The following is a 72089-nucleotide window of genomic DNA, read 5'->3' as shown; positions in this document are numbered from 1 at the left end:
TATATTTTGTATTCAGTATTTTTGTTTTTTTTATATTACACGTTTACTTTCGTATCCCTTTAGCTTCATTCTCCTGAATTTATTCTCCTAAAGAATAAAAATATTTAAAATAATCTAACCTGTCCCTATTACTCCAGGAGTGAAATAATTCTGCTAACTGACTATTCTGGAAATGTTCCCTCTTAATTCTCATAATATGACGTTTTTCTCATAACATTACCACTTTTATGTGTTTTTTTTTTACTTTATTGTCCTAGCACTTTTTTTTCTCATATTATTAATTTTACCTCTTTAATACTCTCCCAAAAAGCCTGTTCCTAAAGGTTCATGTTACAGTTACACGGTTTTATGAAATAATTAAGACCACAATGTTTAGATTTAACAAATTGAACCTTATATTCATAACACACACACACAATCACTGTAAGAAAAATACTGTAGAATTTACAGTAAATTGCTGGCAACTGGGTTGACAGCCGTTTACTGTAAAATTACAGTCAGGTTATTGTAATTTTATTTACAGTTTTACTGTAATTCTATCACAGTTTTACTGTAATTTTGTGATAATTTACTGTAAATTTATTACAGTTTTACTGTAATTTTATGATGACTTTACTGTAATTGTATTACAGTTTTACTGTAATTTTATCAGTTTTACTGTAATTTTTTGACAATTTTACTGTAATTCTATTACAGTTTTACTGTGATTTTATCAGTTTTACTGTAATTTTATGATACATTTACTTTAATTCTATTACTTCTACTGTATTTTTTACAGTTAAACTCTGTTTTCTTTTCATTAAAGGTGCTATAAGTAAGACATTCACTGTAAAAATCAGTGCTATGAATGAAAGTAGCGATGGCCAAAGATTTTCTTTGGATTTATGTGAACCAGCAGGTCAGAAAGTTCAGTGAATAGAACAGCTGACAACAACTTCCCTCGGTAAGCATGTCTGTTGCTGCTCCTGCAGCTAATTAATGAATTATTTCCACCTGTGGCCATGTCGCCTGTCAGCGTTTATTCACTGGGTTCCAGCAATTTAGCTGATAAACGCTGTGACCAACCAGGGACCTCCTCATGATTCACTGTTATGTTTTATTTAAAACTGAAAGAGTAACGCTTTAGCTAAGCTAAATTAGCATGACCCGCTTTTCTGTAACAGGCAGAGCTGCAGTCAGAGCGGCTGTCAGGCTGGACTCATTTTACTCCAACCCAAAACACCTTCCAGACAGACAAGCTAAACCAGCCAAGATTACTTTAAACAATATTTAACTTAGCAGAAGTTTAATAACATTTTAATGGTCTTTAAAAGCAAGTTACGTTTTTTTCTTTTAAACTTTAAGCAATTTTATTAATCTTTTTAAAAGTACAGGTGTTACGTCATCACAAGGTGGTGGAGGAGCTGGTGACCATCTCCAGCAGTCAATGAGAGGGAGGTGGGGACACAGAGTCCATCCTGGACATGTCACTGGGCTAAAATATAACTGTTTTTGTAAACTTAAAAAAAAGTTAATGCCTTTTTATAAACTCATGAGTTGTGATAATTAATTGGTGAGCAAAGCAGAGACTGATTATTGTAATGTGCGATCTGTGTCAAGTTAAAATGTATGATCTCACGATAGTGTTGGTTATGTGTCCCTCTTTGTCCATGGCTGTGGTTGGCCTTGTATGATCATAGGATTGATTTATACTGAATGTGACAGTGGAGTTAATGTACAGGTGTGAAGAAGATGATGTAATGATGCAAGATACTGTCTTTTGAATTAGCTGCAGTTTATGGAGGGTTTTGAAATTGTAAGTGGAAAGGTGAGTGGACTGTGGACCAGTTTGGCAAAAGTGCAAAGGAAGAACTTGCTTGATGCTGCAAATATGAAAGTTAACCAGGTGATGTTATGGATGTGGAAAGTGAAGAAGATTATGGAGAGGGCTGTCCAGGATGGCGCCAAGGCTCTGAAGCTGGGAGAGATACAGGAATGGTCAATGGAACTACCAGATTTGTTTAAAGAGGACTTTGCACAATAAGCAAATGAGGTTATTAAGGTGGCATGACGTCCACGGCCCAGGAATATATGGGCTGACTAGAAAAAATTTCAGTCAAATTGATTATTTTTGCTTTAACCCATGAATATTATGGATTTATATTAATACATGTCTTGTGTCCTTCACATTTGTAAATACATTTTTTTGTTTGTTTTTAAAGAGTATTATTACATTTTCTGCTCAAAGCGGTTAAAGTAAACTAATACCCATTCCCGAGTCCCGACAGTAGATGGCGCAAGTTTAAAAACAATAGTCTAACCTACTAGATCTAGCTAGCTACCTGAAAGAGCACCTGCTAGCTAACTTTTAAAATGATCCCCCCCTCTGTTTTTTTTTTTGCAAATCGCACACTGTATATATGTATATATATGTATACACATATGTAAATATGTTTTTTGTATATTGTTATTTATATATTTATAACTGTTAAACATATATATTTAACTGAATAAAACGAAAATGACTTTCTCAGTACTTGATATTTTTAGAACATAACATAAAACTATATGGCATTTGGCATTTTAAAAGTCTTAAGCCCCCCCTGAACATGAGAAAATCCTCGTTATTCGATGCTGTAGCGCACATATTCCCTAGTTACTGGGGGGAAATAGGGAGTACCAATATGGCGGCTGGTGGCTTCAAAGCGACTCGTTCAAACAGACGGCGATTAGCACTCCAGTGTATTATATAGCTCAGTGGTCGTGTCTGGGCGTCATGCCAGGTTCTGTTGGAAGCAAAGGCCCAATAGGAAAGCATGTGAAATCCAAAATGGGTCAGAAAAGTGACACATGGCTGACAGTCACTTGAAAATTTTAAAATGTCAAGAGGAAGTGACTGTGCGAATTTCAGATTCCTACATTAATCACAGCAACTGCAGTGGATGTTGAAAGTTGCCATTCTATCTCAATGGAACCTCTCCCTCTGGCCCTCAGAGTTCCGTCGTCATGGAAACTCACTGACACACCTGCAGCGTGCCAGTCTACAGAAGTGCAGACACTTTCCGTCAGTCTGCCTATTGGGTTATAATAGAGAACTTTGCCTCGAACAACGCTCCATATCTCCTGATCCGTCAATGGTAGAGACGTAATGTTTTCTGCGTTTATTTCGTAACGGATAGGGGAAGAAGACAAGCTATCGTTTTTGCTGGAAAAAGTTTAATAAAGGCGTAAAAAATTATGATATAAAGGGGATTTTTAGCGAATTTTAGAAATCCTCTAAAAAGGTTCTCGAACAAATCGCTCTAGCTGAAAAAGTATAAGAGATATCAAAATAATTCTTTCACTGTGAGTATCAGCAGGCTTTTGATGACTATGGAGCTCATTTTTATGTTTGTACAAAAATCGGTGTAGGCACAGCAACAATGTAAAAAAGTGGATGATGTGGGAAAATGCAGCTCAAAAGCATTTTCAGGATTTTTCACATTCGCTACCCCCGAACAAATTGTTCCTGCGGCAAAACCGTAACAGCTATCGACAAAATTCTTTTTTTGTGAGTGCCAGAAGGGTCGGGACATTCATGTGTGAAAGTCTCATGCCTGTACATAAAACGGTTTAGGAGTAGCGACGCTGTGAAAACATGTGTCGCTTGGGAATGTCAGGTGTGATTTTTCACCACATCTCCATAGAAAATCAATGGAGAGCTTTTAGGTTTCGTGGTGCTCTGGGGTGATTTGCGAAAAATCTATAAATCCCACACCAATTTTGGTTACATTCCCACAATCCAAACAATAATTCCTACGTTTTGATGTATAATTTATGTGAATAGAGTGAAAATTGAGCGAGTGAGAAGAAGTTGTTCAGAGAAGGAAAATCTATAGAATTGTTAGAGTGGCCACTCTAAATGAACTCCCTAGCAACCATAGCAACGCATTAATTTTTCTGAATTTCACGAAAATGCAAAATTATTTTAAGGATATACTATATGAAAATGGTGAAAGATATGAAAAAGCTGAAGTAGCTGAAGATAGCTGAAGGTTATTTGAACATTTTAAAAGTTGAATGGCGTTTCTAGCTGAAAGTAGGCTGAAGCAGTAAGTTGTCAAAAAGCTGAAATAATGAATAATTTGAAGGATTCTCCATTCATTTTCAATGAGAGCAAAAAACTCACAAAAAGTTGAATATTTTAAATATTATAAAAGTTATAATTACCAAAAGACATAGCAGTAATGTTGTGAATGAGCTGAACGTTTTGATACGAAAATTGTTTAAATCGGTTGAAGTATGCAGGAGTAGTTAGATGCCGAAAAACGTACGGAATAATAATCAAGACCTGAAGGAACTTAATAAGTGAGAATGCTGTTGATAAGATCGGGTTTTACCGGCTTGCTGTTACATGTCTATTAAAAACCCATCTTTCCCAGTTCCGGATTTGGCTATAAATGAGGAAGCATTGATCAGAGGTAGAACAGTTTAATGCATATTTAATTCATAGAAATTAAATATGGAGACAGAGTATACATTTCCCATTACAAGATGTTTTCCGCGCGGTGGATAGGTCTGTCTGATCTTAAAAAAGTCTGAACACATCTTTTTAAGGGTGAGACCATCCCATGTTTTTTAGGAGGAGGGGAAAACCTGTTTTGAACAAAGGAACTCTCTTTCTGACCAACCCCCTCAGCAATAAAACTCCATGTTTATCTTACGGTGGAGCAGGGAGGGACAGACCCCACTCTGCTTTCCTCAGTAACCCCAACTAAGAAATATTTTTTAATTCTCAACAACCCCTCTGTTTTGATCTCTCATAGATCAAACCAATAACTAGTCTAAACTAAGTCTATGTCTTGAAACCTTTAAACAAAGTAATATTAAGATGTAATATTGTAACCCCTGGTCCTCTCTGTTGGCGACTTGTGAAATCAATGACGTTCAAATGTTCCCCTTAAATGTAAAATACCCAAGTATAAGCTAAAAGCTACTAAACCTATCCTGAATCTCTAACCTACTAGAATTAAGAAAAGTAAGCACCTTTATCCGAGAGGTGCAAGGCTGAGATAAATGTGGCAACTACCAGAAACTATTATATGATCTAAATATGACTTTAAGAGTCCTACCTAGATTAACAAAATGTCTTCTTAGAAATAAGATAACCCATGAAAGCACTACACTCAGATCAAACCACAGAATAAAAGATTATCATGCAATGCAGAACCAAGAGTCTAACAATACTAATATTGACACCTTATGAATATGGAACTTATAAGACATATGCATTGGTTACAAAACTCTCCTTTTCTTTTTTCGTTTTTACACATGCATTCAATCGTTGTCATGATGTCTTGCATCTCGGAGATGTCTTCTCGCCTTTAAAGAAGATGGTTTAAAGAGTCAGTGTTCCAACGGCGGTCTCCACAGAACTGTAATTAAACTTATTACAAATAAAAAACAAAAACAAAATAAAATTCCAGCTGCGTCATCCGCGAGTGGTGAATCTTTCCTTGAACCCTCTGTTGGCTGGTACACATGGCTCTGGACTCAGATGGGCCCCTGACCTCTGGCCTACCACATCTGTCTGTTGATGACCTTAGCGCGCATCCTTCGAGGTTGGGGGTTGGTGGACTCCCTTCACATTTCTCCTCATTTATGTGTAAGTAAGAGATCTGTCATTACTGGGACTATTTTACATATATAGCACTGTATGGCACTTAAAAGGTATTTCTGCACTGTATTAACAAACACTTTATTTAGCATTTGCACTTTAAGCAGAGATTTGCACAGCAATAAGTTTGCACACAAGAAGTTTTAATTATATTTATTGAGCATTTTGGCGATTGGTATGTGGCCTTTGTTTTGGGCTCTGCACAGTCTGCTCCTCATTGATGAGTGAGGTTGGTTGCTGGTGCCTGTGGAGGAGCATAATGATTACCACAGAGCAATGAGCTAATGGTGAGGAAAAACTAAGCAAATGTGTGCATACTCTGTTGAGTGTGGAGTGCTGTGGTAAGTGACTCACCTGTCTTTTCTGTGTCCTCTCCAGGGTGTTTGGACAAATTCTACCCCGGGGGTCCAGACGCCATATATAGCTTGGGAGAGGCCATTGAGGAGACTGGGGGGGGGGGATTGTTGGGGGTTTTTTGTGGTGTTTATTTAAGGTGTAATGATAAAATGGAAAAATATTTATAAAAAGTAAATAGAAGTATTGTATTTAATAAAATGTATTTTATGTAAATAGGTGGAGATTGTTAAGAGATTCCCCTGTGAATTTAATATGGTTTGGTCCGTCACAGCTGGGACTATTTAAGACTGCAGTGTCAGCTGTGAAAGACAGTGTTGTGTGGATGCTGAGTGGAAAATAAACTGCTGCTGTTCTCCACCTGACTGGTTCAAGACTCTGTCTCACTGAACAAAAACCCAACCGCTAAAGGTCGTCCATGTGACATTATGTCTCCTGAAACTTACACGACAACCGTTTAGATATCAATGTTGTGTGCTACCTGTAATTCCGGAGGTTGACTTCGGTCCCGAAAAGCTCCTTTCAGTCATATGGAAACATATCCTGTAATGAAATTAACTGAACACTCCCACAAGAAACACACTTCACAGCTTTTCACCCCATTTTCAATTTAGTCGGTGCACAGAATTTTAGCCAATTGTGTTTAGAATTCTCCCCATTAATTCCTACCACCTTCCAGTGTTCCATCTCCATCCTATGAAAAACCTATTTTAAAAATGTAATAGTTAATGAGACACTTTATCGCAATTCCTCTTTCCTGACGCTGGGCCTCTGATTGTCCTGCAAAAGAATACCTGCACAAAAACTTTATACCTCCGGTGGGAATCGCCATGTCTGTGGAATCTAAAATTAGTTAATTTAGTTTGAAATCAAAGTACATTTTCCTGTAAGAATGTCAGAATGCTCTCTGGATTAAAGATTAAAGATTACCATTCATCACACCACTCCACACAAAACCTTTCAGCACGTCACCACACTTCACTTCTGTACCCTTTACTCCATACTCAGATGTCTATGCTGCGAAAAAGTTCCTATTTTAATCTGAGAGGAAAAGCAAACCCCCATTTTGTTCACCTATCGTTTTATCCAGTTGTTACAAATCCTAATCCGGTTTACTACAACATATATATGTGGCTTTAAAACCTTAACTAACCTACCTGACACACCAATGATTTAAACTAAACTAAATATGCATTAAGTTACCCTCTGTTTATCTCTGTTTTATCCAGTTTTTTGTAGTTTATATAGTTTTTCTGTTTAATTTAACATTCACTTTATTGTCCTGCTTAAACTGTTTAAGCCATTTTCCAAGAACCCCCCTCATAGAATCTGTCTCTAGCATCTTCCTCCAGGAGAGCAGCAGGCTTTTCCGACACCTTAAATCTAATTTACGGTCCTAGGCTGTTTTGGGGAGTCACTTAAACCAACATTCCAGAGAGCCATGGGTAAGGTCTTTTGTGGGGGTTTTCTTTTTGTTTAAACAACCGTTATCTGATTTACAACGCAGTTACATACCTCCGTGGGGTCATGCACAAGAACCCTTCATCCAAATTACTTGTGCCAAGGGTGATATAAAGTTTAAGGTCTATATAACTTTAAGATACAGTGTTATCATATCAATGTTTATGTCATATCCCTCTGCTTGGAACAAAATTAATTTTGTTACAAAACATTAACAAAAAATAGTATTAGTCATCACAGGGAATCAATTAACTGCAAATAATTATCTGAATTGAAGTATGAAAAACACTGCCCTATATCCTGGATTCAGATCAAAACTTAATGCAATTTCATAATCCCACAGATCTCCAAGAAGTCCTTCAAAAATTGTGTAAGATCAGTGTACCCATTGAAATGATGACTGTAAACTAATATGCTCACAGCAAGTTGATGGTATGAGAATGCTGAATGTTCCAAGGTACTTACATACTGATAAAATATTGGGCTTTACCTGAATAAAACATCTGGTAACGGCAAAGTCTGGTGAAAATCTGATATGTTTTAGCAGGCAACAGTTATATTGTACAATAGAAAAATCTCAATACTTGCGAGCTAATAAGAAATAACCTAACTAATGTGTGTAACCTAAAAAGTGTGTCTCTGCAATGAATAGTAAACAAGACGTCTCACCCAGATCACCGCTGTGCCTGGTAGCTAGAGGCCTCCCCGTGTCATAAAAGCTGATAAGAACTCCCAGTCTGTAAATGTATGGCATGCAGCTGTGAGCATGCAGCATCACAGAACCCTAAATGTGAAAAATATCCCCACCCCAGTGGATTTTCTGCTAATAATTGTGATGGTAAAATACACCTTCTGCTGTCAATTATGAGCAATACGGTCCTGGACATAATATAATTAAAACTCATGTTTAAAAGGAACATATCAGTTACATAGTAAAAGAGATTGGAGTTTAGACGTCGCACTCACATCTTCCATGTGTGGAACTCCACATTTCGTCCCCCACGTGTTGCAGTGATTCGCTGTCGACGCACCTCAGTGACAAAGTTCTGGTCCGCGACTCAGAAACTGGATGAGGCATGCAACTCCAGTGTATGCCGACAGTCATTTTCCCTTGACAGCTTAGGATCTGTGCTGTTCATAGGCGTTGGCCATTGTTCCAGGGTGAGGAAACATTGTTCATGGGAGCGTTATCCCTTAGATGAGGCACTGACCTTCTGGAGGTGAGGTGGTATTGTGACTTCATGCCAGGAATTAGTGATGTGAAACAGTCCCTAGCCCAGTGTCCAGCGTAAGCAACTGTCCCAGATGTGATGGGTGCCCCACGACACACATATCGGCTGTAAATGCTCAGTTTTATTCTTCCAACCCCAAATCGGCACCGATCTGCGACTCATGTCATCCGTGTCCATACTCCAGAACAAACAGACCTGTAACAAAATTAAGATAGAAAAAGAAAAACAGGGGGAAGGGAACTCCCCCACCTTAAATTAAAATAGAGATAGTTCTCGATGGAATCAGCTGCTTACTCTCACTCCTTCCTATGTTGTTTTCCAATAACTGTAATTTTACCAACTTTTAGTAATTAAACAAACTCAAGCGTTGTGTATCACCCTTCCTTTGAGTCACAGGCAAATGGTGTATCAAATATTGTCTGAGCGAGCGTATCAAGATTGAAATTCATCGGCTGAGATATTGAAGAGGACACGTTTTTTTTAACACTATTACTCTAAATAATTCCCCTAAATTGAACTGATTTATTTAGGATCCACACCTGTGTGTATGATCCATCCTACCGATTATGTTTAGATTCTGTAAATCCCGGTCGAACTTAGGAAGCTCAGCTGAAGTAGATAAAAGAAAGTGCTGTGTAACTGCATGCGGAGGTTAAACAGTGTTCTTTCAAGGAAGAAATTAGAAAAAACACTAACGTTACATTTTAAAATGGCTCCAAAACCAGTATTGTGCCTTTGTGTAGAATATTTTAAATGCTGCCAGCTACGATGTTGAAAGGTTCATTCATCAGAAAAGAGCACATTACCAAATTAACAAATATAAAAGATTCCTTGGCCTCTAAATTACTGTGTGACAAGGGCATCTGCATTTCGTGGGACTATGAAAATGTGATTACATACAATGAATACTGTGGGATCGTCCTACGATGATCCCGTAATATTTTCTGTATCTACTAGTTTCTGCCGTTCTGCAATATCAGTATCTATAATAAAACAAGGCAAACCATTAACATGAGTCTTAAATTCCTTAATTTTAGCTGCTTCTTTTGAGGATAACTTCAAAACTGACTCATAACTAAATGCAGGGTTAACAAAATCGGTCAAATCAACCGCAATATCAGTTTGCACACACTATTAAGGTACAGTTTAACCCAACTTTTAACTCTGTTTAGTTCTGCTTACTGTGGTTTTCCCAGGCCTGCAAATGAGCAAAAGCTGATAGGATTTACTCCTCTCTATTAAACAGCTAGATTGAAGTCTGACGGATTATATTTATTTATTTATCTATTATAACTAGGGCTGTCAAACAATGAAAACCTTTTAATCACTATCCATCCATCCATTTTCCAAACCGCTTTTTCCCTCATGGGGTCGCGGGGGGTGCTGGTGCCTATCTCCAGCGTTCACTGGGCGAGAGGCGGGTACACCCTGGACAGGTCGCCAGTCTGTCGCAGGACAACACAGAGACAAACAGGACAAACAACCATTCACACACACACACTCACACCTAAGGACAATTTAGAGAAGCCAATTAACCTAACAGTCATGTTTTTGGACTGTGGGAGGAAGCCGGAGTACCCGGAGAGAACCCACACATGCACAGGGAGAACATGCAAACTCCATGCAGAAAGACCCAGGGGTGTACTCGAACCCAGGACCTTCTTGCTGCAAGGCAACAGCGCTACCCACTGCGCCACTGTGCAGCCTTTTAATCACTATTTAATCACAAATTATTAGGCAAATGGCGTATTTTTTAACACTATTACTCTAAATAATTCCCCTAAATTGGACTGATCATGGAACAGTTTAATCACTATTTAATCACAAATTATATTTCATGTCTGAAAGTATATACATTCATTAGGCATTTTAAAATGCTATTTTGCAATAGATAATGCTAGTTAAAATTACACTCTAACAGAAGGCATTTTTCCCTTTTTTGTGTTTTCCCAATTTAAAATGCCTCAAACAGATGTTTAATGTTCTGCCAAATTTTCAACAACTTTCCCAAACTTCTAACCACTTACTAACTTTTAGGCTACAGTTTAAAATAAAAAATTTTCTCCAAAACTCACCAAGACGCAGCTGTTCATGCTCTCCAATGCAACTCACCCATACAGCTTGCAGCCAATACCTCAAATTGCTTGTCTGCATTGAAACTTGTCCTGCACTTCAACAAACATCATTAATGCATCAACCTTTTTTCCAATGATTTCCAAATTCCCCTTTAGTTTTTATTTTCACCCATATTTTAACTTATCACTGCTCTTATCTTTAGGCCCACGCACGTGGAGAAATTCACACCCTCATGAAGACACACACAAACATATGCAGAGCCACAGGGCCCAACCAATCTCTCCTTCTCTCAAACCATGGATCCAATATTACCGAGACAAAATTGTTAGACAAGACGTAACAAACATAACATTTTAAGACAGACAGCCTGGCGCGTCACAGAGAGACCCTCATCCCTTCCGTAGTCGACGAAACGTAACCTTATTTTAAAATCTCCTCGTCTGATCGTCGTGTATCAGAACCTTGTTCTGATACTAGAAAACAATTTAATTGTTCTCCTGGGGCCCCTTTCAATCTCTTTTCTTTCTTTCTCTATAACAGCTCACTCGTAAGGTCTTGCTGCTCTTAGCCTCAACTTAAAGATGTTACGTATTCTTGGCCGTCCTATCCCCTGCTACTTTTTGAGTGTCCCTAATTCTCAAGAGGAAGCGCACACCTCAGCCCTGATATCACCAGTTTGTCAGTCTGGTGTCCGTTTGGCCAATCCCCGGACATATTTTTTGTCTTTGCTTTTATTATTTTTTTTTATTACAGTCTCACCATCTAAGGATTCTCGACTGCCATTTCTATTTTCCTACAGTCTCAACATCTAAGGATTCTCGACTGTTATTTCTATACATAAAGTCCATTCATTCAGTTGCTCTGTTCAACCTCAGATATATTGAGAAGAGAGAAACTTAAACCACAGCACCACAGAAATTTGGCCTAAACCGCTAACATTCTGCCAATGGAGAAAAATCTCCTTACATTTTTCCGGTCGACCGGTGATGCTGCAGAATTAGTCCTCTTTTCGTGTCCAATTTTCAAACAGACCCTCACTCACAGCCAAAATCCGAGGGTTTCGGCACATGTGACACGGTTTTATGAAATAATGAAGACCACAATGTTTAGATTTAACAAATTGATCCTTATATTCATAACACATACACATATACACACACACAAATATGTATATATATATATATATATATATATATATATATATATATATATATATATATATATATATATATATATATATATAATCCAACAGCTATTTATTTGGCTTATTTATAATACTTGAAAGTCTTTACATGCAAATCTATGTCTAAATACAATAGTCTGTACTGTATGCAAGCTAAAAACCCTGAAAAATAATGGTCTTGTACAGCTTCTTCCTAGTGTTGCCACTCAGCAGCTTTAGTGTGTCCAGTTTTGCAACATGGTGCAGCCTTAGTTTATAGAAGGCAGATACAGGTAGTGAAATCAGCCAGAATAAATTTCCATGCAGCACAGGAATGAGGCATCTTCTTTGATTCACGTTCACTACAATGGAACTTGACTTTTTTCTGCCACATACAATATGGCGGTGACGTTGACATGTGAATCTGCGCCCAACGACGCGTCTACGTATATGATGTCTATGTGATATGTTACCTTCGAAGGACACAGCCCACGTAGAATGTTTGTTGTTTTTAGGTGTACGGCTTGATGAAAAATTACCCTGGAATGTGCATATAAAAAAGGTTATTGATAAATGTAAAAAAAATACTTAATATAATGAGATGTTTAGTTGGGTATGAATGGGGAGCAGATAGACAAGCTATACAATTAATTTACATAAATCACATTAGGTCTACAATTGATCATGGCGATATAGTGTATGCATCAGCATCTGAGACAGGACTCAAAAAAACTGGATACAATCCAATACCAAGCTTTGATCACATTACAGGAGCAATTACAACAACTTGAATGTCAGCTTTACGGGTGGAGGTGCAGGTGAAATTCCATTAGCGTTGAGAAGGATTCAGTTGTTTTTAAATTACTTGGTTAATTTGCAAGGACACAACCAAAGTCATCCTACACAGGTAACTACATGGTTTTACAGAATACAAAGGAATGTTGATGTTTCCCAATTAACTGTAATGTTGAATTAAGTCCTGTATGTTCCTGCCGTAGTCTAGTTATTATCCTTTCCTGTATTCTATTCCTTCCAATTTGTTAACCACTAGTTTTTTCTCCAGATTTTAGCTAGCTGTTGCTGATGCACTACATTATCAGACAGGGAGGCACACTTTTTCAAAAAACATTTTATATGCTTGAGGCTGAACAGTGACTCTGTAACCACTCCTACAGTGCTGAGAAAGAAATGATCAATAACATCCCAAAATCTAAAAACAACAACAAGCAATAGTGCAGTCAGTGCTGCCAAATTGGGCAGGTTTCCACCCAATTAGGCTTAATTTGAACACATTGAGCTAGAACAAAAATAGCTTATAGGCTGGTTGTAAAAATTTGGAAAGCTTTTCACAACATTTGTTGGGCAATATATCAAAATAGTTGTCAATATCTAGCAGAAAACTAAAAACATTTTGATAAAATGCAATCTCCTCGAACTCATTTTACTGGTCAATTTATTTTTGAAATGAGTCGAATCTGTCAAATCTGACATCGTCAATGAATAATAGTTATAATGAATAATATTGAATAATAGTTATAGAGAAATCTTTGGTTGAGCTATATTCAGTAAGAGAAATTAAGTTTTTATTAAGGTAGATTTACAACTCATGTTGGGAAGCTATTGATAAAAGTTTATTTCCGGTTGATATATCATGATTGTTAAAGTGATCTTGTGTGTTATTTGGTTGTCTGATTGTATATTTTGTACAGAGCCCGTATGTACAGAGCTTTTTTATTTGCTTCAGCGCAGTTGTGTGCTCACAGCATGTTCTTATGTGTTTAATAGTTCTATGCTTTTAACATGAGAGAGTTTAAGATTTGGGCTTGTGTTATTCTTTTAAATACGGTAGGTTTTATGCTGGGTTTGGGCTCGAAACTAACAGTGAGATACGGCAACCTGTAGCGCTGCGTCTGGACTCAAAGGTCAAGCATAATCATACATGCTGATAGGCCTGAGCGCAGGTGTCAGCCTGAACACTGACTGAAGTAAAAATTCATGCTAGAAGAGGTTCTGTAATTACAGCAGCTAGGGAGCACATGGATCAGAACAAAGCAGAGATCCCTTCTGCCTGCAAGTAACCCAAGTTTCTTCAATTTGGCAGAGTTTTACTCCTTGGTTCTGCTCCTTGTGCTCCTAGCTTTCCTGATTAACCCTCCTAGCGTGAATGTTTACTCCAATGTTCAATTCAATGCTGATGTTTCAACAGAAATTAATAGCGCCGCTTTCAGCTCGCTCTCGCTTGCTTCGTTGTCACTTCTTGTAATTGTTTGGTAATAAGATCGGATATCCATCCCGCACAGGGATGGGCAGTATTTCTAATACAAGTATTTGAAATACGTATTTCAAATACAAAATCCTATTTTGTAATTTGTTTTTTATTGAGATGATGAAAATGCCTTTGTATTTTGTATCAAAATACTTCAGTGTTGTGTATTTTTGTATTTTCAAAATACTGTAAAATACTTTCTGTGAGACAGTCTGTGATGACATCTAACTATATATAAAGCATGAAATAGTGTCTGTGGCACCTTCGCAGTCAAGTCCCTGTGATACCACTCTCGGCCACTAGGGAATTTTGGCACTGTTTCACACTTGCTATGGCCACATTGCTCAATCAACGCAAAACGCATGGTGCTGCATATTAGATTGAGTCAGGTATCTTCTACTTGGTGCTTTGTCAGGACCAGTCAAGGAAGTTGTTTCAAAGCAAGGTGAGCAACCAAATTTACCTAGTTTATTTCAGTAACTCATTTATTCTCAACCATGAATCACTCTTTTTATCAAATGTTCCTGTTCAGTGTAACTTCAGTGTTCTGAAGGCTAGGCTATTTAACTTTTTAATGTTAGCTGCTAACTAACTCTCTGTGTTAGTTTCCCTGTTGTTGATTTCACCTGTGAACATTCAAAGAATCACGTCTTCAATCAAGTTATTGTTATGTTACACGGTTTACTTTTGTTTTGTGTAATTAGCCTATAGCCTACATAGGACTTTTGTATCTCATTGTCAATATGTGTGCTGCTGCAGCACCACAGGTGACCTTCTCCGCCACTTGTAGTAGGCTAGTTTTGGCTCATGCTAGTGTTGGCCTTTTAATTTGCTTTTTCTTAAAAATGTATCTAAATAATGTTCTACTGTTGACTGTAGGTAGCCTACATAATATCAGTGTTGGGAGTAATGCAGTAAAAAAGTAATTTAATTAGGCTACAGTAATGTATTGCATTTTGCAGTAATGCAGTAATGTAAGGCATTACCAATACAATTTCAGTAATATTTTACTTGGTACAATTCTCAGTAACTGAAGTTACTTTGCTTTTTAATCCAAAATTGACAAATGCTTAATTGGCACCAGAGAAGATTTTCCAAGAATAAAAAAAGTAATCTATGCTGGTCCTGGAATTTGATTTCCCTGTTTAGATGACTGTAGAAAGGGAATTTGAGTTATCTCTGCCACTCATGCAACAGATCTAACATGCTTAGGCTATACTTCTCATTTACAGCAGTGAGAATAACTAAAATGTTGCTTTTACAGACAAAGATCTTAGCCATTATTCTCAAAGTATTTGCATTAAGTCTACACAACTGTAAGTGGAAGAAAAGGCAACCAGTAATGATGAGAACCATTTAAAGTCAACATACAATTTCACTATGGCTATATTTTACTAGATTAAGTTGTGAGTGACCTTTGGCCTTTGTGGCCTACATTGTCCCATGAGCCATAACTGCAACCATTATATTGTTTTTTGTTAGCCTTAAGCCTAGCCCAGTCATTATGCCATACCACATCACCTCCCACTGTGAGCTGCATTGAACACATGAAGAAATCCATATTTCCTGTTATTTTGGTGAAAGTAATGTAAACGTGGTGTAATGTCTTACAATCCAAAGACAGTAATATAGGCAGCCACAGGACCACCCCACAAGTATTTACCTTTGGGAACATGCGGTTGTTCCCATTCTCGTTGTGCAAAAACTCACTTGTTGGAGAGGTGGTGAAGCCCAGCGGTTGGATGGTCTCCATGCCTGAAGCAAAGGTTAATATTTGCCCCAGTGTCACTGGCCTTGTTCCCTCTGGAAGGCATTTGAGAGAAAACTACAAATAAAAGTTGTAAAATGAATAATCCAAATACTTTTTTTTTTTTTTTTGGGATGGGCAAAGATTCATGTGTTGAATTTATTGTAATTTATATACAATAAGATCAAATCCATTTGAACTTTGTCACGACAATACAATTGTTAGATCTTTGTTAATTTAGCAATAAAACTGCAAACAATGCAGTGCAGTAATAGTGAGTGAAAATGTAGTTAGAACAAAACTGCTAAAACACAACCTGATTGATGGCCAAGGGCCCAAAGACAGTGCTGTGCAAAAATTAAAAGGAGCTATAAGTAAGATACTTAGAATAAAAATCAGCCTAAATCATTGTCATTTGTCACCCAGGATGGAAGTAACATTCCCAATAAACAAATCTAGAGGTAGGTTACGGAACTACTTTGGTTCAGCGTGTAGTCCATGTTTACTGCCTGGTTCCTGAGCCAATCATATCTGAGTTCCCAAAACAGAGTGCATCATTTGTAATTTTTTTTTGGCAAAAGAGCAGCAGCATGCAAACATATTAGCCAGTAAGAGAAGCAGACCAGAAGTAGAACAGAATACGACATCATATACCTACTGTATATTATTGAAGTAAAAATTCAGTGATTTTACAGCAGCAATGAAGTGTTGAGTCAGTGGCTAGTCTCCATGAAAGGCATTGTGTATATGTTGTTCGGATTTGAATCGCCAAGTTACTTAAAGCTCATTTAAGTCCTTTGAATGTATCATACAGTAGTTATGACATACCATCCACCTCTAACAGCCAATCATTCCAGAAGATGGTCGTCTGGTTCTCCAACCTCCAACCTCTTGTTACGCCCTGGCAGAGAGAGTTGCATGCAGAAGAGTTTTTGAAAGTCCTGGAGGCTTACCATTTTAGGTCCTCCAACAAAAATTGTTTTTATTGCCTCATGGTGATTCTCAATGACATTGGCAACTCCCAATGTTTGCAATCCATCAATAAATCTGTACAGAGACACAAGTTTTATTTAGAAACAAATCAACTTAAATCAGATAAATGTTAGACTGGTGGCAGTCCTACATTACCTACAGTGCACATAATGTTATTGTACATTTAAAAATGTATTTTTAGGTTTGCCCCTACATTCCTGACAAATATTGGAACCAATTTAAAACAAGGCTCCCTTTATAGATAGCTAATACATTGTTTGTAGATATGTCATTAATTGCTCTATAACACACTGTACATCATTCAGCTTTATCATGCATTATGTGTTTTTTGGAACTCAGTAGGGCTGGTTATCGATTCAAATTTTATATTTGATTCCAATTTTCAGAATAGATTATTTTCAACTCGATCAGAACTAAAATTGCTGGTATTAAAAATATTTTTTAGCTGTTAACTGAATTTCATGACTAGTTATGGAACATACTATTATCATGTTAACATTTAACTGCAAATGAATAAAGTAGTAGGAGTAAATGACGACTTTAAGGACCAAACCCACTCCCTGAATGTTGTGAAGACTGTTTTCACAAAGATGCTGTGCGGCACAAAAGCCAAACAGATCCAGAGAAGAAAAAAGAACACCAGAGATACATACAGCTGTAATTTCTATTCAGTTCAAAGATACTTTTTTAAACCTAAAATGAAAAATTTGGACCCTAAACTGGTGCATTATTACAAATATGACATTAAAAATTCACCTCCTGGACTGGAGTAACAAGGCTCCTGTGTTGTGTCCTGTGTTGCGAATGTTGCGTCCAAACTTCGGACCACTAGATAGAGCTTGCCGCAGTTTTTTGTTCCTGCTGATGTCTCAGAGCAAGAGAGCTAATAAACTAACATGGTTGTTAAGCTAAAGTTGGCTCTCGGTGTGCTTTACTGATACAACACTACAGCTCCCACATACTTGACCATGCTGTGTGCAGACTGAACCGTATTGACTAGCCGAGGACCTTTGACCCTTACAGTCAAGCGTACCTGTTGTTTACATTTCTTGTGACAAATTGCTATAACGGCCACACTTTTTGCCAGCAGGACGAATCGGGGAAGGGATGCCAAAATGTTTAATCAGCCTAACTAGTTGAGCATGCAGAGCCGTTTCTTTTCCAGCAGGCACCACCACACATCTGTCAGTGCACACAAAGAGAGGGACTGTGATGCCGCGTGTCCTTGCCACCGCCAGCGAATGACTTGAGGAAGCTGTCTTACTTCTTGCCTCTGAGCAATTTAAAGTGTGACACCGCGTACACGTATTTGGTCAGCGTAAAAAATTCAGCTGTGTGCATACCTGTCAGCGTGTAGTCTGCACAGTCATGTCCATGCAAGTAATGCCAGCTCATGAAGTGGATTTAATTTTTTTCAAATAATTCTTTGGTTATATTTAATAAATCTTTTGGTATTAATGTAAGGATCGATTCATAATTGGAAAAATTGATTTTGTTAACAGAGCCCTAGAAGTCAGTGTGTGCAATTAGGATCAAAGGTGCATCTACTAAATACCTGCTTGAAGGTGATTCATTATGCACTTTGATATATTGTCATCTAACCATTATTTTTAATAAATATCTGCTTTAATTTAGACATTAAAGCGGTTTGTCATCTTTTTCAAATTAAAAACATCCAATGGAGGTAATGTTTTTTTAAAGGCTCAGCAATAACCTAGCTCTGTATGGGTATGTATGCTTCGGCATGGTGCCTGTTCTGTTCAGCTAAAGGACAGCAACACTGCAACAATTAATACCTGCCAACGTAGGGGCAAGCTTCAAATTTACTTCACTTTCAGAGAAATCAGCAGATCAAATAAATACAGTACAATTGTTGGTTAAGATGTGCAAGTAAGTGGTAAACAAATATAAAAGCTTCTACAAATATGGTTATTTGTAATAAATAAATAAATAATAAATAAAAACACAAAAATATCCAAACTATTCTAACTGTTCCTTGGCAACTTTGTTCCGCCCCTCAACATAGGCCCTTGCAACATCCTCAGTGATGAGCCTTTTCTGGTCCAGATTCTGGATAAAGCATGAGCACCCAAGCAAGCTCAAAGCCCCAGAGGCTTCCATGACTGCATGCTGGGTCTCTGGCAAAGTTTCTGCATCCAAGGTCTAGGTATCAAAGATAAAACAATGATAAAAACAAAATGTATCCTGAAGAAAAGTGCTTTAGGAATGACATAGACCTTTTTTTTAAAAAAAAAAACAGCTTTTGTTATCTTCTTCAGAAACAAACTTCTGTAAAACAGGTGTGTTTTGACTGCAAGAACTAAGGACTTTTAGCAGCCTTTTTCACCCCTCCTCAATATTGGATTAAATTCCAGGCTGTGTTATCAATAGTGTAATAACATTGATATATTTTACAAAGATAATATTCATCTTCTGCAGCTTCTCCTTCAGGTCATAATCCACCTCGTCCAGGTTGACAGGGGGTGTTGGGCGACAACCTAGTGCGGTGTACAAGCGGCTTGAGAAGAAGCGTGGTCTTATGCTTCCATGGACAAGTGCCACGCTGACCATTTTGCCAAGCAGCTTGTAGTCACCATTTTCTACTCCTGTAAACAAAATTCTCTAATGACACATTAAGCATTTAAGTGATCTATGCTTTTTAAACAGATGGTCGCCGTCATTAACTTTAACGGGGTCCACCATACAGTTCATATAACGATCTTATTACTTACCCTGTGACACTAAAGACAGGTTTTTTGAGTCTTCTGGGCCACTGAAATATTGACTATCTCTGATAGCAACAACAAACAGATGAAGAAACTCTCTGGTGGGCCCACCATCATCAACAGCCCCCTCCCCTGTCCCATCACAGTCAACAAATGTGACGTCTAGGCGGTGAGTGGGTGAAGATCTTTGCCTCTGGCTAGGACCGCGGAACCGGTAGGGCCGGTAGGGCCGCGGCCCTACCTACTTTTGATGATCAAACATGTAAAATATTATATATAAATAAAATTAAATTATTCAATAGCTATTTTTTCAAATGCACAATAGTCTATGGCAGCAGCATCATTCTCCAATGAGAAAGCGATAAATCATCCCATCTAAAAATGTATAGGGTAGTTCACTGCTATTGTTTTCATCCGGGTTTTTCGCGCATGCGCGACTGGTAGGCAAAAGGCGAACACAATGGCGGACGCAAACAGAGAAACTGCTCCAGACAGCCGCAGAAGCGGCTGCTGCTGCTGTAGCAGCCGCTTCTGCGGCCCGTGTAGCAATCGCCACCTCCCCTCCGCCGCTATTTAAGTAGAACAATGACTAGAGCAGAATTAAGTTGTATTTACCGGAGATGAAGTGTAGACTGCAAATTCTGTCGTACTATGATGGCTCCCCCAGTCCATTGGGAGTGTCTGCCTGCGCTCTTTTCATTGAAAATATCCATTTCTTCTTCGTCCTTCCTCCTTCGGTAAACGACAGAAACGTACATCCAACGATTTGGAATGCCTCTGTGTGCAACCGGGAGCACAACAAATCGTAGGCATTGCTTAGATTCCTAAAATAAACTAACTAAAAGTATGCTTTAAATCACCCGTTTTGTCATGTAGGAGACGAGAACAGTACTGTTTGTGCCTACACGCCGGTGTTGTAGCTGTGTGAAGCTGACACCCCACCCACGTCAAAAAATTCAGCAAATAGTCTGAATGGTTAGTGCTCCGTTTGTGCAGGTTTGTGCCGTTGAAATTTTCGTTTGTGCAACTTTCGTTTTTGAGAAATTAAAAGTTATAATTTTGGCCGATGACGTCACCATCCCCCCATATCGCTCCAAAACAAACCAAAGTGGGCTAGTTCGTTAGTGCTCCGTTTGTGCAGGTTTGTGCCGTTGAAATTTTCGTTTGTGCAACTTTCGTTTTTGAGAAATTAAAAGTTATAATTTTGGCCGATGACGTCAACATCCCCCCATATCGCTCCAAAACAAACCAAAGTGGGCTAGTTCGTTAGTGCTCCGTTTGTGCAGGTTTGTGCCGTTGAAATTTTCGTTTGTGCAGTTTTGGTTTCTGAGATATTAAAAATTATTTTTTAGGCCATCTAGAGTTCACCATCCCCCCATATCGCTCCAAAACAAACCAAAGTGGGCTAGTTCGTTAGTGCTCCGTTTGTGCAGGTTTGTGCCGTTGAAATTTTCGTTTGTGCAGTTTTGGTTTCTGAGATATTAAAAATTATTTTTTAGGCCATCTAGAGTTCACCATCCCCCCATATCGCTCCAAAACAAACCAAAGTGGGCTAGTTCGTTAGTGCTCCGTTTGTGCAGGTTTGTGCCGTTGAAATTTTCGTTTGTGCAACTTTCGTTTTCGAGAAATTAAAAGTTATAATTTTGGCCGATGACGTCATCCGCCCCCATTTTGCTCCAAACAAGAAATTTTTTGCTTTACCGCTATTATGTCGCCACCACCAACTGGTATGTAAAATGGACCACAGTGTCACCCAAGGATTATATTATACAAATGACTAGATTTGATTTTACTTTATTTGGCGCTTTCAGAGTTTAAGATTCAGCTGAATGTGACTGGGTATAATTATCCCCTAATTATACCCAATTAGGGGTCAATTAATTTCACCTGCTGTAGGCTGTACTTTCTGTTTTAGTTCTTCGTCTTCCAGCACATTCCTGTCATGTAAGTCTTGTTTTCTGTCGTTTTTATGCAATTGATGTTGCTATGTTTTGGTAGAAAAGGTATTATAAATCGTGTATACAGTTAGAGTAAGACAATATTTCTGGTAATTGTCTTTTTGTTTTTTTATGAAGTTGCATGTGCCTCTTGGTTTGCTATTGACACACCCAAATATCTGTAGTGTGAGGCAAAGGGTTTCTATCCTAATTGAGAAGTAATGAACCATGAAAGTAACTGTTTTGAAAATGCAATTTAATTATACAGTCAAATAAGAAACTGTGTTGATTTGAACAATGAACTTTAACAATTTAAACAACAACAAACAGTGCCTTCATAATCTGAAATTTCTCCTGTCTTGAGTAGAAAACTTCTTTCATTTGAGATTTAGGCAGAGCTCAAAACTGTTGAAAGTCAAAATATGGAACATTTGTCATAATATGGAAGCCCATTTCCACCATTAAAGAAAAAATAAGACCAACATGAAGTCATAATTTCAACTTTTAAAGTCAAAGTTATGACTGTCAAAATCATGAAATTCAAAGTCATAATTTCTACTGTGAAAGTCATGATTTCGAATCTCATAATTATGACATTTAAAGTCAAAATTATGACTTCCTGTTGGTCTTTTATTTTTTCCTTCATGGTGGAAATGGGCTTCCATAATAACTTGCAAAAAGGAAAAAAATAAATTCTGGTCAGGAGTATGTAAACATGGCATGAAACTTTTTGCCTTTGGTCTGGTCTTCAAACTTTCTCGCCCTTTTTTTCCCCCTCACAGATCTGCTGTGTATAACACTGCATGTGGCAGTATTTTCTTCTTTTCAGACACCGTCTTCACAACATTTGCCAGGTCATCAAAAAGCTCCCACACAAATGGAGCTCTCCGGCAGTATGCAGTGTAATGTCCCAGTCCATCTTTGGTCAAGCTTCCCCTGAAAGCGACGACTGCTCTCAAAGTACATTTTTTTCCTTGCAGAACCATAGTGGAGGGAAATTCACTCAAAGCAAAATCATTTGAATTTGGAAGGTCTGTGTCAATCCATGCTATTTCTCCGATACTGTAGTTGTGAGTAACGGTTCCTGCACAGAGAGCATTTCCTGAAGTGCTGGCTCCTGTTTTTAATTCTGCTGGACATTCTGATTCATTCTGCAGTGGTCTGAGGCAGGGAGACTGTGGAAGGAAGAGTCCTTTTTCTATGGAAGTGTGAAGCTGTGCCATACCAGAATTCTTCAGGACAGAAATGTCTGGTGAAACAAATGGTACTTCCCTGGTCATTCCTTTGTTTAGGTGGCAGTATTGTGAAGAGCAGTGTTTTGAGAGGTAAACACTTGACACATTTCTCATTGTCTTCCCAATAACAGTGGCAATATTGCACTGTGCATCGATTTGGTGAGTGCCAGACCTTAACTGTGTTTTTGCTAACATTGAACTAAGCAGATCTGCCCTCTGTAAGTATGTCCTTGGGTTCACACCATCTGTAGTTATGGATTTCACCAGCTGCAGGAGAGGGTTGTCACTGTTATTCATGACAACATTTTGAAATGCAGAGCTGTCACAGAAAGTACAGCATAAGCACTGACAAAAGGCATCGAAGGCGCAGGTGTTTAACACAGAGATTGACAGTTTACCAACTTTAACAGGCTGATGCATGTTTCCATTTTTTAATAGTCCCACTTTCACTCTTTTGGTCCCAGATGATGAATCTGCATGGAGCCATTCAGTGCAGGAACTCAAGTATGAAGTCCTCTTCCTCTTTTTGGGTGGAAGAATTTGTCCTCTCCAGTTTTCAACCACGTTTTCATCTGCTGTGGAAAGGTTTTTGGCGGGATCAGATTCCATTAAATCGCTAGAATCCATTTTTGTTTTTTCTTCAGCATTGTGTGTAATTACTGACGCAGGATTAGCTTCTGCAACGTCTGCTGATGTAACTTGTTCCTCCTCTCTTTTTGCTTTGGCAGAGCAAATCTGCATATTTCCTTCGATGAAGGAAAGGTGCCGAGAAATGAAGCGATCCACTCGAATGGGCAAGTTCTCATGTTTGAACAGGCCATGTTTTATATTTTTGAATTCGGCTTCAACATTGGCTGAGCTTGCTGTGAGACTGGTGCTTTTGAAGAGGGGAACCATTATTCCTGTCCACAGTGGTAAGTAACTTGCAAGTCGTATAATGTGTGGCACAACCTCAGGGAGGAAATGAATGTTATCCCTATCCCCATTGGCTGCAGCATGTGTCCTGCTCTCCTCACAAATGTTTGACACCCAGTCTCGTAGGTCAGTCTGGATGTCATTACATGGATCCACTTGATGAACTTCCTTTGTGTCTTCATCTGGAATGATGATGGAGTCTTCTGCAATCTGGGTTTTCAGGTATTTTTTGCACCTCTCTGATTCAAGAGGGGTTCCAGAACTGTCATCACCTTCTGCCTCACTGAGAGCCACGACAGTGATGGCATGAATTAGCTGCTTTGCATGGTCCAAGCTTTGTGCCTGAAGAAGCTTTGCTATTCTCCTGACAAAGAAGTCTTTGACACGGTGTGACTTGTTTTTCAGGCAGTCCCACTGGCAGACCATCTTTATGCAGTGTGCAACATCAACCCTGATATAACAGGGAGGAAGTTTTGCAGACTGGTTCCCAAGTAGCACATGGAAGCATTCATCAATGTATGATTTCAGGTTAGGACAAGGAGTGAAGGCCTTCACCAGAGCACCAAGAATAGCCAGGGAAAAGTCACTCACAGCTTCTTTTGGTACAGCTGTGCCTGCACGAAGCCATTCTGTCAGCCATGTTGCAATAGCGTTGATGTCATGCCTTTCTGATAGCATTTGTACAACTGGGACTGAACAGTTGTCTCCCTTCAGAACACCTTGGTATAAGAAGATGTGGCCAGATGTACCATTTGGTCTTGCCAGTTTTCTGACAACTGAACCAGTTGCATCAAAGCAAACTACTGAGGGACATTTTTTGGTCAGTGCCTTATAAACATGTATCTGAGTTTGACTCCAATAGTGACAAAAGAATTTATCCAGACCAATATCTCTTATACTGCCACTGTTGCGTGTGCTATACTTTAATAACTGCAAAGATAGAACAGGGTCTTTGTCGCCTAACTCCAAATCTTTTCTCTCCTGCGTGGCTTTTCGTAAGGTTGCCAGGTTTGGAAGGTGACTTGGCTCGGGATCTCCAATATCCATCAACTCTGATGCCTTTGCTGACCTCCATACAGATAGTTCCATCCTGCCCTCACACAACTCTTCTGAAATTTGTGAACGAAGGGTTCCTGACATGAATCTTTTGGACTGGCCAGTGTGCAGGGAGATGTCGGCGCCTTCAATGGAAGGCTGGAGCACCATTGGGCTGTTGACCGTTGGCTCTCTGTCACATGTCATTTTAACACGACTTTGACACTCTTTACAGAAACCTGTGATGTCAATGTACTTACTAGTGACAGTTGGATAAACTTTTGCTCATTGGAATACAAATGTACAAGTGCTTTTCAACTTTTTCCAAACCAGATCATTAATTATATGACTCCATGTGCCAGGTTTTAAAATTGTGTAATTCCTTTTACAAGATGATGAAAACTTGTCATTATATTCAACTTTTTGTGGTATAAATTTAATCCATTCTTCAAATGGAACGTCGAGCTGAAAATCTGAACATTGACCAGGAGAAGTGGTGTCTGAGTCAAACTCTGTGTCCACAGGGCTTTCAGGATCACTTCCTTGATTAACTTCCAAGCATGACCAGATGTTGTGTCTGTTCAGCTTTACAAATGTATACAGACTTTTTGCAGACATTTTTTTTCCCAACTGCTGACTTATCTCTGTCCAGACAGCGGCAGCTGGAGTAGCTATATGGCCGTTTTCTAGAATGGCCTCTTTTGAGTTGCAAAGAACTGCGAAAAGAGACTCTCTGTCTACCGCTGGCTGTCGAGGCATCTAGTTAAAAAAATAAAAAGGCTTTGATTAGCATTGCTTAAAATAATCAGTGCCTACATGATTTCAAAATATTAGCATTATTTGTTTTTGTCTTTTATTAAACATTAAAAAATTGCATTCCACAATTCTGTCCCGTCCTCTGCCACTAGGTGGTCCAAGTGCACTGGCTGCACAGACTTCTCTATCTTCTCCGTTTATACAGCTGTGATCTAATGCTGTTTACATGAAATAAGCCTGCTCGCGAGCAGGTTTAAGTTTGCGCACATGTTGCTATGACAGCAAGTCCAGGATAAGTTTCGAAGAACCAAACGATCCAAGATCATGCCAAATCGCCAGCAATCAAATCCAGCTAACTGAGTTAGCGGCGTACGAAGAACGGGGAACAGTTCCAATTAAAGAGACATTTAACCTGTGTCACGACCCCCTGTTGGTCTAGGGAAGTGGGGTCATGAACATATAGGCAGAAACCGGTAAATTATAAAATTATAATTTATTTGATAACAAGAGGTGCAAGCAATAAACAAACAAAAGGAGGGTGGATGAGGGTGCTGTGAAAATAACAAACCAAATTAAATAAAAGAGATCCTCAAAAGGAGGATTATGCCTAACTATACATTTAAACGGAGGAGATTCTTACTAAAAAAACACAGAGAGCACAGCACCCACTACACCTAATGCTCAGTGTGGCAGTCAGTAAGAACTCTGGCCCTAATTCCACCCTCTTCTTGGCCTCAAGGTAATAAATGCACAAAAAGCAAACACAACAAAAGATACTGGCACAGGCTACTAAACAAACTAAAATGGGTAACCATAAACTTAAATGAGCCACTCCACTAGGCACAAATACATCAGCTAACAAACAATTTCTCATTCACACGAGGCACACAAGTCAACTGGCTGTGACAAGCTGCCTCAATCAACGGGTTGGCTCTCCTTATGAGCAGGAGGTGATTGTAGGTGGTGACGAGCCATTGGTTGAGGTGGAACTGAGGGAACCAATAGAGGGGATTGAGGTCAGCACCCTAGAAAGCAGGAAGTAGGCGTGTCTTTCTACAGGAACATGCAGCCTACTTAGAAATGAGAAAGGAAAAAAGAAGGAAACACAAATATGACGTCAACAGCCGTGACACTCCCCCCCATAAACACAAACTCCCCAGGTTGTAAATTTGAAAAGTATAGACTTAACCACCCCTTTTTTTAAAATTCATGAATGTAGTCTAGATAAGGCATCTGCAATAATGTTTTCTGAACCTTTCTTATGATGCATCTCCAGATTGTATTCTTGTACAATTAATGCCCACCTCATGAGCCTCTGATTATGGTTATACATTCGAGATAAAAACACAAGTGGGTTGTGGTCTGTGTAAACTACCACTGGCAAAGAACTGGAACCGACATAGACCTCAAAATGCTGTAAGGCCAACAACAGAGCAAGGGTTTCTTTTTCGATGGTTGAATAGTTAAGCTGATGGCGGTTATACTTCTTTGAGAAGTAACATACAGGATGGTCTATATCCTCTACATCTTCCTGCAAAAGCACAGCACCAGCTCCTACGGCACTGGCATCCACCTCCAGCTTAAAGGGCTTGGAAAAGTCTGGGGCAGCCAGGACAGGAGCGTGACAGAGGAGAGACTTAGCACTATCGAATGCGATTTGACATTCCGGGGTCCACACAAAGTCTGTTTTAGGGCTAAGCAACCTGGTTAACGGTTCGACCACAGACGAGAAGTTCCTACAAAATGCTCTGTAATAACCTGCCAGACCGAGAAATGAGCGCAATGCTTTACGAGTGGTTGGAACTGGACTTGAAGTAATAGCTTCTACTTTTGCCTCAACTGGACGAACTTGACCTTGACCGACTTGACGGCCTAGATAGGTCAAAGTGGCTTTCCCAAACTCACATTTAGCTAGGTTTATGGTAAGGTTGGCTTGATCAAGGCAAGAAAATACTTCAGAGAGGGAAGACATGTGACTCTCCCAAGTATCTGAGTAAACAATGAGGTCATCTAGGTAAGCATTACAGTTTTTAACCCCAGCTAATATTGTGTTAACTAACCTCTGGAAAGTAGCCGGAGCGTTACACATTCCAAAGGGCATTACAGTGTACTGCAAGAAATCATCAGGAGTCACAAAGGCTGAGACCTCAGAAGCACGCTCAGTAAGAGGCACTTGCCAGTACCCTTTTAAGAGGTCTAGTTTGCTCACAAACACTGCTGTACCGAGGGTATCAATGCAATCTTCCATCCGCGGCAGAGGATATGAATCACGCACAGTGACAGCATTAACTTTTCTAAAGTCTGTGATAAATCTTGGTGAACCGTCAGCCTTGCTTTCTAGAAGACATGGTGAACTCCATGGACTAGAGCTAGGTTTGGCAAGGCCATGTTGAAGGAGGTACTCTACTTCTCCTTTCATTACCTCACGCTTCATGGAATTTGCGCGGTAAGGGTGCTGCTTAATGGGTCGAGGGTTGGTAAGTTCAACATTGTGTTTTAAAACTTTGGTTCTCCTTGGAATGTCACTGAATAAACTCGGGAACTGAGTAACTAAACCTATCACTTCTTGCCTTTGAGCAGGGGATAGATGTGGTAAGCAGGTAGGTAATGCCTCAATCGCCTCTGAGTTAGGGAGGCGAGTACCTGGGTAGATGGGGCAACGCGGCCGCAAGTCATCGGTATCTGATACAGGCAGAGTGTCAGTTGCAACTGCAGCTACTACTCCGGACCGAGGCTTTGCACCAGTTGGGTCCGATTTGAGCTCCACAGCAGTACCCTGGGAGTTTGAGTCATTTTTTCTAACATGATAAAGTTTTAGCATATTAATGTGACAAACACGGGTTTTCCTACGCCGCTCAGGAGTGCTTATCACATAATCTGTGTCACTGAGTCTTTTGTGTACCTCATAGGGCCCTGAAAATTTGGCGGACAACGCAGTACCTGGTACCGGAAGTAACGCCAGCACTTTGTCTCCAACACTGAGGTCACGTTCAACAGTGGAACGATCATAATTTCGTTTCATAACGGTTTGTGCTGTAGTTAGCATTTGCTTAGCGAGGGTATTAGCTCTGTGCAATCGCTCGCGGAACTGACTTACATAATCGAGTACATTTTGTGCAGGAGCAGACTGCAAAGACAGAAACTGGTCATGCAATGTTTGCAGGGGACCACGGGGAACATGTCCAAACACAAGCTGGGCAGGGCTGAATCCAAGTGACTCCTGTACCGCGTCACGTGCTGCGAACAAAACGAAGGGGATGCTCTCATCCCAGTCAGTACCATTGTCATGGCAATATTTCTTAAGCATCGACTTTAACGTCTGGTGCCATCGTTCTAATGCACCCTGTGACTCAGGATGGTAAGCAGATGACAAAACATGCCGTACATTTAGTGTCCCTAGTACTTGTTTAAATAATCTGGACTGGAAATTAGATCCTTGGTCCGACTGTACTACCCGGGGTAAACCGAAAGTTGAAAAGAATTTAGTTAGAGCCCTAACTATGCTCTTTGCAGTGATATTCCGAAGAGGGACAGCCTCAGGGAAGCGAGTAGCCGCACACATAATAGTAAACAGATATTGGTTACCGCTCTTAGTACGTGGCAATGGACCTACGCAGTCGATAATCACTCTGCCAAAAGGTGCCTCAATCACAGGTATAGGATGTAGAGGGACGGGGGAAACGTTTTGGTTTGGTTTCCCTGTCACCTGACATATGTGACAACTACGGCAAAATGTAGCTGTATCTGTCTTCAACCCAGGCCAGAAGAAATGTCTTAACACTGACTGATAAGTCTTAGTGACCCCCAAGTGGGCTGACCATTTACTTTCATGAGCGACAGATAATACATGTTGTCTGTAGACTGAAGGTACTACAATCTGATACACACTTTGCCAATCTGTATCAGAAGCTACACCTGAAGACCATCGCCGCATTAGCACACCATCTTCTAGATAATATGCTACTTTTTCACCACTTGCTGCATTGTTGTCACTCACCACATTCCTGAAACAGGCCTGTAAGGTTGGATCCTCTCTCTGAGCCTCAGCCAAGCGTTCTCTCGTAGCTGGCAATGGTGGGGAGGAAGAGGGCGATTCCATCTCACTCTCCACTGACGCTGGCTCCTTCACGGGAGGTGAATCAGCTGTCTGAAAAGGCTTACAAAACACTGTTTCAGCTAGCGGAATATCAGACTCATCATCACGCATCATCTGCCGTGCCCGCGCACGAGTAACGACGCAGACTGGAAATACTTTGGGGGACTCCATGCTGCTGTCAGGGTCCCTTGGTACATCCAAAACTTTCAACGTTGGAGTAACTTTACCCCCGGCTATGTCATTTCCCATGAGCAACACCACACCCTGAATGGGAAGCTCATCACACACTGCTACTGGGAAAAACCCACTGACTAGATCCGACTCAATGTGCACCTTATGTACAGGACGAGGCACATATCCCATTTCAATGCCCCTTAAGACGGACCGGAATCCACAGGCAGATGCAACTGAAAAAGGTAGCACCGAAGCTAACACAACTGATTGGGAACAGGCGGTGTCTCGTAAAACTTTAACAGACTGTTGGTCTGCTGGCAATCCTGTCAGTGAAATCAGTGCTTTGAGTACAAACGGCGAAAACAGGCATCAATCTCGGTTTGGTCAGCACATTTTAACTGAGGATTTTGTAAATCATTAATTAACCCGACACCTTTGGGCTGAGACCCACGCGAAAACAACTGGTCTTTGCGTTTCAAAATCACACAGTCAGCAATGACATGTCCACTGTTATGGCAATAATAACAACGGCGCTCTTCTTCCTTCGGACTGGAATTCCTAGGAGGGCTAGGCTGAGGTAGATTTACATGACGGGAACCTCCTACAACCTGGGGAAATGCTGGTTTGTGAATTAGCATGTACTCATCTGCTAACGTCGCTGCAGCAGACAATGTTAAAACTTTTTGTTCATTTAAGTACATCACTATGCGTTCAGGTAGGCACCGTTTAAGCTCCTCTACCAGACATAGTTCTCTAAGTGAACTGAACTCAACCACACTAGATGACGCAAGCCACCGGTCGAAAAGAATGGCTTTCTCTCTGGCAAACTCTGTGTAGCTTTGCGTTGCCGGCTTCTTATGTGACCGAAACCTTTGCCTATAAGCTTCGGGCACTAACTCATAAATTTGCAAAATGGCAGACTTAACTTTTTCATAGTCTGCACTGTCCTCAACAGAAAGAGCAGCTATAGCCTCCTGAGCTTTTCCCTGCAACTTGCACTGCAACAATAATGACCAGACCTCCGGCGGCCATTTTAATGCTGAAGCTATTCGCTCAAAAACTTGGAAGTAAGAGTCCACTTCAGCCTCTCGGAACACTGGTACCAAAACAATATTTTTGCCAACATCGAATCCGGGACTTACCGAGTCCAATTTGGATGAGTAGGGGAGAGAAGTTGTACCACCAGAACCCGCAGCCCCACCAGCCATAGCTGCGTTGGCGCTTTCTAGCTCCAACTTCCGCAGTCTCACCACCTGGTCAGCCTCAATCTCCAGTCTCCTCACTTCAAGCTGGAGTTGCCTCTGACGTTCTCTGTCTTGTGCCTCATACTGGAGACGGGCAAGGCGTACCTTGATCCGTGCTTCTCCTAGTGAACGAGCACTGCTGCCAGAGGTGGGATCAAACTTGGGCAGCGTGAATGGCGTTGCTGGCCTTCTATCTACTTTGTCTGAGTCCGCTACGTCTGTAGCAGAGTCAGGGGTAGGCGTAACCTCCCCTTTGGCAGCTGGACCAGCAACTGGGGACATGAGCACTTTCTCAGGCGGTTCTGGCACTACAAGTATTCCCCTCTCAACTAATGCTAACAATAGCATAGGTTTCAATTCTTTCTTAAGAATTGTTTTGGGAACCGAGATGTCAAAGTGGGCTGCTAACTGGAGTAGCTCATCTTTCCGACACATATTAAATTGCTCTACTGAGGGCTGTTTTAGAAAGACCTCCAACTCAAACCGCGCAGCGGCCATGATTCCCTGAATCAGGCAAGCTGTACCTCGTTACTGTCAAGCTAGTCACTCCACTGTTACCAAAACCCAGTTAATGCCGATCGGGATTCCTCTAGAAAGAGTACTCCTGGACGAGCCCCCATATATGTCACGACCCCCTGTTGGTCTAGGGAAGTGGGGTCATGAACATATAGGCAGAAACCGGTAAATTATAAAATTATAATTTATTTGATAACAAGAGGTGCAAGCAATAAACAAACAAAAGGAGGGTGGATGAGGGTGCTGTGAAAATAACAAACCAAATTAAATAAAAGAGATCCTCAAAAGGAGGATTATGCCTAACTATACATTTAAACGGAGGAGATTCTTACTAAAAAAACACAGAGAGCACAGCACCCACTACACCTAATGCTCAGTGTGGCAGTCAGTAAGAACTCTGGCCCTAATTCCACCCTCTTCTTGGCCTCAAGGTAATAAATGCACAAAAAGCAAACACAACAAAAGATACTGGCACAGGCTACTAAACAAACTAAAATGGGTAACCATAAACTTAAATGAGCCACTCCACTAGGCACAAATACATCAGCTAACAAACAATTTCTCATTCACACGAGGCACACAAGTCAACTGGCTGTGACAAGCTGCCTCAATCAACGGGTTGGCTCTCCTTATGAGCAGGAGGTGATTGTAGGTGGTGACGAGCCATTGGTTGAGGTGGAACTGAGGGAACCAATAGAGGGGATTGAGGTCAGCACCCTAGAAAGCAGGAAGTAGGCGTGTCTTTCTACAGGAACATGCAGCCTACTTAGAAATGAGAAAGGAAAAAAGAAGGAAACACAAATATGACGTCAACAGCCGTGACACCTGAATACGCCTAAATATTGCTGGTCACCAAAGAGCAAAGGATCAGCTGAGTCCAGCTGATATATTTGGAAAGCTTTGGGCATCAGGAGCTGTCAAGTGAAGTGTCAATAACAACCAACAATCAATAAATGTATAGCACATTTTTGGGGAGATGTTATAAAGGTGGCTACTTTCAATACAATTATAAGCAGGTGTTGCTAGAGCTGTGGAAGCTGGATCTGTGGTTGGGAGTTTCCTGCTGTCCGCGTATTCCTACTCTGCTAAAATTACAGCCACTGTTCATAGTCGTATTGCTATCATTATCATTACTATCAATATCATTGCCATTTTTTATCCAGTCTGTGTTACTGTGTAGGCTCCCTCTCTCTTGCCCTCTCTCTCTCTCACCCCCAACCGGCTGAGGCAGAAAGTTGACGAGGTGGTCGTTGGAGATCGTTCAGAGCTGTTTGTCTAAGAGACTGGGAGCGTGTAAATGAATAAGAGTAAGTTATGTCAGTTACCAAGCAGGATTTGCATTTGTGCAATTTAAATATATTTAGCAACCTAAAGAGTTAATATAATAACGTGGCTTGTAGGTTATTTGTGGTCTCTTGCTGCCACCTGCTGGACAAATTAGAAATAGCTATTTGTAGCGTTTGGAAATATTAGTTCTCATTTGTTTTGTTTTATGTATTTCTTGTAGAACACTCTCAGCTCTATTAAAGAAAGTTTGGACCTGAAGCTATCCTCTCATCCTTTACCGGATGCTCGTGGTGGCTGTACCATTTAAAGAACTAACACAAAATAAAGAGAGCACAACATATGTAGAACCTGCAAGGTCATTACTGTAATTGGTTTTAATAATAAAACAACAATCAACAATTTGAAGCTACACTGGAGCAAGTAAAGACTTACACAGAGGAACCAGTGTCCTGGTTTCCACACAGGAAAAATCAGGAGATCTTTTGATGCTGCATCAGCCTGTAGGTGACCATAAAGCCAATAAGTCTCCCATTTCCCAACTTAAGAAAATAGAAGACATTGCAGGGGGAAAAAGGAGTAGAAAAAAGTAAATAAGCTTACCTGTAAATTAAGAAAAGTGTCCTGGAAAACTTGGTGCATGCCAAGTGGCAACGACATAGGAATCCGGTGCATACACATCCTTCTTCTGCCAACACATAAGTAAGGGACAGAAAAAGCTGTAATGTGAGGAATCACATGTTTGATAGACTTCATGATCAACTTAAAGGTTAACAAATAACTATGCACACCTTCCACCAGGCCATGTCACAAATGAGCTCCATGCAGCTGTTGGCAATCTATAAAGAGAAATGCAGAGCTTAATTTAAAATGTGAAGTAGAAAACCCACACACGTATAACTGCTATATTCTACTTACTGTCGCTTCCAAGTTGTGCTGCAAACCAAGTGACTGGAAGTCTTGCCGTTTTAAGTTGGTAGTGCCAATTGTCCCAATATTCTTGGTTTCTGATGTTCTGGCATCGAGCACATAGTCAACCTTGAACAAGAGAAATTATACATACATATATATACACATACACACATAGACACATATACACACATACATATACACACAACAAACAAACTAACAGCATTAAAGGTCATATTATTGTATCTACAGCATATACAGTAAAACCAACAAGCATGTTATGAGCATACATTTACATATTTCCATTAAACTGAACTTAGGATCATATGTTTCAGAGGCAAATAATTACAGGGAAGGGGGAATCATTTTTAAAACGCACCTGTGACTCTGATGCCTGATCTGGCAAGCAGATGTCTTAAATGGGGTAGGCCCCAACAGTCTGGTCTGCACACTGACAGATCTGGCACAAAAAAACAAACAAACAAATAAAAAAAATAAAAAAAGTTTGTAAGGCTGTCATTTAGTAGATAGTCCATAGTGGAATATATCTCAAAAGGCTTAAACATGCCCTTAACATTTGAAGATTCATGAAGCTGGCCTGCTGACAAACCTTGACCAAAACATTTGCCTTTTTCTGTGCATGTGCAGTTTTAAAAAATATGAATGAATATTATCTATGACCACAAGCTGTACTGTTCGCCAACAAATTAAAACGCTAGCAACTCTGCTAACTATACTGATATATGTAATTAACGTTAGCAGGCTAATAACGTTATATTTCTCAAGCCGAAATAATTTGAACTCTAACTGTTGGGCTCTTACTAATCTTGCATAATTTCTTCACACAAAAATGATAACGTTCTGTAATGTCCATCCCGTGACATCACGGGATGGATATTGCATAAACTCAATTTCACAAGAAACATCTATAACTAAAAGTAAACAGGGCCTAGCGCTAGCTAACATTAAATTGATGGTAGACTACAAAAGTACTACCTTATCATGCAAAAAACTAATGAAAATAATAAACTAGATCGTCACATCAAATATCATAATATATTTCATCCAGAAGGGTCAACAAAGTAATATCGTTAGGCCTATGAACATAAAATTATGTATTTTTAACTTACCGACATCGTTCGTTTTCCGATTTGCTATGGGCAGTAAAGTTTTGTTTGCACTAAGAAAGCTCATAGCCGCATGACGTCATCAAAATGGCCGACTTGGATGGGCGGAGTTGGATATCCAAAAGGCGCTGCAGCGAAAGGCTTCTCGCATAATCAGCAGACAGTACGTCAACAATGTAAATATAATTGTTAATATCTCAAAAACAAAAGCTGCACAAACGACAGGTTTAACTGCACAAACCTGCACAAACGGAGCACTAACGAACTAGCCCACTTTGGTTTCTTTTGGAGCGCTATGGGGGGATGGTGAACTCTAGATGACCTAAAAAATAATTTTTAATATCTCAGAAACCAAAACTGCACAAACGAAAATTTCGACGGCACAAACCTGCACAAACGGAGCACTAACGAACTAGCCCACTTTGGTTTGTTTTGGAGCGCTATGGGGGGATGGTGAACTCTAGATGACCTAAAAAATAATTTTTAATATCTCAGAAACCAAAACTGCACAAACGAAAATTTCGACGGCACAAACCTGCACAAACGGAGCACTAACGAACTAGCCCACTTTGGTTTGTTTTGGAGCGCTATGGGGGGATGGTGAACTCTAGATGACCTAAAAAATAATTTTTAATATCTCAGAAACCAAAACTGCACAAACAAAAATTTTAACGGCACAAACCTGCACAAACGGAGCACTAACCATTCAGACTATTTGCTGAATTTTTTGACGTGGGTGGGGTGTCAGCTTCACACAGCTCGGTGTTGTGCGCAATTCTGTTCCCCCATGGAAATCTGTTTCCCCTGTGTGGGGAGCGCGCATTGCAGCGAGGGAGGCTGGGCTGAACACTGTCACGTCACTTCTGATAGATTTCTCGGTTAAAACCAAAAATTTAAAAAAACTCAAGTCAAGGTTTTAAAATTTACTTTAATGATACTTTAGCTGTTTCCAAAATTATAAAATACACACCACAAATGAATAAAACAAGGTCTTTAAACATTTTCTAAACAGTAAAAAATCACGTGATGCACATTTGCATTATTGATTGAAGGACTAGCAAGTCCGCTGGGTTAAATCGCCACTTCTTCTAAAAATCAGCGTAGGAAGAGCCTGCTTTATTACTTTGTGGTGTGTATTTTATAAATTTGGAAACAGCTACCGATTAAAGTAAATTTTACAACCTTGACTTGAGGTTTTTTTTTTTGTTTTGTTTTTTTACCGAGAAATCTATCAGAAGTGAAGTGAAAGAGTTAAAAATAGCATAAGAAGACCCTGTTTTATTAATTTGTGGTGTGCGCACAACACCGGACCTGGACGTAGCGCTGACGTCACGCGTGAACTACCCTATTGGCTGATTGTGTCATGTGATGTAAACAAAATGACCGCTACTTCGTTTGCTTCGTTAGCTTAGTTAGCTTTAAGGCTGTGTCCACTGCAAGTGCTAAGAGGTGTTTCTCGTCCCTCCGTCGTATCAAGACCTATCTGAGATCAACAATGACCCAGAAAAGACTAAATAACTTGATGTGCGCCCACACACACAGGGATCTTTTGACCACAGTGGATGCTTTGAGGATAGGACTTCATCCAGCATAATGAGGAGACATTTTTTCGGGAATATTTAGAGCAGGGGTGAGTTTGACTTTTCTTTTTAAAGTATTTTTATTCTGTAAATATTGTGTTAGCTGTAATATAATGATTGTAAGTGGAAATAAATACGGGGCGTGTGTGCTGGAACGTCAGAAAAAAAGTTAAATAAATGGGTAGTTCCAGCGCCATAGAGATTGAAAAGAGTTGCGACACTCTTTGATGTCACCGCCAGGGCAGTCACGTGGTTCATGTAGACCGCTATAGTTCCAAAACATACGCTGGCTGTCATTTTCTTCTATGGGACAGACAGCAGCAATTGCGTTATTTAACGGTTAATACATATATAAACATACACCCTACTACTTTTTCAGCTGTTATTGCATGATTACATATTTGTTAATGTCATTTTTCCATTTTGAGAGGCAGGGTGACAACAAAAAGCTGTATATTACTTAGATACGTTTTACATTTTTGGGGGGAAAAGCTTATGTTCATGTTCGTATGAACAGGAGTACAGGCTAGAACGGCTCTAACTTAAGTTTTCTTTTCCATATCATTCATGTGATGACAGATGTCTCATGATTTTCATTTTATGGCGACTGAGCTGTATTATTGATTACCGTGATTTTGCTTATAAATTCTGATTCAGCCATTAGCTTACCTTCGTGGTAGCGTAAGGTCTGCCGTGGTCCATTCAGCATTCACCTAGCAGCTAGCTCACTTCTGATAAGTGGTCACCCGCAGACGACAACGTGAAACATGATCATGTTAAGACTAAGAATATAATTTTAAGATTAAGCCATTCACATATTATCAAAAGCATTATGCTTATATGTTTGGGTCTATAGGTAAGTGCAGAGCTATTAAGATTTTTCTCTACGTCTCTGGATTAATGCACAGAGTAAGAGTAAGGTTAGCTGCAGAGAGAGTGATGGAGAACAGTGACAGGCAACACTCCCATTGGACTCCGTTGTTGCTTTTTGCTTTTTTGAGAAAGAATAGTCCATTCAGCATTTACACCCACTTTTTCTGATGAGGCACGAGTTGGCCACACAACAATGATAATTTTAATACTAAGCCATGCACAAAGAATCAAATATATTAAATAATAACAACTCATTAAGCTTGGATGAAAGATTCAAATATTGTTTAATAAAAAATACTGAGTGAGACAACAAGATGTGTGTGTGTGTGTGTAAATGTGTGTATCTAACTGGAAAAACAAGAACAAAGTGAAGGAACAGGGAGGAATATTATAAATACATTTAAAAAAATAAATCCTCCACATACATCAGGCTTCAGAGTGCATCAGGGCTGAAGGGAAGGACAACAATAATAATAAAGGTATCTGGCATAAGATAAAAATGTGGAACAAAAAAAACGGGAACAAGCATGAATAATATCAACAAACATACATACAACATGTGTGAACAAGAACAACAAATGTGTAAACAGGCGTTAAGAACAGGTATCGTAACCATTTTTTTTGGGGTGCTCCACTGAAACCTGTGATGGCCACAAAAACGATACTGCTGGTCCAGCAAGATCTGTTGAGACAGAGGCACAAATATGTTCATTAAAGCCAGTTCATTCAGGACTGCCTAGAAAAATACTTTCTCTTGCATACATCAGACTCACACCTGTAGAGTTCCAGTAAGCACTATGGCCAGTCACTGTAGGGCAGTTCCTCTCAACAACGCATACTAACATCCTCTTCATCTGAGTCCTGGACACTAAAAATATTCCCCATTTAATGTAATTCAAGGATAGACTACACTCCTAATGAGACATTACATTCATATTAGTACATCCAGCTTCAGGGATTCTCTGAGGATTTGCATACAGAATGTAGATAATCTAAAAATTTCTACCAAATTAACCATTGCCAGTAGATGAGTTTATACATTTTTTTGGTTTCTGATTGTGGCAGATGATTTGATTCACATTACAGTAATTTTTTGCTTTAATTTGTTTTCTATAGGCGTGTAGTGTACCCTTTTATTGAAGATAACAGTAGGTGCAAATGCAAAATACATATAACAGCAACATTACCTTGTTATTGTTACAGAGGTTGAGGGAGAAATTGAGGTGGATTTTGAGGGCAAGGAAAGGGACATGACAGGAGACAGAGAGAGCGACCAAGAGGCTACTTTACAAGGGGCAGGTGATCCAGGGATGTGTGTGCCGAGGGCCAGTCAGTCAGGAGCCCGCAACGATGAACCAACTTTGCCAGGGCCAGGTGCTCCAGGGACCAGACTGCCAGGGTCTAATAGTGCAATTGTGGAGGACCTAATAAGGCAACTTAAAATGGAGAAGTTAATGAGAAGGAGAGCAGAGAGGGCTCTAGCACAGCAAAAAAGAATGAATTTGGCGCTAAGAAAGAGGAACAATTTAGTTAATCAGAAGTTCACCCAAATGTTTAACAGAGACCAAATGACAGCCCTTGGACAGGAAAAGAAGAGAGGAATACGGTGGGGAAAGGAGACAAAAAAGCTATAAAAATAAGATTTACCACTGGCACCACCGGTTATAAAACCCTCCAGAAAATGCAAATTCCACTGCCTAACATCCGCACGCTGCAAAGGAGGATGCAACATGTAAAGCTGGAGCCGGGAGTTTTGGGGGAAGTGTTTGAGATGCTGAGGCTGAAGGCAGGTGGCATGAGTGAAATGGAGAGAGAGTGTGTGCTTACCTTAGATGAAATGTCCATTACTCCAGGCGTGGAGCTCCATCTGGGAACGGGGAGGCTATTTGGCAACATCACGCTGCCTGACCACCAAGGACAAGCGACGCATGCACTGGTGTTTATGCTGGCTGGAGCTACAACGCGATGGAAACAAGTTGTGGCTTAATAATAATTCAAAAGAGGTAGCTATTTAATCAACTTACGCCTGGATATAACGTTAGTGCTACCTTTACAGAGGGCGAAGTCAAGCTAACAAAAATAGCAGGCAATCGGTGGTCTACCAAGATAAAATATATATATATATAATTACGCTGTGTACATACAAATAAAGATCAGTATATGCATCATAAAGGACCTCTGATAAAATATAGACAGTTGACAGTTCAAAATAGGTAGCGATTTAATCAATTTACCCCTGGATATAACGTTACCTTCACAGAAGGCAAGTCAAGCTAACAAACTAGCAGGCAATCGGTCGTCTACCAAGATAAAAAATATATATATAATTACGCTGTGTACATACAACAAAAGATCAGAATATGCATCATAAATGGCCTATGATACAATATAGACAGTTGACAATTCAAAACAGGTAGCTATTTAATCAACTTACCTCAGAAGTTACTCGAGAGTCAGCAATGGAAGTGAATGATGTCCGACGCCATAGAATGGCTTTTTGGAACTATGCGAGGCTGCATACCCCGGAAGTGGGCGGCAAACAGCGTACAACGGAGTCCAATGGGAGTGTCGCGACTCTTTTTAGCTCTATGGCTCTGGGTAGTTCACTTTCATCCGGGTTTTTCGCGCATGTGCGCCGGACTGATGGGCCCGACCAATTTGAAATGCGTTCCGCGGTCCATGGCCTCTGGAATGCCCTGAAGGCACTATCCAAGATGGTTTCACTCATGACCATGGTGCTGTTTGATTGTGAAGGAGGCCCTGTGACAAGCTGGGAGCTCATATTTTTTTAAAATTGCAGTCACATCTAGAAAAAAAAAGACTATTAGAAACAGAAAAACTAGCAAAGAAAGCATCTGAAAGATAATGTGCAAAATCTGTAACAGTTGTCATTTTGGTGACAAACTGAGAACTTGTGAGAGATTACCATTTGTTACTTGAATTCATTAGGACCATTAACAACCTTTTCTCACTCAGGTTCTTCTGTGACCAGAACTGCCACTCTAGAAGAAAGTCTAGTTTTTCCATTGTCATTACACACCCCACATTAATTTAATCATATACCTTTCTGAAATCTAGAAAGCCGTCTCGTCTCTTTCCAAATCGTCATAATTTGACCACACGACCAACCTGCAGAATACAGTAAAAATGGCAACTTATTAGATCTCCACTACAAACAAATGAGTTAGCTCAATGAGTGTGACCCAAGAGAATTACCGAAGGAGTTAAAAAGGGAGTCAATGAGCAACCCCAATAGTTAGTGAACTAAATAATATCAAGGAACTGAACGGACGTCAAGGCTTAGACATAACCATTTTTACAAACTGTACTTTCTCATGCCACAAGTAGGGACTAAAGGTAGTTTTCAATCCTTCTAGTTGTTTCCTTGCTTCCACACACCTCACCAGGGACGTGCAGAGACCGTTGGAGGGGCAGGTGCTCAAAGTTAAAAGAGGGCACATGGGGCACGGATTTAAAACACGATACAGAAACATACCTTGCTATACATCCGGCTGAAATGTACCAACCCATACTATAAAGAATGTAACATGGAATCAAGGGCGTAGGTTTGATTTGAACTTTGATTTGAACTTTAACCCTAGGGACACTTCATTGCTCTGACATCATTGGTCCTACGCAGTATGCATGCTCCTATTTCTTTATGCTTGACTTGAGCGTCAGGGCGCGTTTCTTCTGTCTAAAGAGAAAAGCAGTATTTCTTACTACATTTATACAAATTTTATAAGCACGACACACACTAGATGCTTTTTGTTAATCTGGTGGCCTAGTGGTTAGAGCATTGATCTTGGGTCCCAGAGGTTCTGAGTTCAACTCCCACAGACTACCATTCTGGGTCCCTGAGCAAGACACTTAACCCCGATTGCTCCCCTGGCGCCGCACAGTGGCAGCCCACTGCTCACCAAGGGGATGGGTAAAGATGCAGAAGTGAATTTATCCATTGTGAGATCAATAAAGTTCTATTATTATTATAAATTATAAAGCAGCGCCCGATCTGATGAACGTTGAATTGAGACTTTTTTCCCACTTTGAAAAAGTTTGCATTTGAACTTACCAGCAACAGAGACCTATCAATTTTTACCATCTGCAACATTCCAAACACATTTCTTACATCATATATCTGAAGAGTAGATAACAGCTTCTCCTTACATATCTTCTCAGACAATTAAATTATTTCCCTAACAATAGTGAGTTGTCGATGTTTAAATGTGCAGTAAATCTTAATACATAAGGAGCATGGAGGACCCAATACTGTACTTTGAGTAAGATTGGTGACACCAAAACTGAATTGTTTCATGAGTGGTTGTCCATTTCATCACTCAAATGAGAACCACATACTATTGGTATATACTAGTAAGACTAATAAAGAACAGCAGATAAAACTTTAAGATATGTTAAGGCCTATATTAAATTAATTTTACGACCATATCAACAGATTAAATACTTTTTACTTTTTTGGTGTACCAAATTACCCTCGTAATGAAGTAATATTTTATGGATTAAGTCCCTGATGATAAGAATGTCTAGCTCCGCCCCTGGTTTGCACTAATTTACTAATAGACAGTGTGGAAATCTTTGTACAATAAAAGCAATGTAAATAGTGTTCCTCGGTTGTATTTGTCGTAATTCTAATTCTAGAAGTAGAAATAGTGAAATAAATAGCACTATCATTTTGTGAAATCCTAATTACGCTATTATAAATAAGTAAAAGTCTAAACAAAATATAGCAGTTGTTTAGGCAGCATATAGTGTTGTTGTGTTGTATATCTTATAAAATAAATATCACCTGCTATTTATACCTGAACTGCATCAGAGGGTCAACAAAAAAATTAAACAATAATAGCAACGAAATATTGGTAAAAGGGAAACCCTCACCTTTTCTTTTTCAGGCAGCTGTGGCTAAGAATCAGAATTTTTAATAGTCTACAGTCTTTGCTTTTCCATCTTTCCAGCCGGCTTCAGAACTCCAGCCTGGCACAAAATATTTAGTTTTATAAAACAGATTAGGTTTCTGTTGATAAATGCATTATACTTCAGAATTAGATGCTATTTTGAGATGCTAACGTTGGTTACTTACATTTCTCAAGTTCCATAAATCAAAACTCTCTCGCCTGCTTCTTTACAGAACTGCACTCAGCAGCTTTCACCTATTTTACTGCAGATAAATAGTTTCTTAACTGGGACTAGTTCCGTGGCCTAGTATTAATTGTGGTAACCACAGTATTCCTGTATGATAACTGTAAAACTGAAATCTCCGCTCCAAGCAAGCACGCACACGGACAGACTAGAAAACAGCCAATCAGAAAGAGGGAAGGTGGGATTTAAAGCAGTATAACCAATGACAGTGGAGTTAAACAACACAGAGCACAGTCAAGTGTGCTGCAGATTTAAAGGGGCAGGACCACTGAGCTATATTATACACTGGAGTGCTGATTTTGCCGAAAAACTGAAGTCACTGGCCGCCATCTTGCTACTCCTTACTCTCACATAATCCCATAGGATTTGGTTGCAACAACAAGCAGTTTTCTGACTGTGTGAAAATATTTCACAGGTAATTCTACAGTCAGTGGATGTACTAACACTATTAACTACTAGGAAATTAGGTGCTGAAATATTTTACATGTTATTCATATTAAATATATATATGTATATATAAGTATGTGTATATGTATATATGTATATATATGTATACACATATGTAAATATATGTTTTTGTACATTGTTATTTATATATTTAGAAATGTTAAACATATATATTTAAATGAATAAAATGCAAAATATTTCAGCACATAACTTTCTCAGTACTTGATATTTTTAGAACATAACATAAAAGTATATGGCATTTGACATTTTAAAAGTCTTAAGCCCCCCCTGAACATGAGAAAATCCGATGCTGTAGCGCACATATTCCCTAGTTACTGGGGGGAAATAGGGAGTACCAATATGGCGGCTGGTGGCTTCAAAGCGACTCGTTCAAACAGACGGTGATTAGCACTCCAGTGTATAATATAGCTCAGTGGGCAGGACAGATTGGCCAGCGTGAGGCAGCGGAGCTGGGAGCTGCGAGAGGAAAAGTAGGGCAGAGTGAGGGTACGTTATGTGGATCATGTAACCAGCCACGGTAGATCTAAATTATTATTCTTTTGGACATGCACCATGCACACACACACCAACAAACACGCACACATAAAAAAAAAAAAAAAAAAAAAAAAAAAAAAAAAAACTGACAAAAGGGCACTTTGGGCACCAAGGGGCAAAGGGGCAGGTGCTCAAGCCCCCTCCGCCCCCCCCTCTGCACGTCCCTGCACCTCACTTAATAAAATTGTCAATGAACAGACCTTTGCCGCTCTGCTGGGGAAGTATTACAATCATTTGTTTAAGATGTGCTGGAGCAGACACACATCTAAATCATGGGCTCAATCCAAATACCCTTATAGAGCAAGGACTCTTTAGCCAAAGTGAAAGTTTATTAGCAATCTCCACAATCAGGGCTGTCCAAATAGTGCAGTCAGCATGGAAGGAGGAAGAAAAAGGAGCCTGTATGCTCCCTCCTACTTTTGCCTAGGAGCCCTGCGCTGACTTTTCCTAGGGTTCCCTGCAACAAGGAAAGGAACTTCGGACTACTGCGCTATATTGGACAGCCTTTAAGCCTGACTTCATTACGTGACAGAAAGGCATGTGGATTTTGCGAGTCAGATCCAGGCCTACAGCCTTCCAAAAATGAACGACAAAGTCTGTCCTCTCATCTCCGAACATTTTTGATAATTTCCATGAGGTGGGCTGCACTTCTACATCATGTCATGCAAAGGATGGCGGGATTCCTTAAGGCTCCTTAGTGGCAGTAGGGGATATCAAATTGATGGTGCATCCAAAAGACGTTTTCAGATGCACCCTATGTAGAACAGTGGTTGAACTGATTGAAAAACACTGGATCAGAGGATTATTAAAAATATGTACTTTCTCCTCACTCTGGACTTCTGATCCCCCACCACATGACACCTCAGCTGTATGCGATGCCTGAAATGTTTTGAAAAAAAGGTTTGTCGTTTTCTTCTCGAAAAGAAATGCATTAATTCATTCATAGGTCTAGTGCTTCCTACTGTCACGGTTACATTAGCTGGGACAACTGTTTGAAATGTTGCATGCACATGTTTTAATAAACAAGACTGCAAACCCATATTTGTCATTGGGGTGGCATGGATATGCAAACAATACAAAGCATAATTGTAGGTTTTATAAAAATGAATGAGAAGTTTAAAAGAAAGAAAGTGTTCTGTTCTTCCCTTAAAGTGTCCTGGCATGTTTGGGGCGGGCGGATGCTCTAACCTGGAGTGACTCATAAATTGCCACAGCAAGATGGTCATCATCCTCGCTGCAGAGAAAACAAAAAAGTGTTAATGAAGAACATCAAAAAACCTTGATCGTCACTAAAAGCTTTATAAAACCAAAATAGTGAATACAGCCAGATATTAATAAAATAAAACCCAAGTAATGGTAATCCTGGATTACAAAAAAAGGCCACAAAAACAAAAAAGGAACAGACAAACTTTCATATCATTCACACAAACTAGTTTGATGACAACACAACCAAAATGATCCCACCACCCACATGTGGTTTCCACCACAAATGCATTGCACATTTAGAATTGTAACAGAGCTGATTTAAAAAAAGAAGCCCTCTGTACTGCTATGAAATTGCCACATGCACACTGTGAGAAAGGACACATACAGCTTTTAGGTGGTGCCAGAAAGAACTTTGTTATTGGACTTGTAATTTCCAATGATATTTGACCTCAGCAGTTGATCCCTGCCCTCTGCATCCCTTATAGGCCGTGGGCCAGAATCTGTAGGGTGACTTTTTGTATGAACTGTCAGGGGCAACTTTCTTTCACTTGGATAAGTTGCTACACATAGCAGTGATCTCAAAACACAAATGTTCCCACGTTTTCATTTGCACATTAATACCTTATAGCTGATAAAAAATCTAAACTGTAGAACCTGGTCCAAGAGGTCACGTGATTCGAGTTTTGCTGTTCAGCCAATCAGATCGATGTATTGTCAGCTGTGCGAGTTCAACCAGTTCATCATTGCTGCGTCTGTAAGGTAATATTTGCATCTGTTTCCAGACGAAGAAAGCCCAATAATAGCATTTTCTGGTGTCAGTTGGCAGAGATCTTGATGGCAAGGGAAAGGAAACAGAGATGGCTACCTATGCTGTTGTTACGTTTAGCTCAATGCGGGTCTCTGCTCGCGCGCTACTTTTCTTGTGTGCACCTGCTCATTCCACGCTCAACACTAGCTGTGCGCTCGCTCGGCTGTTTCTGCGCTTGCGACTTCAAAAACTATCCACCTCACCAGCCAATCACAGACAGTTTTTTTTTTCATCCAATCAGAGTATGGCTTGCAAATACTACATTCAGATGGATTAAATCAAAATGCTGCAGCCTTTGGCAGAAATTACTGAACATCACCGTGGGATTGAAGAAAAACAAATAAAAAGTTTAATATTTTAGCTTAAAATATTTAGCTTAAAATATTTAGACTAAAATATTTAGACTAAAATATTAGAGTTACTGAGTGAGGTGTGAAAAATGTTTTTGTCTATTTTCTTTCTAGCTTCTGGGAGGTGATGCAAAAGTTTATTCTGATCATAATCATCATTATTGTCATCATTATTTAAAGAGCACTTTAACAAAAGGTAAAACAAAGTGCCAAACATCAGAAATACATCAGATAAGAGATAAGATCTAAAAAAATATTTGGTTGTTAAAATAGCAATAGGTTTAAGTTGTGTATAATTAGCCTAAAAAGTAAATCTGAACATGGAATGTGTTGACGTCTGTTAAATTCAGGTTATCTTTTTATTATTATTTCAGTAACGTCTCCTATTGACATGAGTTCAGTTTGACATTGGTGTCTGTTTTGTTCAGTTTGTCTGCTGTTGAAAACAATCATTTATGAATTTGCTCTAATGACAGCTCAATTTTAAAACTAAGCCCTCTGTCTGTGTTTTGAAGGCTGCATACTGTAGCTGGGGACTTGGCCAGATTCGGCCACTAGGGGCGCAATAGCACCAATCGGGCCGAGTGCCAGTGCACATAAGAAAGAGATGAAGAGCCTGACGACAGTGAGACGCGAGTAACGCAGGCAGCAGGTTGTGTTTGCAATATTGTATCCATCGCTCTGCTACTTGTGGTTCAGTGCGCGTCCAGAGAAATGTAAGTTATGTTGTTTATATGATTTTTAGGCCGGCTGGTTGAGCTTATATCCAATGCTACAGTTCATATTTCTAGCGGTGCTAACTGCTAGCTGTTTGGATGGTTTAAATGGTCATCTGGGTTATGTTTATGCTGCTGACCATTTCCTTTACTGTCAGTTGAGTACAGGACATATATTACTATTGTTTCGTTTGTGTGCTATTGTTAAGTATATTGATGATTGTTATTGTTTGGGTCATTCCAGAACCACACTGGATTAAATTGCCATAAAAGGACTGACTGTTGTCATAATTTTTATAAGTCTTGGGGGAACTTAGTGCGTTCTGACAGACGCACACTTTGTGATTACAAATCAGAGAAGCCAGTCTTTTACCTTTGAACCTCCACAACAAATGGTCCTTCGAGCCGGATAAGGTAATTACGAAGTGAAAATGGAACAGGTTCCCCCAAGTGAAGATGTACGTCTACGCCGGCGAACAACCCAACCCAGATGGATGGAGGATTATGAAGGGTACACCCTCCCACAGGCTGCGAGCTACCCACCCCGTACCTTTGCTGTGTTAGAAGAGATTGGCTGGAGCGGAGGAAGAGAAGGAATTGCCGAGATGACACCCCTCACGACTGTCACCAGACCCATCCATGCTGTCAGAACCACATTATGATATGGTGCTGCCATCAGTTGCACCCCCAAGACCCCCACAACGGCTAACCTCTGCAGTGCCACTGCCGAACAGCAATGAGAAGACATACAGGGGCCCGACGCCGTCTATCCACAAGTTCACACGGGGTGATCCCAGAGAGTTTTCCAGACTAAAGCTTGCACTCGATAATATTCTTCCTGCTGACGCGACAGAGATGTTCAAGTACCAAGTACTCTGTGACCACCTCAAGTTTGAAAAAGCTCTCCTGATAGCTGATTCCTATAGTAACTCCTTATTCCCCTACTCTGACACTATGGCTTCCCTGACCAAACACTATGGTCAGCCCCACCAGTTGTCTCTACAGCGGATCGCAGTAGAGACCAGCCGCTTTGACGTATTCCAGTCTGGCTTCCGTTCTCACCACAGTACAGAGACGGCCCTTATCAAGGTGTTTAATGACATCCATATAAATACAGACTGTGGAAGAAACACCGTGCTGGTTCTATTGGACCTCAGTGCAGCATTTGATACTGTCGATCACTCCATCCTGTTAGAATGCCTGGAGAACTGGGTCGGCCTCTCTGGTACAGCTCTCCACTGGTTTAAATCCTACTTAAAGGACAGGGACTTTTTTGTATCAGTAGGTAACTTTACATCAAAGATGACAAAAATGACATGTGGGGTTCCCCAAGGGTCCATCCTGGGTCCCCTCCTCTTCAATATCTACATGCTCCCTCTTGCTCAGATAATAAAAAACAACGACATCAGCTACCATAACTACGCAGATGACACACAGCTTTACATCACCATGTCACCAGGTGACTATGAACCAATTCAGGCACTGAGTAAATGCCTAGAAGAAATCAATGCCTGGATGTGCCAAAACTTTCTTCAATTGAATAAAAACAAAACTGAAGCAATAATCTTTGGACCAATAGAGGAGAGATCAAAAGTTAGCACATAGCTTCAGTCACTTCAGCTAGGAACCATTGATCAGGCCCGAAATCTGGGTGTAGTGATGGACTCAGGCCTGAACCTTCAAAAGCATCTAAAGACAATTACAAGGTCAGCTTTCTATCACCTGAGGAACATTTCCAGGATTAAAGGACTAATGACTCAGAAGGATCTGGAAAAACTAATCCATGTGTTTATATTTAGTAGAATTGATTACTGCAGCGGTGTTTTCACAGTCCTGCTTAAAAAGTGGATCAGACAGCTGCAGCTGATCCAGAACGCTGCTGCCCGCGTCCTCACTAAGACTAAGAAAGTAGAGCACATAACCCCAGTTCTAAAGTCATTACACTGGCTCCCTGTATCTCAGGGAATAGACTTTAAAATAATTATGTTAGTCTATAAATCCCTAAATGGCTTAGCACCTAAATACATTACAGACTTGTTATCAGTGTATCAACCCTCCAGACCACTCAGGTCTTCTGGCTCCAGCCTGCTCTGCATACCTAGAACACGAACCAAACACGGAGAAACAGCATTTAGTTCCTACGCTCCACTTATCTGGAACAAACTTCCAGAAAACTGTAAAAGTGCGGAAAGCCCGAGTTCCTTTAAATCAAGATTAAAAACACATTTGTTTAAAATTGCCTTTGATTTTTCCAGTTAAACTGTTTTACTGTTTTTAATGTTCTTTTTTTGTTTCTACATTCTATCCCTACTTGCTTTTATTCCTATATTTTAATCATGTAAAGCATTTTTGCATTGTCTCTGTACTTGCCTTGCCTTGCCTAATGGAAGAGCCCGCTATCCGAGCTGGCGACACTGTAGCATTCAGGAGGTTTGCTCTTAGAGTCCGAGCTCTAGTTGGGATCTTGGAGCAGCTTGGTGAAGCTAGAGTTACGGTGTGGGTCTCATGTGGCCAGATTAACAAGGAAGCTCCCCCAGGATCTTCGAGCCACCTTCCGATGCCATCTTCACTCCTGGAATGCAGGAATCCTATCTTTAATGGACTTTGCGGAGTATGAGCTAGAAATCCAGGAGGACGGGGAAACCAGTTCGGCAAAATAGAGGATATCCAGAGAGGTAGAAGCTGGGCAAGGAAGGAGCATGATAAAGACCAGAAAGCCACTAGGAAGACCTCGAACGTGCTCCATGGCACTGCTCATGACACACCACCCCAAGCGGGTCAAGCTGAAGTCTTGGACTACCAAGGGACTCCGGAGAAACCCAAAGCTTACTGCCCCTACTGCAGTAACGCACAACACTTTCTGGACCAGTGCTTGAACTTTAAGCAATTAACCAAGGAGCAGAAGATGACCTGGGTGAAGTCCAACGGCATTGTGGCCGATAGCATAAGGCTGCCTAGTGCAGGTTGAGAGTCCTATGTAAGACGTGCAAGGGGAAGCACCTTGAGGCCTTGCATGAGATTAATCTTCGGTCTGGCAGGAATGAGACCACACCAGTGAACGGCACTGGTGCAGAGTTGAAGAGTCGCGGCCAGTCTTCATGAAGTCTGCCTTCTTCATCAGCTGTAGCTGCCGTTTGGCAGATTAGGTTGTATAATAGGATATAGTTTTTTTTCCTTTTTCTTTTTTGTCACTCCATACTAGTTGGTGGCGGTAATGCTCACCTTACGTTTTTTTGCCAACCGGCAATAATATTCAAGAAGAAGAAGACGGAAGCTGAAAAAGCACAAAGATGGCGGCGCCCGTAGCCCTGCTGTTTATCTCCGGTGGCTGCACTCCAAGCTGTCCATTTCCCGTGTTGGAGCCGCTTTCCTGCAGCCGTCTGCGAGCTGTAGCTGCCGTTTGACACCCAGATGAAGACGTGCAGGCTGCCGTCTTCATCTTGCTGTCCGACGCAGTCCAGTCAGCGCAAAGGTGGGCCTGCAGCTATCCCGTTAGCCGGAGCTGCGGTCAGGGCTTGGTCGGAAGGGCTCAGAAAGGGATGAGTTTGTAAAGAAAAGCTGCTTAAGTAGACGCTTTGAAAGACAAATGTGTATTTTGCACCTACACTGGGTTAGCAATGCATGCTTGGGGTTCCTATCATGTGAGAGTAAGTGGTTTTTGGGTGGTTTGTTGGAAGGTGGTAGCTGGTCAAGGAGCTGCGAGGTGATAAAGAGAGAGACGAGGCTGTGCTGGCAGAAGATGTGGGTTTGACATGAGTGTCATTTTTGTTTGTGTATTTGTGTGAAAAAGAAATAGAGAGAGGGCCACAAGCAAGATGAGCCGTGGAAGCCAGAGCAAGTAGATGGAAGCCAGGTGCTGTGGAAGTGTGTGACGCGTGTCCAGGTTAGATGTATTCCGTGCGCCTCTGCGCTTGGCTGGAAGTTTAGCTCACTCGGTAGAGCCGCTGTGCCGGCAAGCGTGTGCTCCTGAGTTCGGTGCCGCTAACTTCCACATTTTTATTTATTTATTACCCACCGTTTTGCTTGGTGTACTTGTATTGTCCGTGCTTTTCGACATCAACTCATTTACACTACTCAAACCTGTTGAAAAGTATTTTGTTTGTACACGTTGCCCGTGGCAACGCTACACAAAATCACCTCATTGCTTTTGCCTACAGGCCAAACGCCATCCCACCGTGCTCCGTAAAGACGCACGTCAGGTAGGGGTGGGCGATATGAAGAAAATCTAATATCACCATATCTTTGGGCTATATCGCGATACACCATATATATCACCATATGTTCAAATAACCCTGAATAACAAATGTTTTTAGCCACATAGTGCCTAAAGTTGCGTTGGTATATCTCATATTAACGTGTCAAATTTTTGTTGTTTGAAATATTTATTGCAAAATAAAAATGTATTTAAAATGTTATATTTTAGCCATTTTTTAACTATAGCTGCACATAGAAGCTTTTCACAAATTACAATATTGTCATATTACAGCTCTTTCGTGATCAATCCTGAACCTTAAAAAACAGAACATCCCAGCGGCCAAAAGGAACACCAAGAAAAAAATCTGACACAAAATATACCTGAAATAAAAGGTGCTCTTTTGTGCTTAAGACATATAAATCTGTATAATAAAAATGTGACAATCCCGAATATATACAGATGCATCAAAAATACAGCTAATAGGGTAGGGGTAGCATTTATTATACCACAGTTTCATATTAAGATAGGAAAAAGGATTAGTGATTGAGTTTCAGTGTATACCGGAGAAATGCTAGCTTTGCTTTTCGCAGTTCAATGGGTGGAAGAGGTAAGACCATTAAAATCTATCATTTGCTCAGATTCTAGTTCGTCATTAGTCAGTTTGCAAAACAATCAGTCAGACAGTAGACCTGATATATTATTGAAATACAACAAACACTTTACAGAATAAATATGATGGGGCTAACAGTAAATTTTGTTTGGGTTCTGGCACATAACGAGATTAAAGGAAATGAAACGGCAGACAGGATGGCTAAAGAGAGTACCAATAAGGTAAGGGTAGATGTTAATTTTAGTTTTAGTAAAACAGAATTAAAGGGTATAACTACACAAAAAACAAAAGAGAGGTGGCAAAAGTTATGGGAAGAAGAAACGAAAGGAAGGTGGTTTTATAAAATCCAAAAGACAATTGGACAAATGAGAAGAACAGAAAGGAACAGGAGAGAAGAGATAATTATATTACAACTTAGAATAGGACACACAGGATTAAATAGATCCTTATTCTTGATAGGGAAACATCAGACAGGGAAATGTGACTGTGGGGAAGATGAAACAGTGGAACATGTTATTTTGAATTGTAGGAAATGTTTGATTCAGAGAGAAAATTTAAAGGCATACTATGCAACATTTTTCAGTTAATTATTGTGTTCCATACCGTTTTGGATGATTAAATGAGTCATTTCAGGTCGAACAAAGGTTTTCTCGGCCGCCCTGGTGGTCTGTGGGGGAAATACCGTACTTGCAATTGCAGGAGCCCTCGGCCCGCACCCACAGGCTCAGAAGTCTCGTGCAAGACCGCGAGAGTCGGTCTTGCTTTACGGCGAGAACTCCTTGTGTTTTAGCCCTGCCATTCACTATATGCACGCGCGAAAGCAACAAAGAACCGCGTGTTAACCTCAAATAAACATGCAAGCATATCGAGTTTTATTATTATTATTTTTTTTTAAATTTTTTTGAATGTAGGCGAGACGCTGCCGCAGCGGCCGCCTCACCAAGATAGCGCTGCGGGAAACCCTGATGTTCATACTTTTACTGTGTTAGTCATTGTTTGTACTGCCGTTTTTTTTACTTTTCGTTGCGTTCGCCTGTCTGCTAAGCTCAAAACAACCGCTCCTGGCTTGACGGAGAAACCAGAACAGCTGAGCATCTTTATGACAGTGCACTTTTACTTTCGCCCTCTGGGGGGAGCCTCGCTGGAAAATCAACCCCGGTTGCATAGTATACCTTTAATAAGGAAACTTAGTAACATGAAAATGAAACTTGACATTGTCCATTTACTGCAAAAGGAATCACGAGGCACAGGATATCAGGTTATATTTGAGTTTTTGAAACAGATTAGGTTGTATAATAGGATATAGTTTTTTTTCATTTTTCTTCTGACTATTGACTGACTACTGAGCCGATGTGACAAGTGAATTTCTCCAATGTGAGATCAATAAAGACTATCTTATCTTTTCTTAGCTCTTGTCCTTCTTTGAGCGCCATCACGCATTCTTACTCCTAACCCTCTACCTTGCCCCATTCCTCTCCCTTGTCCTGGTACTCGTCTTCCTCACCCTCGTGCAGGCATTTCTTTCTTTCTTTCTTTCTTTCTTTCTTTCTTTCTTTCTTTCTTTCTTTCTTTCTTTCTTTCTTTCTTTCTTTCTCACATTGTGTTGCTTAGGGATGGGGATTGTTAATATTTATTGATATCGATACCTTTATCGATACTCCTTATCGATCCGAGTCTTTATCGATACCACTATCGATACTTTTCTGTTATTTGGTGGAAAGACGATGCGACAATATGTTTTTAACAGAACTGGTATTGCTTTTATTGCCTAACAAGTGAGCATAACAAAAACGTTTCTAGCCTTCAATAAACATGGCTAATATAATAGGCCACTTCGAAATCACATAAAACTAACTAGAATATATCCGCAGCACCAAATGAAAAATAAAATGTCATAATGTATATAAATTAAATAAATAATATGCTGTGTCACACAAAAGGAAATAAAATATCAGCTCATAAATTAACAGGTATTTTTTTGCAGAAAAATTAACATGTCTGCCTTGTCAGGCATGATCCTCGAACGCTCCTGGCTGATGGTGTCCCCAGCAGTGGAAAACACCCTCTCTGAAGGGGTGGAAGACGCTTGGACCTTAAGGTAGCCGTGAGAGAGTTCCGCTAGCAGGGGCAGGGTGTCTCTCTTTGTTCACCACCAGAGAACTGGGTCCTCTGCTATAGAAATCATAGGCAGGCTTCTGTAGAGCTGGATTTCCTCACATACTCTTTGCTGAATGCTGCTGTTGGAGTTATTCATATGGATGGTCCGTCGCTCTTGTTCCTCCTCGGCAAATAGCTCCTCCAAGGCACTCTTCTTAGGTTGTGGTGGTGGACTGACTTCAACCCGAGGATTCTCATACATGGCCTCCTCGGTTGTGTCGCTGTCCTCATGGGACTCAGGGATTGGGACATCAGCTTCTGTAGCATTTGTTGCTACAGCTGCCTCCTGCAAACGTTCCGAGGTGGTGTGCCTGACAATCTTGGCTTTAAACCTTGAGTCATTTGCTGTCGCCTCTTCGAGGAACTGTTGGATTTTTTCCTCCTGGTAACGTCCAGATAGGTCAGTCAAAACCTTCCGTTTAATGAATACAAATGAAGGATACAAATGAAGAGTCTCCTTCCTGAACTGTGAAGTGGGTCTTCAGTTTCATGAGTATCGGAAGGATCTGTCCACAGGTGGGGGTTTTCTCACTAGAAGTGTAGAAGTGTACAGGACCTTCATGAACTTTATGAACTCCTCTGCTTTGGTAAAGTTCTCATCTGTGATCCTATCCAGTCGGTCCCTCTCCATGGGCTTTCTTATACGTGGATCCAACACTGCAGCTTGAAAAGCCGGATACTGCTCAAGGAACCTCTCAACCATCAGAAACAGGGAGTTCCACCTGGTTTTCACATCCAGTATCATGGTGTGCTGAGAAAGTTTGAGGAGGAGCTGCTTTTCTTTTAGCACTATCTTCGCCATTGAAGATCGTTTCATCCACATGATGACTGCTCCTAGTTTTGCTGCCCACCGGGTCACCGTAGCAATGCTGTAAACTTTTTGCACAGCCAAGTTAATGGTGTGGGCAAAGCAACCCAGTTTGAGGATGTCCAGCTTCTTTGCAGCAACATCCATGTTGGACGCGTTGTCTACAGTCATGACAACCACCTTGTGAGTAATGCCAAACTCTTCCAACACCTCCCCAATCTTCACTGCCACTGTTTCCCCGGTCTGCGCTCTGTAGACAGCTTTGGTCCGGAGGACTTTTTGCTGAAGCTTGCCTTGGCTGCTGTAATGGGCGGTCACAGTAATGCAGTGGTCTTGCGCTAAGCTAGTCCACCCATCACTTGTAATGCCTACCTTGCTAACATTTGCCAGCTCTGTAATGACATTCTGCTTCTTCACCTCATACCATGCAGGGATGAGGGTGTTTGATAGAACAGTCCTGCTTGGAGGGGTGTAACGTGGATTGAGGGCCTTTGTCATTTCCCTAAACCCCCGTGATTCAACTGTTGCAAAAGGGTGCAAGCCTTTCACCACAAATTTTGTGACAGCCCTGTGACACTGCTCCACTTGATTAGAAGACATCTTCCTGGCAGCCAGGGTGAAGGGAGTATGGAGTTGGCCAATGGGGGCTGGAGTTGAGATGAGCTTGAGCTGAACACCATCTAAATTAATCGGAAACGGAAATGGTAGATATATTTTCACTTACAATTAAAAACAAATCATTACAAGGTCCTCCAAATGTTTTTCTCAGACAGACTTCTTTTTTTGAAGAAATGTCCTATATTTTGAAGAAATGTCTTATTTTGGTTTAAAAATATATATACATTTTCACAATTGTTGGTTAATGTATTGTCTACTGTCACTTTTCATCATGTTTTTAGTGATTAGGAAAATATTTAGCAAATGAATAATTGTATTTTAAATTAAATGTAATTTTTTTTTATAAATGTTGGCATCAGTAATTTAATTATATATTCTAAAATAATTAGAGCAACATACAACTGTATTACTCATGTTTCTCGCCAAAAACTCAATTTCCCTTTTCTGTACGTTACACTTGAACGCATCATGATAACCTAATGCGGTACCGCGCACGTGACGTCACCGTCTCAAGAGCAACGCCCCTTTTGCCGCTTAGGTAGGGCATACAGGAGAGAAAGCACGGATAACCCAGCTATTACAAGCGCAACAGAACCAGCGATCTGACCGACTTTGCAGCCATTAAACTTTCCCAAGACGATGTCCCAGGCGCACGGATTACTGGCCGAACTGTCGAAGAACACACCAAACTTCAGCTCAAACGATGGCTTGAGGTTCGAGGGCTTAAAAAGACTGGAAAACTGGCCGAGATGATGAACGGTAAGCTTTGTTTTTTTTTTTCCTGCGGGGCGGTCATGGCAGCGTCGGACGTTTTTTTTTTTTTTTGTTGTTTGCAATCACCGTCCAGGAATGGGTATATGTTTAATGTTTGTCTCATTTGAAATGTTTTTGAGTAAGCTATCCTGGTAGCAGGGTATCATGTTAGCGCCTGCTACCATGATAGCCTATATGCTGTCATGGTAGCAGGCGCTTCATTATTAACATGTCGGCCACCAAAATACTCTTACCTTGACTTGATGTCGCTGGAATTGGGTCAGGATGTCCTTCGGTTGTGCCCTTTCCTCCGACAAAATGCTTGCTACATATGTACTTAAATTTGGTAACTTTTTCCGGGTTGAACTGTTGTGTAGGCCGACCGCCCCGGTGTACCCAGCGCACACATTTCTCCTTGGCAGTCTTGAAGAAAACATCCTTCATATGCGGCCGATCAGCGTACCTCGAGTCGCTGTTGCCCGTTCCATAGCAACAATGTTTAAAAACCATGGTCTTAGATTTGGAAAAAGCAGTCGTTTACCGAGTAAAACCTAGGCTAACGCATGTCTCTTTTAAAGCAAAGCAGCGGCGGGTTTCAGGAGTTTGCCCCACTGCGTACCACGTGATGTGACGTCATTGTGACGTTGTGTTTCTAAAAATAGCTCGCGCGCGGTACCGCATCGTCGTTTTACTGAGCCAATCTGAACACATCATCACGCAGCACGTCTGAAACTTTATTTACTTTTCAAGCTAACTAGCTTGTATGCTGCCGATTACAACACGAATTTCACAATTACTATTTTTAACTGACCGGACAAGCTACAAAGTCTGTGTGTGCGCTTACCAGTGGTACTCTGAGTGGATGATGAAGACGGGCCCGACCGTGGTGCGGCGGCAGCAGCAGGAGGAGGAGGAGTCTTTTCAACCCGGAGACAGTCGAAGGTACTGCATTTGGCCTTTATTTGATGCAAAATAATAATGTGCTTGGCCATTGAGGTTGTGTTCCCCCCTTTACAAGAGATGATTTTGCAACATAAGTTGCATTTCACTTCTTCTTTATCTTTGAGCTTGGTAAAATGAAGCCAAACTTTATTCCATAATTATCCTTATCCTTAAAATTATCCTTAAAAGAGCGTTAGGGTTAGGCTGGAGCGTTTCGTCTTGGCATGACAGGGGCAGGAAGGGGTGGAAAAATGACCAAAAATGAAACTTTGACACCTCATAACTCTGAGACGTTTGGTTTAATCTGGCCCAAATTTGCTATGCAGCTTCCTGTGGTAAGGTGCTACAAACCTGGAAGAGCCTATCTCTCAAAGACCTTCCATCTGTTAGTTGTTTTTGGACCGGTTATTAGGTTTGACGGCAAAGCACGGCTTTCTCTCGGCCCCTGGGGCAGATAGGGACCCCAAATTACCAGGGCCTGCTCTACTCACACCCTAGAAACCGTGCGGTTTGATATCTCCAAGTTAAGTAGAATCTTTACTGGTGTCTCTTTGGGCCTGGTGGGGCTCCATGAAGCCTAAATCCTTGAGCTAGGGTTGGGATCTTTGGCCAGGCTCATCCCAGAGGGCTGATTTTCACAAATGTCATTCAGGGGGTGACAATGAGTGGATTCTGTGAGTTTGGTGTCGCTGGAGCATTTCGTCTTGGCGTGACAGGGGCAGGAAGGGGTGGAAAAATGACCAAAAATGAAACTTTGACACCTCATAACTCTGAGACGTTTGGTTCAATCTGGCCCAAATTTGCTATGCAGCTTCCTGTGGTAAGGTGCTACAAACCTGGAAGAGCCTATCTCTCAAAGACCTTCCATCTGTTAGTTGTTTTTGGACCGGTTATTAGGTTTGACGGCACAGCACGGCTTTCTCTCGGCCCCTGGGGCAGATAGGGGCCTGCTCTACTCACACCCTAGAAACCGTGCGGTTTGATATCTCCAAGTTAAGTAGAATCTTTACTGGTGTCTCTTTGGGCCTGGTGGGGCTCCATGAAGCCTAAATCCTTGAGCTAGGGTTGGGATCTTTGGCCAGGCTCATCCCAGAGGGCTGATTTTCACAAATGTCATTCAGGGGGTGACAATGAGTGGATTCTGTGAGTTTGGTGTCGCTGGAGCGTTTCGTCTTGGCGTGACAGGGGCAGGAAGGGGTGGAAAAATGACCAAAAATGAAACTTTGACACCTCATAACTCTGAGACGTTTGGTTTAATCTGGCCCAAATTTGCTATGCAGCTTCCTGTGGTAAGGTGCTACAAACCTGGAAGAGCCTATCTCTCAAAGACCTTCCATCTGTTAGTTGTTTTTGGACCGGTTATTAGGTTTGACGGCACAGCACGGCTTTCTCTCGGCCCCTGGGGCAGATAGGGACCCCAAATTACCAGGGCCTGCTCTACTCACACCCTAGAAACCGTGCGGTTTGATATCTCCAAGTTAAGTAGAATCTTTACTGGTGTCTCTTTGGGCCTGGTGGGGCTCCATGAAGCCTAAATCCTTGAGCTAGGGTTGGGATCTTTGGCCAGGCTCATCCCAGAGGGCTGATTTTCACAAATGTCATTCAGGGGGTGACAATGAGTGGATTATGTGAGTTTGGTGTCGCTGGAGCATTTCGTCTTGGCGTGACAGGGGCAGGAAGGGGTGGAAAAATGACCAAAAATGAAACTTTGACACCTCATAACTCTGAGACGTTTGGTTCAATCTGGCCCAAATTTGCTATGCAGCTTCCTGTGGTAAGGTGCTACAAACCTGGAAGAGCCTATCTCTCAAAGACCTTCCATCTGTTAGTTGTTTTTGGACCGGTTATTAGGTTTGACGGCACAGCACGGCTTTCTCTCGGCCCCTGGGGCAGATAGGGGCCTGCTCTACTCACACCCTAGAAACCGTGCGGTTTGATATCTCCAAGTTAAGTAGAATCTTTACTGGTGTCTCTTTGGGCCTGGTGGGGCTCCATGAAGCCTAAATCCTTGAGCTAGGGTTGGGATCTTTGGCCAGGCTCATCCCAGAGGGCTGATTTTCACAAATGTCATTCAGGGGGTGACAATGAGTGGATTCTGTGAGTTTGGTGTCGCTGGAGCGTTTCGTCTTGGCGTGACAGGGGCAGGAAGGGGTGGAAAAATGACCAAAAATGAAACTTTGACACCTCATAACTCTGAGACGTTTGGTTTAATCTGGCCCAAATTTGCTATGCAGCTTCCTGTGGTAAGGTGCTACAAACCTGGAAGAGCCTATCTCTCAAAGACCTTCCATCTGTTAGTTGTTTTTGGACCGGTTATTAGGTTTGACGGCACAGCACGGCTTTCTCTCGGCCCCTGGGGCAGATAGGGACCCCAAATTACCAGGGCCTGCTCTACTCACACCCTAGAAACCGTGCGGTTTGATATCTCCAAGTTAAGTAGAATCTTTACTGGTGTCTCTTTGGGCCTGGTGGGGCTCCATGAAGCCTAAATCCTTGAGCTAGGGTTGGGATCTTTGGTCAGGCTCATCCCAGAGGGCTGATTTTCACAAATGTCATTCAGGGGGTGACAATGAGTGGATTCTGTGAGTTTGGTGTCGCTGGAGCGTTTCGTCTTGGCGTGACAGGGGCAGGAAGGGGTGGAAAAATGACCAAAAATGAAACTTTGACACCTCATAACTCTGAGACGTTTGGTTTAATCTGGCCCAAATTTGCTATGCAGCTTCCTGTGGTAAGGTGCTACAAACCTGGAAGAGCCTATCTCTCAAAGACCTTCCATCTGTTAGTTGTTTTTGGACCGGTTATTAGGTTTGACGGCACAGCACGGCTTTCTCTCGGCCCCTGGGGCAGATAGGGACCCCAAATTACCAGGGCCTGCTCTACTCACACCCTAGAAACCGTGCGGTTTGATATCTCCAAGTTAAGTAGAATCTTTACTGGTGTCTCTTTGGGCCTGGTGGGGCTCCATGAAGCCTAAATCCTTGAGCTAGGGTTGGGATCTTTGGTCAGGCTCATCCCAGAGGGCTGATTTTCACAAATGTCATTCAGGGGGTGACAATGAGTGGATTCTGTGAGTTTGGTGTCGCTGGAGCGTTTCGTCTTGGCGTGACAGGGGCAGGAAGGGGTGGAAAAATGACCAAAAATGAAACTTTGACACCTCATAACTCTGAGACGTTTGGTTTAATCTGGCCCAGATTTGCTATGCAGCTTCCTGTGGTAAGGTGCTACAAACCTGGAAGAGCCTATCTCTCAAAGACCTTCCATCTGTTAGTTGTTTTTGGACCGGTTATTAGGTTTGACGGCACAGCACGGCTTTCTCTCGGCCCCTGGGGCAGATAGGGACCCCAAATTACCAGGGCCTGCTCTACTCACACCCTAGAAACCGTGCGGTTTGATATCTCCAAGTTAAGTAGAATCTTTACTGGTGTCTCTTTGGGCCTGGTGGGGCTCCATGAAGCCTAAATCCTTGAGCTAGGGTTGGGATCTTTGGTCAGGCTCATCCCAGAGGGCTGATTTTCACAAATGTCATTCAGGGGGTGACAATGAGTGGATTCTGTGAGTTTGGTGTCGCTGGAGCGTTTCGTCTTGGCGTGACAGGGGCAGGAAGGGGTGGAAAAATGACCAAAAATGAAACTTTGACACCTCATAACTCTGAGACGTTTGGTTTAATCTGGCCCAGATTTGCTATGCAGCTTCCTGTGGTAAGGTGCTACAAACCTGGAAGAGCCTATCTCTCAAAGACCTTCCATCTGTTAGTTGTTTTTGGACCGGTTATTAGGTTTGACGGCACAGCACGGCTTTCTCTCGGCCCCTGGGGCAGATAGGGACCCCAAATTACCAGGGCCTGCTCTACTCACACCCTAGAAACCGTGCGGTTTGATATCTCCAAGTTAAGTAGAATCTTTACTGGTGTCTCTTTGGGCCTGGTGGGGCTCCATGAAGCCTAAATCCTTGAGCTAGGGTTGGGATCTTTGGTCAGGCTCATCCCAGAGGGCTGATTTTCACAAATGTCATTCAGGGGGTGACAATGAGTGGATTCTGTGAGTTTGGTGTCGCTGGAGCGTTTCGTCTTGGCAGGAAGGGGTGGAAAAATGACCAAAAATGAAACTTTGACACCTCATAACTCTGAGACGTTTGGTTTAATCTGGCCCAGATTTGCTATGCAGCTTCCTGTGGTAAGGTGCTACAAACCTGGAAGAGCCTATCTCTCAAAGACCTTCCATCTGTTAGTTGTTTTTGGACCGGTTATTAGGTTTGACGGCACAGCACGGCTTTCTCTCGGCCCCTGGGGCAGATAGGGACCCCAAATTACCAGGGCCTGCTCTACTCACACCCTAGAAACCGTGCGGTTTGATATCTCCAAGTTAAGTAGAATCTTTACTGGTGTCTCTTTGGGCCTGGTGGGGCTCCATGAAGCCTAAATCCTTGAGCTAGGGTTGGGATCTTTGGTCAGGCTCATCCCAGAGGGCTGATTTTCACAAATGTCATTCAGGGGGTGACAATGAGTGGATTCTGTGAGTTTGGTGTCGCTGGAGCGTTTCGTCTTGGCGTGACAGGGGCAGGAAGGGGTGGAAAAATGACCAAAAATGAAACTTTGACACCTCATAACTCTGAGACGTTTGGTTTAATCTGGCCCAGATTTGCTATGCAGCTTCCTGTGGTAAGGTGCTACAAACCTGGAAGAGCCTATCTCTCAAAGACCTTCCATCTGTTAGTTGTTTTTGGACCGGTTATTAGGTTTGACGGCACAGCACGGCTTTCTCTCGGCCCCTGGGGCAGATAGGGACCCCAAATTACCAGGGCCTGCTCTACTCACACCCTAGAAACCGTGCGGTTTGATATCTCCAAGTTAAGTAGAATCTTTACTGGTGTCTCTTTGGGCCTGGTGGGGCTCCATGAAGCCTAAATCCTTGAGCTAGGGTTGGGATCTTTGGTCAGGCTCATCCCAGAGGGCTGATTTTCACAAATGTCATTCAGGGGGTGACAATGAGTGGATTCTGTGAGTTTGGTGTCGCTGGAGCGTTTCGTCTTGGCGTGACAGGGGCAGGAAGGGGTGGAAAAATGACCAAAAATGAAACTTTGACACCTCATAACTCTGAGACGTTTGGTTTAATCTGGCCCAAATTTGCTATGCAGCTTCCTGTGGTAAGGTGCTACAAACCTGGAAGAGCCTATCTCTCAAAGACCTTCCATCTGTTAGTTGTTTTTGGACCGGTTATTAGGTTTGACGGCACAGCACGGCTTTCTCTCGGCCCCTGGGGCAGATAGGGACCCCAAATTACCAGGGCCTGCTCTACTCACACCCTAGAAACCGTGCGGTTTGATATCTCCAAGTTAAGTAGAATCTTTACTGGTGTCTCTTTGGGCCTGGTGGGGCTCCATGAAGCCTAAATCCTTGAGCTAGGGTTGGGATCTTTGGTCAGGCTCATCCCAGAGGGCTGATTTTCACAAATGTCATTCAGGGGGTGACAATGAGTGGATTCTGTGAGTTTGGTGTCGCTGGAGCGTTTCGTCTTGGCGTGACAGGGGCAGGAAGGGGTGGAAAAATGACCAAAAATGAAACTTTGACACCTCATAACTCTGAGACGTTTGGTTTAATCTGGCCCAAATTTGCTATGCAGCTTCCTGTGGTAAGGTGCTACAAACCTGGAAGAGCCTATCTCTCAAAGACCTTCCATCTGTTAGTTGTTTTTGGACCGGTTATTAGGTTTGACGGCACAGCACGGCTTTCTCTCGGCCCCTGGGGCAGATAGGGACCCCAAATTACCAGGGCCTGCTCTACTCACACCCTAGAAACCGTGCGGTTTGATATCTCCAAGTTAAGTAGAATCTTTACTGGTGTCTCTTTGGGCCTGGTGGGGCTCCATGAAGCCTAAATCCTTGAGCTAGGGTTGGGATCTTTGGTCAGGCTCATCCCAGAGGGCTGATTTTCACAAATGTCATTCAGGGGGTGACAATGAGTGGATTCTGTGAGTTTGGTGTCGCTGGAGCGTTTCGTCTTGGCATGACAGGGGCAGGAAGGGGTGGAAAAATGACCAAAAATGAAACTTTGACACCTCATAACTCTGAGACGTTTGGTTTAATCTGGCCCAAATTTGCTATGCAGCTTCCTGTGGTAAGGTGCTACAAACCTGGAAGAGCCTATCTCTCAAAGACCTTCCATCTGTTAGTTGTTTTTGGACTGGTTATTAGGTTTGACGGCACAGCACGGCTTTCTCTCGGCCCCTGGGGCAGATAGGGACCCCAAATTACCAGGGCCTGCTCTACTCACACCCTAGAAACCGTGCGGTTTGATATCTCCAAGTTAAGTAGAATCTTTACTGGTGTCTCTTTGGGCCTGGTGGGGCTCCATGAAGCCTAAATCCTTGAGCTAGGGTTGGGATCTTTGGTCAGGCTCATCCCAGAGGGCTGATTTTCACAAATGTCATTCAGGGGGTGACAATGAGTGGATTCTGTGAGTTTGGTGTCGCTGGAGCGTTTCGTCTTGGCATGACAGGGGCAGGAAGGGGTGGAAAAATGACCAAAAATGAAACTTTGACACCTCATAACTCTGAGACGTTTGGTTTAATCTGGCCCAAATTTGCTATGCAGCTTCCTGTGGTAAGGTGCTACAAACCTGGAAGAGCCTATCTCTCAAAGACCTTCCATCTGTTAGTTGTTTTTGGACCGGTTATTAGGTTTGACGGCACAGCACGGCTTTCTCTCGGCCCCTGGGGCAGATAGGGACCCCAAATTACCAGGGCCTGCTCTACTCACACCCTAGAAACCGTGCGGTTTGATATCTCCAAGTTAAGTAGAATCTTTACTGGTGTCTCTTTGGGCCTGGTGGGGCTCCATGAAGCCTAAATCCTTGAGCTAGGGTTGGGATCTTTGGTCAGGCTCATCCCAGAGGGCTGATTTTCACAAATGTCATTCAGGGGGTGACAATGAGTGGATTCTGTGAGTTTGGTGTCGCTGGAGCGTTTCGTCTTGGCATGACAGGGGCAGGAAGGGGTGGAAAAATGACCAAAAATGAAACTTTGACACCTCATAACTCTGAGACGTTTGGTTTAATCTGGCCCAAATTTGCTATGCAGCTTCCTGTGGTAAGGTGCTACAAACCTGGAAGAGCCTATCTCTCAAAGACCTTCCATCTGTTAGTTGTTTTTGGACCGGTTATTAGGTTTGACGGCACAGCACGGCTTTCTCTCGGCCCCTGGGGCAGATAGGGACCCCAAATTACCAGGGCCTGCTCTACTCACACCCTAGAAACCGTGCGGTTTGATATCTCCAAGTTAAGTAGAATCTTTACTGGTGTCTCTTTGGGCCTGGTGGGGCTCCATGAAGCCTAAATCCTTGAGCTAGGGTTGGGATCTTTGGTCAGGCTCATCCCAGAGGGCTGATTTTCACAAATGTCATTCAGGGGGTGACAGTGAGTGGATTCTGTGAGTTTGGTGTCGCTGGAGCGTTTCGTCTTGGCATGACAGGGGCAGGAAGGGGTGGAAAAATGACCAAAAATGAAACTTTGACACCTCATAACTCTGAGACGTTTGGTTTAATCTGGCCCAAATTTGCTATGCAGCTTCCTGTGGTAAGGTGCTACAAACCTGGAAGAGCCTATCTCTCAAAGACCTTCCATCTGTTAGTTGTTTTTGGACCGGTTATTAGGTTTGACGGCACAGCACGGCTTTCTCTCGGCCCCTGGGGCAGATAGGGACCCCAAATTACCAGGGCCTGCTCTACTCACACCCTAGAAACCGTGCGGTTTGATATCTCCAAGTTAAGTAGAATCTTTACTGGTGTCTCTTTGGGCCTGGTGGGGCTCCATGAAGCCTAAATCCTTGAGCTAGGGTTGGGATCTTTGGTCAGGCTCATCCCAGAGGGCTGATTTTCACAAATGTCATTCAGGGGGTGACAGTGAGTGGATTCTGTGAGTTTGGTGTCGCTGGAGCGTTTCGTCTTGGCATGACAGGGGCAGGAAGGGGTGGAAAAATGACCAAAAATGAAACTTTGACACCTCATAACTCTGAGACGTTTGGTTTAATCTGGCCCAAATTTGCTATGCAGCTTCCTGTGGTAAGGTGCTACAAACCTGGAAGAGCCTATCTCTCAAAGACCTTCCATCTGTTAGTTGTTTTTGGACCGGTTATTAGGTTTGACGGCACAGCACGGCTTTCTCTCGGCCCCTGGGGCAGATAGGGACCCCAAATTACCAGGGCCTGCTCTACTCACACCCTAGAAACCGTGCGGTTTAATATCTCCAAGTTAAGTAGAATCTTTACTGGTGTCTCTTGGGGCCTGGTGGGGCTCCATGAAGCTTAAATCCTTGAGCTAGGGTTGGGATCTTTGGTCAGGCTCATCCCAGAGGGCTGATTTTCACAAATGTCATTCAGGGGGTGACAATGAGTGGATTCTGTGAGTTTGGTGTCGCTGGAGCGTTTCGTCTTGGCATGACAGGGGCAGGAAGGGGTGGAAAAATGACCAAAAATGAAACTTTGACACCTCATAACTCTGAGACGTTTGGTTTAATCTGGCCCAAATTTGCTATGCAGCTTCCTGTGGTAAGGTGCTACAAACCTGGAAGAGCCTATCTCTCAAAGACCTTCCATCTGTTAGTTGTTTTTGGACCGGTTATTAGGTTTGACGGCACAGCATGGCTTTCTCTCAGCCCCTGGGGCAGATAGGGACCCCAAATTACCAGGGCCTGCTCTACTCACACCCTAGAAACCGTGCGGTTTAATATCTCCAAGTTAAGTAGAATCTTTACTGGTGTCTCTTGGGGCCTGGTGGGGCTCCATGAAGCTTAAATCCTTGAGCTAGGGTTGGGATCTTTGGTCAGGCTCATCCCAGAGGGCTGATTTTCACAAATGTCATTCAGGGGGTGACAGTGAGTGGATTCTGTGAGTTTGGTGTCGCTGGAGCGTTTCGTCTTGGCATGACAGGGGCAGGAAGGGGTGGAAAAATGACCAAAAATGAAACTTTGACACCTCATAACTCTGGGACGTTTGGTTTAATCTGGCCCAAATTTGCTATGCAGCTTCCTGTGGTAAGGTGCTACAAACCTGGAAGAGCCTATCTCTCAAAGACCTTCCATCTGTTAGTTGTTTTTGGACCGGTTATTAGGTTTGACGGCACAGCACGGCTTTCTCTCAGCCCCTGGGGCAGATAGGGACCCCAAATTACCAGGGCCTGCTCTACTCACACCCTAGAAACCGTGCGGTTTGATATCTCCAAGTTAAGTAGAATCTTTACTGGTGTCTCTTTGGGCCTGGTGGGGCTCCATGAAGCCTAAATCCTTGAGCTAGGGTTGGGATCTTTGGTCAGGCTCATCCCAGAGGGCTGATTTTCACAAATGTCATTCAGGGGGTGACAATGAGTGGATTCTGTGAGTTTGGTGTCGCTGGAGCGTTTCGTTTTGGCATGACAGGGGCAGGAAGGGGTGGAAAAATGACCAAAAATGAGACTTTGACACCTCATAACTCTGAGACGTTTGGTTTAATCTGGCCCAAATTTGCTATGCAGCTTCCTGTGGTAAGGTGCTACAAACCTGGAAGAGCCTATCTCTCAAAGACCTTCCATCTGTTAGTTTTTTTTGGACCGGTTATTAGGTTTGACGGCACAGCACGGCTTTCTCTCGGCCCCTGGGGCAGATAGGGACCCCAAATTACCAGGGCCTGCTCTACTCACACCCTAGAAACTGTGCGGTTTAATATCTCCAAGTTAAGTAGAATCTTTACTGGTGTCTCTTTGGGCCTGGTGGGGCTCCATGAAGCCTAAATCCTTGAGCTAGGGTTGGGATCTTTGGTCAGGCTCATCCCAGAGGGCTGATTTTCACAAATGTCATTCGGGGGGTGACAATGAGTGGATTCTGTGAGTTTGGTGTCGCTGGAGCATTTCGTCTTGGCATGACAGGGGCAGGAAGGGGTGGAAATCTTTAACTTGAAGACATTTAACTTGGTCAGATAAAAGATGCAGTTGCTCACCCAGAGAAGCCATTACTGTCTGCTGCCTGTCTGCCATGGCCAAAAGATCCAGACAGTATTGTGCAAGTTGCTCCTGCTGAGCAACTTGCACAAATGTTACACACAAATGTTACACAAGTTTCTAAACTTACATTTAAACCAGCTTCAGACCACAGTTTGAAAGGTGCACCAAAAAAACATGATTTACAGCAGCGATTTGCTCACACTTAATGAACGTGTCTGTAAGGTTTGTGGACAGAAGGGCTGAATGATATGGGAAAAAGCATTGATAAAATAGAAATCATATTGATATCGATTATCAACAAATTTAAAAATGCAGCCCTGGCAATTTTATGCTGCTGCTTAGCAACCACTTTTTCGCCGCTGTCAATGATTTATCTCAATATTGTCAAAAGGGGACGCTCTGTTAGTGTTGTCGCCAACATGTATTTTGATACTTTTCAATACCTTTTCAAATAAACACAATTTCATTACTGGCTTTATTTTAAGAATCTTAGAAAAATAACATCAGTAAATAAAATACCACAAAGACAAGCTTTTTTTTAATGCACACAATTTTAAAATAAATTAAATGATTCAAAACACTAACATTTTCTTTCAGTGAAAAGAAATAGAATAGTCAGTGTGAATAAATAAAAAGTATTAAGTTAGAACAATGACAACAAATACAATTTGAAATTAAAATAAGCTAGCAACGGTTTTCCCCAAACCAGGCCCGCAGTGGCTAATCGGGAGGACTGGGACAATTCCCAGTGAGCCGGTCGGATATTTGGGCCGCTGTTCCCTTTTTTTTTTTTTTTGGGCTGCAGATCATTCGTGACACTGTAGTGAGTCACGAATGTTACACTGCTACCGCTATCTGTTGGCTGCCTCTGGCAACTCTTTTTTTTTTTTTTTTGATGCACCTTGACGTAACACGTCAGTACTCTCTGTCAATGGAGTTTGAAAGGCGGAGAGTAGAAAGGGCAAGGGTGCAATGGCGGAGAAAGCTAGAATTAAAGAAGAAAGCTCTGAAAACAGATGCTGCTAAATGTGCAAAAAATGGCAGCTTTTTCAATAAAATTAGCTCGCGGCTTGAAATGTCAAATGAAGTGAAGGTCATTTGACACGCTGCACAAAGACCCTCAGATCAACTTGGAGCCACGGGGAGAGAAAAAGCAAACCAACAGGGAGGTCAGAGCAAAGACAGAGAAAAGAAGGAGGAGCAGCAGGAATCTCCTGTAGTCACATATATTTAGATCATTGTTAGAAATGTTTCCTTTGCTGTACTTCTAAGGAAAGCCCGTCATTTTGTCATCTTTAGGGCTTTTTTCTGACCTTTGCAGTGGGTGTTTGGTCACCTGGTGTCAGGCTGCAGTTCTCTATCTGTTCCTGCATCTCCTTTTCCTTTTCTGCCATCTTCAGAGCAAACTCCACTTCAGCCGCCAGCTGCTCATCTCCAGCGAAGATCTCCTTCACATTGTTACGGTAGTCCTGCATCGTCACCTGATGGACAACATGGAATGTATCACCAACTCATCTCTGCAGGTTCTCCCAACTTCATGACCACCAATAAACTGCATTTAGATTTATTTTTTTTATTTTTTTTTAAAGCTTGGCTTTATGTTCTTCTTTAGATGAGAAGACGAAGAAGGACACTGAAGCATCAGATCGAATCTGGTACGCGTACCTGGAGGTAGGCCATAAGGTCTTTGAGGACAGGAGATCGTTTCTGCTCCAGAAGGTTCTTTAGGCTGATGATCAGAGGAATTGTGTTTTCTATGAAGGCCTTCTTCTGGACCTGTGGATGAGAGCAGCAGACAGAAACTGATGCAGAGCAACACTTGTTCCCACAGCTGGGATGTAGCAGCAGGACAGCAGAAGGTTCTAAAGAGAAGTGCTCTGACCTGTGACAACACCTTCTTCTGTGCCACTTGCAGGACAGCCTTGGTCATGGTGGCCACCATCTCCTCCTCTGGCTCCTCGCCTACAGCTCCCCCTACTGGTGCTGACACTGCCTGCAGCTTAAAGCTTGTTACTCCACATTACTCCAGACTTTTTGAATTGAGAAAGCTTCCGGGAGAGAAAACGAAACGTCTTCAACTACGGAAAACAAGTCCAGTTGCTTTGTTTTTTTACTTTTTTTTGGAATGATGACCTGGATGACTGAGAATCTTCACCAGCATTTTGAACTTTACCTGTAAACCACTGTGCAAGTTACTTACCAAGTCATTGATTTTTGTAACATTGTGGCGCATAATGTAATGTTATATAGTTTAAACAAGCCATGAGCCCACAAGTTTTGAATGGACATATAGGATTACTCATTACATGAATATTATAATTAATATAATGAAGAGTTTGATTGCTGTTCTGTATGAATAGTGCCTTGAGATGTTAGATGATTCAGCTCTACATGTATATATGTTATCAGATGGCTTCGTAACAAGGGGTGATTTCATTTGTCCTGAGGATTAAGACCATTTTCAAAATAGGGTGAGCAATATAGACTTTAAATTTTATGACAATATATTTTGGCAATGTTGTGATAATGATAAAAGTTATGATAAAAAAGTACTTACAGCTTCTTGAAGTCTTTTTCAGGACTGTGAGGCTGTGATTGCTCGTTAATTATTGCCCAATAAGCACTAATACCGTCCTTGAGAACATTTAAACATGTAACATATGCTAAAACAAATTAAATCAAAATCAAAATATGTTTCATCAGGACTCTAGTAACATTAAAAAGTGTGATTTTCTTAACCAAACTGCACACAGTAACTGCATTTAATTAGATATCTTTAATTTATTGATATTTATTACTGCTCTCAATAAACCAGCAGTGCAGGAAATAGCAAAAATAACAATCATGACAATAGTGGCAGTTTTTGGGTTTTTCAGACACCACTGGTAGTAGCATATGTCAAGATAAATCAAATTCTTCACAATAAGGAATTTTTTTTAAATAACGATAAAGGCCCAGCCCTATTTCAAAATGTGATTTAGTGTCACAAGCAGAGCCAGTAGTGATGAGGGGATTGCTCCTGTTCGTATGGAAGAAAAAGGTGAGCTGTTGTAACAGAGTGTGAACAAATAAACATTACTTCTATTATAACTGCTTTCTATACCCAAACGATATCAGTGATATCAGTATATATTTTTTTATAATTTTTTTTTTAACAATCAGAAGAAAAGAAGCTTGGAAGAGCGCATTTCCTGCGGATTGAATTTGAAAGGTTTAATGACGGCATATGAACTCTTGTAGTTCAAAGGTCAGTACAGAAGAAACAAGAAAAAAGTCAAAGTTTGCCCAAACAAATTTGTTGTCAGAATTTGACTCAGGGTAAAGGCTTCTGAGCTTTCTGAAATGGACAAGCCAGGAATGCAGGAATTAACCCCATAAATTACTCTGAATATCCACTAACCCAGCTTTCTGAAACAGGGCCCTGCTGCATGTCAGCTGTTTGTGTGGCTGTGTGGGATCTGCTTATCTGACGCCTTAAGTGCTGTTTTTCAAACAATTTCTACTTTTGCGCTTCATAAATTTGGTTGGTTTTTGAGCGCTACACCTGCTGTTTGTTTCTGGAGCGCTGTTGCTCCGCTGGTGTTATCAGCTGCAGTTGGAGTCCTTTGCAGCACAAGGCTTCTGCTGGTATACCGAACAATCCTACTCTCAGTTCTGAACGATTTCTTTGTGCTGCTCGAGGTCCAGTGACCTGCAGCATTTAGCATTCCCTGGTACAACACAACTGAATCAAATGGCTGAATTAGATTCTCATTATGCAGTCAGGTTCTCCAGTCTTGCTAATGACCTGATTGACTTGTTTGCATTGTCTCGAGTTAGTTGCCTCTTAGTCACTCCACATGCCTGTGGCGCCTAACAGCCCCATTTACACTACCCTTGTTAAACCGAGCCGAGCCGAGACCAGTCCAAGCTTGGATCAGTTAACCAAGCCGAGACGACCGTTTACGCACCACACTATCCCGGTTCCTTGGTTGCTCCTCGCCTCCTAGTGACAATCTGCGGTACTGCTGCTCTCTGGGATTGAAGGCGGGACCGAGCAAATCAAAATGGCGGCGCCAATAACATTCAGGATGTTATGGTTAGACAGAGTAGGCTTTTGGGACGTGGATAAGACAAACAAACGTCTAATAAGGATTTACAGATGCAGGAAACAACGACAGACACTGAGGTTTATCACACTGCTAAGCAGAATCATCTCTGGAAATCGTGTGGCACGGTAAGGAAGCTAGTATTATTATGAATGTCTGAAATTTGTCTGGATGGAGTGTGAATCGGGACGTGCAGCCAGACACGCCAGAAAAACCGCAGACAGTCAGCTGACTGTAAGGGGATGACGCGGTCTGCTCATGCGCTCTTCGTTATCAGATAACCGAGACAGAAAAAACCAGTCCGAGACCTACTCAGGAACTGGGGTCCGTTCTTCGTACGTCGCTAACTCAGTTAGCAGGATTTCATTGTTGACGATTTGGCATGATCTTGGATCGTTTGGTTCTTCGAAAGACTTCCTGCACTTGTTGTCATAGCAACATGTGCGCCAGCTTAAGCCTGCTCGAGAGCAGGCTTATTTCATGTAAACAAGATTAGATCACAGCTTTATAAGGGGAGGAGATGGGGAAGTCTGTCGTAGTCATGTCCATTTTCCCCACTGCAACCTGTTGCGGAAGGTGCACGAATAATTTGCAGAGCTTTTCGAATTAATCGCGTATTGCGCAATAGACAGGATCCTTTAGTGCAGCGCAACAGTATAACTGTAGAGAGATTTTTCTTTGTGGCTGTTATAAACAGACTAACGCATCATTTAACAATGGCTTTTAAAGAGGAAAAAGTGGTGTTAGAGCCATAAATCTAAAATATTGAAGTTATTTGTATGATGGTTTGCTTTTTATTTTTATCCTATAGTAAGAAGATTTGTTCAGGCCATTTTATTGTGAAGTTTAGTTTACTTTGAAAGGCTTGCTTCCTGTCGAGCCGTATATTGTATTAGAAAAAACTATGGATGTATTATCTAAACACGGAGCAATACAGTTTTACCGTGTAAACTGTGGATGACTTGGAAAAGGAAAAACTTCATTTTTTATGGATAAAGATTTTTTTTGTTAAAATTCCCAGTTTGCATGCGTCCTTTACTTCCCGTGTCTAAGGAATGACACTGAAATTTGGATCTCTTGACATAACAAGTGCCTTTTTAAAATAAAGTGTAATAATTAAAGGCTACCATTTTGTAGAATATTCTTGTATTTCCCTTTTACTTGTCCCCATGTTCTAGTGGGTCCCGTGGAGGCTCTGATATAAAAGAACAACGTAAATATGAGATTATTAAAATGCAAAGATTCATACTGTAGAAAGTGATAGAAACATCTACGATGAACATTATTTACGCATTAATTTGTCTGCTGCTTTTTGCCAGCCCTCTCTCCTCGCTTTAACACATTTTTTGGTGTTTTAATTAATGACTCAAATTCGGCGTAACCTTC

General features: G+C 41.6%; 1 protein-coding gene and 4 long non-coding RNA genes across 9 annotated transcripts; 1 reads left to right on the top strand and 4 right to left on the bottom strand.

Annotated features, from left to right (window-relative positions):
- The first annotated feature begins 22196 nt into the window (after window positions 1-22196).
- Window positions 22197-25640, top strand: LOC118560021. Of its 4 annotated transcripts, none has more exons than XR_004929016.1 (7): window positions 22197-22659; window positions 22747-22983; window positions 23289-23738; window positions 23820-23961; window positions 24145-24341; window positions 24454-24559; window positions 24740-25640. It is a non-coding gene; the product is annotated as an uncharacterized LOC118560021 (long non-coding RNA). The 4 variants fall into 4 exon arrangements; XR_004929015.1 differs by having other exon boundaries at window positions 22197-22853; window positions 22956-22983; window positions 24740-25639; XR_004929017.1 differs by having other exon boundaries at window positions 22197-22983; window positions 24268-24341.
- A 7869-nt stretch (window positions 25641-33509) lies between these two features.
- On the bottom strand, window positions 33510-35250 carry LOC118560044. The gene is made up of 5 exons (XR_004929032.1): window positions 34884-35250; window positions 34133-34213; window positions 33763-33882; window positions 33636-33683; window positions 33510-33532 (listed from the first exon to the last, which is right to left on the bottom strand). It is a non-coding gene; the product is annotated as an uncharacterized LOC118560044 (long non-coding RNA).
- A 2706-nt stretch (window positions 35251-37956) lies between these two features.
- LOC118560049 lies at window positions 37957-38419 on the bottom strand. The gene is made up of 2 exons (XR_004929036.1): window positions 38109-38419; window positions 37957-38015 (listed from the first exon to the last, which is right to left on the bottom strand). It is a non-coding gene; the product is annotated as an uncharacterized LOC118560049 (long non-coding RNA).
- A 16-nt stretch (window positions 38420-38435) lies between these two features.
- LOC118560048 lies at window positions 38436-39929 on the bottom strand. Of its 2 annotated transcripts, none has more exons than XR_004929035.1 (3): window positions 39768-39929; window positions 39161-39288; window positions 38436-39044 (listed from the first exon to the last, which is right to left on the bottom strand). It is a non-coding gene; the product is annotated as an uncharacterized LOC118560048 (long non-coding RNA). The 2 variants fall into 2 exon arrangements; XR_004929034.1 differs by having other exon boundaries at window positions 38437-38769.
- Window positions 39930-67895: 27966 nt separating this feature from the next.
- On the bottom strand, window positions 67896-68637 carry LOC118560036 (condensin-2 complex subunit D3-like). Its single transcript, XM_036130673.1, has 3 exons — window positions 68498-68637; window positions 68281-68391; window positions 67896-68096 (listed from the first exon to the last, which is right to left on the bottom strand). Exons 1-3 carry the CDS (start codon window positions 68555-68557, stop codon window positions 67911-67913), a joined length of 357 nt encoding a protein of 118 aa, XP_035986566.1. The 5' UTR covers window positions 68558-68637; the 3' UTR covers window positions 67896-67910.
- Window positions 68638-72089: the final 3452 nt, after the last annotated feature.

This window comes from Fundulus heteroclitus, unplaced genomic scaffold (genome assembly GCF_011125445.2).
Source record: "Fundulus heteroclitus isolate FHET01 unplaced genomic scaffold, MU-UCD_Fhet_4.1 scaffold_37, whole genome shotgun sequence".
NCBI classification, from domain to species: Eukaryota; Metazoa; Chordata; class Actinopteri; order Cyprinodontiformes; family Fundulidae; genus Fundulus; species Fundulus heteroclitus.
The sequence above is the reverse complement of the archived record's forward strand: the minus strand, read 5'-3'. Positions and strand labels throughout refer to the sequence as shown.

What these genes read in the sequence shown, in the direction of transcription:
- LOC118560036 (XM_036130673.1), bottom strand. Translation starts at nt 68,557, where the DNA reads ATGGTGGCCACCATGACCAAGGCTGTCCTGCAAGTGGCACAGAAGAAG. An exon ending in AGAAGAAGGTGTTGTCACAG is followed by an intron (nt 68,392 to 68,497) that starts GTCAGAGCACTT and finishes TCTCATCCACAG; the next exon opens with GTCCAGAAGAAGGCCTTCAT. An exon ending in ACCTTATGGCCTACCTCCAG is followed by an intron (nt 68,097 to 68,280) that starts GTACGCGTACCA and finishes GTTGTCCATCAG; the next exon opens with GTGACGATGCAGGACTACCG.